This window comes from Chlorocebus sabaeus, chromosome 19 (assembly GCF_047675955.1).
Source record: "Chlorocebus sabaeus isolate Y175 chromosome 19, mChlSab1.0.hap1, whole genome shotgun sequence".
Classification (NCBI taxonomy): domain Eukaryota; kingdom Metazoa; phylum Chordata; class Mammalia; order Primates; family Cercopithecidae; genus Chlorocebus; species Chlorocebus sabaeus.
In genome coordinates, this window is record NC_132922.1 from 15,541,320 (window position 1) to 15,613,408 (window position 72,089).

General features: G+C 42.1%; 1 protein-coding gene and 1 non-coding gene across 5 annotated transcripts; both read right to left on the minus strand.

The window, feature by feature from the left end:
• Window positions 1–607: 607 nt before the first annotated feature.
• On the minus strand, window positions 608–40,234 carry HMGXB4 (HMG-box containing 4). Of its 4 annotated transcripts, XM_007975591.3 has the most exons (12): window positions 40,119–40,183; window positions 35,239–35,337; window positions 34,427–34,575; window positions 33,780–33,858; window positions 33,558–33,672; window positions 32,006–32,961; window positions 12,696–12,777; window positions 10,730–10,794; window positions 9,021–9,126; window positions 8,056–8,225; window positions 3,622–3,744; window positions 608–3,132 (listed from the first exon to the last, which is right to left on the minus strand). In XM_007975591.3, the coding sequence occupies exons 6-12, from the start codon at window positions 32,891–32,893 to the stop codon at window positions 3,088–3,090; spliced, it is 1,479 nt and encodes a 492-aa protein (XP_007973782.1). In that variant the 5' UTR covers window positions 32,894–32,961; window positions 33,558–33,672; window positions 33,780–33,858; window positions 34,427–34,575; window positions 35,239–35,337; window positions 40,119–40,183; the 3' UTR covers window positions 608–3,087. The 4 variants fall into 4 exon arrangements, with proteins under 4 accessions (XP_007973782.1, XP_007973780.1, XP_007973781.1 ...); XM_007975589.3 differs by lacking the exon at window positions 33,558–33,672 and having other exon boundaries at window positions 40,119–40,184; XM_007975590.3 differs by lacking the exons at window positions 33,558–33,672; window positions 40,119–40,183 and adding an exon at window positions 39,627–39,694.
• A 7,619-nt stretch (window positions 40,235–47,853) lies between these two features.
• Window positions 47,854–47,915, minus strand: LOC119627412 (U7 small nuclear RNA). The gene has a single exon (XR_005243606.1). It is a non-coding gene; the product is annotated as a U7 small nuclear RNA (small nuclear RNA).
• Window positions 47,916–72,089: the final 24,174 nt, after the last annotated feature.

Consider the following 72,089-nt stretch of genomic DNA (forward strand, 5'->3'; position numbering starts at 1 on the left):
TTAATCATATTATTTCACTATTTATGACTTTTAACACCTTGTGTTTGCACTGAAATTTTTACCTTGAAAGGTCTTATCTCCATATATCCAATGTTCATATTATTAAAACATTCATGTCAGGCTGGCTGGCTGCAGGTCTAGAGACAGGGAAGTGACTTTAACACTGTTCTATAGATGGGACTTTGAAAGCCTATCAAGATTAAGTAACTCATCAACAGCATTACTGACTAAGCCAGGACAGTACTGAAACATATCATTTAGCACATGATTCAGATGCAACCCTTATATAAGATGAACGAAGATTTTCTTGATTTAGGCCAATACCATAATGCACATAGTTTTGTTTGCCAATAAATGGAGGTGCCGTTATCAGATTCACTACATTTGCAGTTTGCAAAAGAGAAAATGAGAGCCTCTACAATGTTAAAATTAATAGAAACAGAGTAAGGAGTATATTAGGAAAATGGCTAAGATTAGAAATTTAATCTCCATTGTGGGTTGATATTTTTCTTAAGAAAATAATGGTAGAATAGAGTGAAAAACAGGTTTCATAATTTCATAGCAACTATGATTATCATGATTAGGGAAAAGACAGCTGAGACTGGACTACAAATATTAAAAATGTGATTTTTAATAATATAAGTACAAAATTTTATTTCTTTATACAACTGTAATGGGATTTGGATCAAACCACTAGAATTTATTTAAAAAACAAAATAAAACAATGATATAAAAGCTGCAAGAAGGTCTGAATCCAAAGTTTTTCCTCTAATAGTACCAAATACCACAAGGTACAGATTATTATACAAATGTGTACAAATTTTAAATACAAATACAATAGGGCTGGGTTTCAAAGGAAAACAAACAAAAAGCAGGTCCTCATCAGGATTTCATTAATGTATATAAATGACAATGCTAGGATTAATGTCTTCCTGTACTATCCATGTCTTCTCCGCCCCTCCTAGATACCCTGTGTCAAACAGGAAACTTCCAGATGGAGAAGAGGCATGGTACAATGTTTTTTTTTTTTTTTTTGAGACGGAGTCTCGCTGTGTCGTCCAGGCTGGAGTGCAGTGGCTGGATCTCAGCTCACTGCAAGCTCCGCCTCCCGGGTTCACGCCATTCTCCTGCCTCAGCCTCCTGAGTAGCTGGGACTACAGGCGCCCACCACCTCGCCCGGCTAGTTTTTTTTTTTTTTTTTATTTTTTTAGTAGAGACGAGGTTTCACCGTGTTAGCCAGGATGGTCTCGATCTCCTGACCTCGTGATCCACCCGTCTCGGCCTCCCAAAGTGCTGGGATTACAGGCTTGAGCCACCGCGCCCGGCCCAATGTTCTAATACATGAAATCAAGTTAAGATTTCTGTTCCTCTTGATTTTGGTTCCCAAACAATCCTGTTTCTTTCTCTGTATTCCCAATTAAATCTCAAAACTGCTCTGAGCTGAGAAAGGGATTCAGCAGCCAGAATACCTTTAAGCAACATAGCCCTGTGACAACACTGGTGGGGAGAAGGGAAGAAATTAAATAGGATGCAGACGGGCTACACTGTCCCCGAAGATCTACTTTGATGCTGCAGTGCTGTCTAGGCCAGGAGAAGAAAGCACAGTTAGCTCAGAGCTTGGTGTTGGCAGAGAATCTCACACCAGATTTAAAAACCATCCTGAGGTGCTCAACTGTCTTCTTTCCAACTGGGAAGCAAAAGTCTGGTTCTCTGGAAATAAGGGCAGCTGGGGATGGTAACATTCCTCTTTATTTTACTTTCTAGACATTATTGAAGCCCATGAAGTTCTTTGTAAAGAATTAGAATCCTAACACAATGATTCATTTTTGAGGTAAAATACCTTAAAATGTAGATGATTCAGAGTTTTTGGAACAGATTAGGAGGAAGGAAGGAAAGAGGGAAGGAAGGAAGGAAAGAAAGAATGAAAGAAGGAAGGAAGGGAGGGAAGGAAGGAGAAATGACAAATCTGCATCTTCCACATGCTGTTGCTGGTGGAGGCTTTTGTTATTAAATTATATATACAGAAATTTACAGGATAAATTAAAATCTAAGAGATTTTAAAGAGTTAAATACACATAATTAAAATACACATTCACACACACATAAATAAACCTACAAGAGAGTGAGTTTTGTTCTGTTTTTGCAATTCACTTACATGTGGAATGCAGAACACTGTGTATCTGCCCGCCAGGGGAACCGATAAGATGAATCCAAAAATCATGCTGGGCAAAGTTTATCCATAACCACCAAGTAACTAAGCAGCACGGCTTGTGAGGACTTGGTGGTTAACTTCATGCCGCCAGTGAAAGACACTAGCTCTTAGTTCTGCATACTAAATATTCTGGGTTAGCTCAGAATGTATGGAGGTCAACTGATGGCACTGACAGCTTCACCCTCCAAGGTGTTTTTTGCTGCCAGGGCTCACAGAACTCCTTGGCCTCTGTTGAGGCCGCCAATGGTACCAATGATTACAATAAATTTTGAGACATGGACACCTATACAGTAGGAATTGGAATGAACCCCCTACTCAATTCACCTAAGCCACCTTCATAACTATAATGGGAACAAATTTTATCACCTCCCACCTAGGTCACTTCAAATTGAAAGGCTTTGAATTTTCAGTCAACTGGCATTTTCCCGTTATCTTTCCTATTACATATTTCAGACTAAGACAGGTAAGGCAAATGGTCAGTGATGGGTCTGGAGGTCCAACTGAGTTTGGAAAATAATCACATTTTAGCTGTCCATAAAGAGATGCGCTTGGCACCCAGAACAAGCCCCCAACCCCCAAGTTACATTAATTTTTAAGGCAGATTTATCCACCACAGGAGAAAAAAGAATCCCAAGCCTGTATTCATGCCAAACTTTCCTCTTGGCTAAACCTTTGCCATTTCATAAAATTATTAAAAGCAAAGTAGTTACAGTCCTATGTATATATTGTACATTATATATATATGTATATATGTATGTATAGATATAAAAATTTAAAACCTACACCCAGAGGCCAGTGAAGGAATCTGGAACAGTCATATATACACAAACCAGCAATGGTGTAGGATAAGGTTTCTGTCCCAGGATTCTTTGCTGTCACAGTCCAGGCATGATGTAAGCAATGTTGTCTAGTGTGTTTGACTGCAAAACAAAGAAAAATGTTCAACTGAAGAGTACTTTACCTTGGTTTCCTGACATGTTTCTTTGTTCAAGGAGAGAGATAAAAAAAATCAAATGGAGTTAGAAAAACAGGTGAGAATGAAGACGGCATCCTGTTGTTTGTTATGCTAGGAACTTTTCTGCTAACTTCTCCCATTAATCCTAGTAAAAAAGAGGGAGACAATTCCTGTACCGTCTTTGGGTGTAGAATAGCAAACAGGAAACACAGGAATTGCAGTACCTCAAGGGCTAGAATGCTTCTTTCTTCTATTTTGGTAAATGGCTTGTTTTCTAGTTTCAGTGAAAGCACAGCATGCATTTGATAATATAGCATCATGTTCCATGAGCTAACAGATAAAGGAAGCACTATGTGTCACAAAGCCTTATGAGCCTGTGTCTGACAGTGTTCATTAAGGCAGGGCATCTCTGATGCCCAATGGGTCTGACCCTAAAAATCCAGGGAAAACTCACCAAGACCTGTTTGGGACAGCCATTCAATTCAGGTAGTTGTGTGGTGAGACATGCCAAGGGGCCAAGGGCACAGATAATGGAATCCAGAAGCACTGACAAACTGCCAGACACAGCCACCATACCCTGAAAAGGAGAGGAGGTTGTTGCTTGAGTCACACTCCTGATGCTCTCTCTGTGTTCGGGCTGACTTCCTCACACAGTACTTTAAATCCTAGGCAGTTCTAATCTTACAATTCGAAACTTTATAGCAGAAATGGAAAGTTTACTCTGATAACTCTGTAAGTTGTTTAGAAAGAAAACTTTTACAACACATTCCCAGGTTTCCTTTCTATAATCCTAGCCCATCTTACCTTCTATGTGACCTTGGGGAGGTCAAATACTTAACTTCTGTCTCTTTAACAGGAATAGTAAAAAATGCTTTACTTACTCTGGAGAGCTGTTGGTAAGATTTGTGATTATGTATGCAAAGTGTATCTGTTATAAACTCCACAAATATAGCTCAGATGTGATTACTATGAGAATCCTACAACCCTTTGCAAAGTGTATCTGTTATAAACTCCACAAATATAGCTCAGATGTGATTACTATGAGAATCCTACAACCCTACATGTATGTAGCTTTTGATAGCTGATGATATAATTTTTCTAGGTTGAGTTGTTCACTCTCAAAGAGAGGTGAATTTGGTTCAAATTTTAACATTTTATGTAATTCATATTGTCTATATATTTGTGATTCAAAGAGATAAGAAAGACTGTTGCTACTGCCCAGTTCTTGTATAATCTGCTTTAACTAGAAGCACTGTGAGGATACGTCATGTTGGGAAGCAGCACAGCAGAGTGCTTAAGAAAATGAGCTCTGGATTCAAGACTGCCCGGGTCCAGATCCTGGCTCCACTACTCACTGTTTTGTACCTGGGCAAGTTGCTTACTATGCTGCGCCTGTAAAATACTAACAGCATCTGCAGCAGATGGGATTGAGATAATAGATATAATATACTTGGGATGGTGCTTAATACATGGTTAAGTACTCAAAAAATATCAGTAATTATGACTATTATTAACATCTTGATCTTCAAAATTGCATTTCTGGCTGTCTTTTGGGTCTCTCCTTTTGGATATTTCTCCATCTCAACATGCTGTAAAGAAGAATAACCTTCCCATCCAAATCTAGCCCTCCTTTTAGCAACCATTTCTCTGCCAGAGTCACCACCATTCACATAACTGCCCAGTTTCAAGGCCTAGCCATCAATGACTCTTCCTTTCCCTCATCCTCCTTGTCAACATCTCCCCTCTACACGTTCTGAGGGCAGCAGTACACTAAGAGGTTAAGAATCTGGACCTTGAGGTCACATTCCAAATTCAAGTCTCTGCTTTACCACTTAGGGGCTGAACTCTAGAGAAAGTGACTTCACCTCTTCAAGTCTTTTTATTCTTCTGTAAAATAGGGGGAACAAAAATTCTGTCTTACAAAGCTGCAGTGTGAATTAAATGATGTAATTCATATTAAGCACTCTGAACCAAAGTTGGGTAAGCATTCAATAAAATGTTAATATATAGGGAAGATAATATCTAAAACCCCAAAAATGTAAGTAATTAGCAATATTATTCCATTACCTTTGCCCTATAGTTATTTATAGCTAATTTATCTTTGTCACATCTAGACTTGGATTATTGTTATAACTTCTCCCCAATTCTGGTCTCTTTTCACTTCCAATCTAAAATAAAAGATATTCTCAGAGAAAAGTAAATGAGAGCCCTGATCTCATCCCTTTCCACTCTAAAAACCCCTGTAGTTCCCCAACAGTAAAGTATACACACTTCAGAATGTCTATGAAGTCCCTCTGCAATTTGGGTTCTAGCCTTAACTTTCTTACGAGATATATACATGTGTATTTTTTAATTTTAATTTTTTTTGAGACAGGGTCTCACTCTGTTGCCCAGGCTGGATGGTGGATGGAGTGCAGCGGTGTGATCTCGGCTCACTGCAACCTCCACCTCCCGGCTGAAGCAATTCTCCTGCCTCAGCCTCACAAGTAGCTAGGATTACAGGTGTGCACCATCACGACTGGCGAATTTTTGTATTTTTAGTAGAGACAGGGTTCTGCCATGTTGGCCAGGCGGGTCTCAAAACTGTTGGCCTCAAGTGATCCTCTCATTTTGGCTCCTAAAGTGCTGGGATTACAGGCATGAGCCAGAGTGCTCAGCCTCTAGCCTTAATTATCTAACTTATGCATTGTATGTTCTAGTTTTACTGCTAAAATGATGAACATTAATTTACTGTTGAACATATTATTTTGATAATTATATGTCCATTATGATGTACATTAAAAAAATAGAATATAACCCTTGAGATGTCATGAATGTCATATAAAAGCATAGATAAGTTTATTTAAATAAAACTGTAAAGTAAATAATAGTGTAAGTGGTATGTGGAAATTGTAAAATTACAGGGATCTATGCAAATGATTAAATTCAGGCCAAAAGTGGATTAGAGGGAGAATGGGGAAAAATTGCTAATGGGTACAGGGTTTCTTTTAGGGGTAGTAATATGTTTTGGAATGAAATAGTAGTGATTCACAATTCTGTGAATATACTAAAAATCACTAAATTCTGCACTTTAAAGGGGTGACCTTTGTGCTTACTAAACTAAATGGAAATATCTGGGAAAATTCAGAATATGCTTAAAACAAACCGTTTTTACTTCTTATGAAATTAAGAATGATTAAATATGAAAAATAAGTAAGGTCACAGAATATTTCTTCTGGAAATACCTATATCCATTCAGATATCGAGACTATATGAAAGTGCTGAAGTTCTTTTGACTCCTGCTAAATTTTTTAGAAACTAGCCAAAGAATTTAGATACAGCTTCAGCTCTTGTGGCCTTTGGCATTTTATTTGTTGAATAATTCAGTTTCCACACTGAAGCAAGTGATTAGTTTTACATTCCTACACTAATTTCTTAGCTTAAAAATGGCTTTAGTAGCTTAGACTGGCTTCTTTGCTGAAATGTCTTACTATAACTTGGTAGAAAGCGGAACTACTATACTATTGAGTTAGCTAAGGGGACAGTATAGTTAGAAATTGAATATGATGATAGAAACAAAACACAACAGCTGTGCAGGTTAAGTGATTTTGAAATCGAAGCTTAAAAGGACAAAAATCTCCCTAGGGCACATAGCACTGTATAATTTAAGCGCAGAGTACTGGAGAGCTGGGTACTTAACTTCTCCATTTGCTACCTATTTTCAAAATAGAAGAACTCTTAATCTCCTATACAATTGAATCTATTCAAGACTTTGCTGGAAATGCACAGAAAAATGCAAAGTCTCTTAGAAGTAGATAGAAGTAATCAAAACTGCTATGGAATTTGTACTTATCGTTTTTCTTGCCTTTTTGTTTTTGTTTTTTTAAAAGAGATAGGGTCTTGCTCTGTCACTCAAGCTGGAATGCAGTGCAGCAATAATAGCTTACAGCCTTTGAGCTCCTGGGCTGAAGCAATCCATCTGCCTTAGCCTTCCGAGTAGCTGGGTCTACAGGTGTGCACCACTATACCTGGCTAATTTTTAAATTTTTTGTAGAAATGGGGTCTCGCTATGTTGCCCAGGCTGCTCTCCAACTCCTGGCCTCAAGCAATCCTCCTGCCTCAGTCTCCCAAATTGCTAGGATTACATACATGGTCCACCGTGCCCAGCCGCCACTGCATTTCTTCTTTTTTTTTCTTTGTGATGGAGTCTCACTCTGTCACCCAGGCTGGAATACAGTAGTGCGATCTCGACTCACTGCAACCTCCACCTCCCAGGTTCAAGCGATTCTCCTGCCTCAGCCTCCTGAGTAGCTGGGACCACAGGTGCACATCACCACGCCTGGCTAATTTTTGTATTTTTAGTAGAGACAGGGTTTCACTATATTGGCCAGGCTGGTCTCGAACTCCTGACCTTGTGATCCGCCAGCCTCGGCCTCCCAAAGTGCTGGGATTACAGGCATGAGCCACCATGCCCAGCCCCATTTTTATTTCTTTTAAATTTTTTGAATGTATGTATTTTTTGAGATGGAGTCTCACTATGCTTGCCAGGCTGGTCTTGAACTCCTGGCCTTAAGCGATTCTCCCAGCTAGGCCTCCCAAATTAGGATTACAGGTGTGAGCCACTGCGCCCAGTCTCCACTGCATTTTAAAAAAATAAAAGTAAGTTACAGGGTATTCCAATTTCTTTTTGTGCCATTGTTTCAATAGGATATCATTAGTGAAACTTTGAGAGCTAATAGGTAGACTGAATATCTCTATAGATATTTCTGTTATCATTATATCTTCTGATATACCTGAGTACCTGGCATAATTTAGCATAAAGTAGATGCTCAATATACGTATGTAAAATGAGTGAATGAATCCAAATTATATGGGAAACTGTAGTCACGCTGCTGATAGTTGTATTCACCTCAGTTTCCTGCAGACGGTGTCCAATGAGGCTTAGGGACTCTCCCAACAGCTGAAGATGAGCAGCAACATCAATGGGCTCTGTCTCAGGGGCTTTGGCTGGTGAGGCTGGTAAGAGCATGGTGGTGGGTGGGGATTTCTTCTGGGGTGACAGTACTCCTACAGAAGAGGCTGAGAACAGAGCAATGAGGCAGACAGGTAAAACTTGCCTACAGCCTTGAACAACACAAAATTGTTCTTCCTGATTTTCCCTTTTTATGAACTATACCAGGCATTAGCAAAATTGCGGCCTGTGGGCTAAATTCAGTCCATGGTCTCCTTTTTTTTTTTTTACGGCCTGTGAGCTAAGAATAGTTTTACATTCTTAAAGGGTTATAGAAAAACAAAGAATATGTGACAGAGAATGTGAGAATGCATACAGCACACAAGGCCTATAATATTTACTCTCTGGACCTATTTTTTTTTTTTTTTTTGAGATGAAGTTTTGCTCTTGTTGCCCAGGCTGGAGTGCAATGGCACGATCTCAGCTCACCACAACCTCCACCTCCCGGGTTCAAGCAATTCTCCTGCTTTGGCCTCCCTGGTAGCTGGGATTACAGGTATGCGCCACCATGCCTGGCTAATTTTGTATTTTCAGTAGAAATAGGGTTTCTCCATGTTGGTTAGGCTGGTCTCGAACTCCCAACCTCAGGTGATCCACCCACCTTGGCCTCCCAAAGTGCTGGGATTACAGGCAGGAGCCACTGCGCCTGGTCTACTCTCTGGACCTTTAAAGCAAAAGTTTGCTGACTTCTGATTTACATTTTCTAAATTTGAACATCTCTTTTTGGTAGCCTGTAACATTCAGTAATAATACCTGGGAATCAAGGTCCACTTCTAATATTGCAAGCTTTTTTCCCAGTTTCTTAGCAAGGAAGCAAAATTCACATGCTTTAGAGAAAAGCAGGATGGGGATGTGGTCACTACCTTTGACTTTCATGGAACCTTCTGAGCTGGATGCTTTCCTTTTCACAGTTGTGGCTTCTGCTTTGTTCTGTTTGTGCTGCAGATACTGAGCTTTTTGCTTCCAAATCTGCAATCACATCAGTGAACATTAAATTAAAATAAATTTAAAAGGACAAAAAAGTAAAAGGAAAAGCAGTTATGAAAGAACAAAATGGAGAAAAGAAAGGCAATAGTAGGAGGCAGGCAAACAGAGGGTTAATGCTAACTTTTAAGCTGGGGGTCACTGAACTGACTTCAGACAGCTGACTACATTAATATCTTTTTTTTTTTTTTTTGAGACGGAGTCTCGCTCTGTCGCCCAGGCTGGAGTGCAGTGGCCGATCTCAGCTCACTGCAAGCTCCGCCTCCCGGGTTTACGCCATTCTTCTGCCTCAGCCTCCCGAGTAGCTGGGACTACAGGCGCCCGCCACCTCGCCCGGCTAGTTTTTTTTTTTGTATTTTTTAGTAGAGACGGGGTTTCACCATGTTAGCCAGGATGGTCTTGATCTCCTGACCTCGTGATCCACCCGTCTCGGCCTCCCAAAGTGCTGGGATTACAGGCTTGAGCCACCGTGCCCGGCCTACATTAATATCTTAGTAGAGGACTATAAACATTCCTCAATGCTAATGGTCAAATCTTGGCACTGATTTTTAGATCACTGTAAGTTGAAATGTAAAATCACAGATTAAACATCTGGTTCAATATAATGTCTCTGTGGTTCTTCTAATCTGCTGGTTGGCAATACCAACACAACAGCAGGATGACAATAACATGGAAAACAAAAACTAAGGATAATCTATCTGGGTGAAAAATAGTTGTTCATCTAGATGACATATTGCTCCTATATGACCTTCATATCATAAGTCTCAATGATTCAGATATGACTGTTTTTTTGTTTTTTTTTGAGATGGAGTTTTGCTCTTGTTGCCCAAGCTGGAGTACAATGGCGAGATCTTGGCTCACTGCAACCTCTGCCTCCGTGGTTCAAGCGATTCTCCTGCCTCAGCCTCGCGAGTAGCTGGGATTACAGGCATGCACCACCAAGCCGGGCTAATTTTTTGTATTTTTAGTAGAAACAGGGTTTCGCCATGTTGGCCAGGCTAGTCTCAAACTCCTGACCTCAGGTGATCCACCTGCCTCAGGCTCCCAAAGTGCTGGAATTACAGGTGTGAGCCACCATGCCCAGTCCAGATATGACTGTTTATCAGTGTCTTACTAGCTTCTTGACAGTAGGGTACATTATTTGGTAATGGTTGATGAGGATAATGACCTTGAACCTGGTTACCTAGTAAGCACATTCTCATGTTTTTATTGTCTGCAGTGACTGCTAAGTGGATAACTTTCCTCAGTTCTCAGACCATGACTGATTACTAGGTGTTTTCAGTAAAGGGCTCTGATTTTATAATTTAACACTTTAGTTATGCCTCAACTTAGATCATCTTTTGGCTCAAATGTAACACTGTTGGAAAAAACTAGACTAGGTTAGAAAAGACAGCCTTGCTATAGCTAAATCCCCATGTACAGTGAACTGGCACTAACAGTGTTAATCTCCTCTGCTAAACCATTTTCTATTGATTTGTAATTTTCTTCACTATTTTCAGTGCTGTCTGGCTGGCTGGTCTATGGAAGAATTAGGTATTTTGGAAGGCAAGAAGCACTGAAAAATACGTTTGTAAGAAAGTGTACTTACCAGTTTGTCTTTTTCCGGCAATTGCTTCCACACCTCAGCCAGTTTTTTACTAAGTTCCCCAAAATCTGGCATAAAAAAGTAAAACACTCAATACAGTAAAGGGTTAGCTATTAACAAAACAGAAGATTGGTGAGAGCAAAAACTGTGAAAAGGGTTTTGAAGGTCAGATTTAAATATTCCAAGATTCTTTGAGAAAACCAACCCCAATCCCATTGCTTTTAATTTTTTTCTATAGGGAAGGGGATGTTTTGATGGTCACAAGACAGTCTCAACTCCTAACCCATCTACTCCCTAGGGATTTATTCCTTAAGCATCTTTCTAGTGTCTTTTTTTGAGACTGAGTCTGGCTCTGTTGCTCAGGTTGGAGTGCAGTGGTGTGATAATAGCTCACAGCAGCCTTAACCACCTGGGCTCAAACCACCCTCTCACCTCTACCCCCCAAGTAGCTGGGACCACAGGCACGGGCTACTACACCTAGCTAATTTTTAAAATTTATTTATTTATTTATTTTTTGAGATGGAGTCTCGCTCTGTCGCCCAGGCTGGAGTGAAGTGGAGTGATCTTGACTCACTGCAACTTCCGCCTCCTGGGTTCAAGTGATTCTTCTGCCTCAGCCTCCGGAGTAGCTGGGATTACAGGTGTGCACCAAAATGCTCGGCTAATTTTTGTATTTTTAGTAGAGACAGGGTTTCACCATGTTGGCCAGGCTGGTCTTGAACTCCTGACCTCATGTAATCCACCCACCTCGGCCTCCCAAAGTGTTGGGATTACAGGCATGAGCCACTGTGACCGGCTATTTTTTAAAATTATTATTTGTAGAGATGAGGTCTCATTATGTTGCCCAAGTTGGTCTCAAACTCCTGGGCTCCAGCAATTCTCCGACTTCAGCCTCCCGAAGTGCTGAGATTATAGGCATGAGCCACTGCATCCTCCCTCTGGTGTCTTTAATTTGATCCCACAATACAAGGCCTATCAACTTAGGTTAAAAAATATGTGTAGAATTTGAAAAAAGATGTTAGGTTTTTACCAAATTTCTGAACAATTAGAACCAAAGAAGGATTTCCCTAGAGCAGCTCAGAAGCAATCCTCTAGATGTGTAATCTTACCCTTCCACTGTATAACAGTTTTATGCTTTATAAAGCATATTCATGTGTGCCTCACTGCGGTCTTTTGGAGTTGGTAGGGCAGCGATTTTACACATTAGCCAAATGAAATCTGAAGCGGTTAAGTGACATGTGTCTCACCTCATTAACTTCTAATACAGAGACAAATACAGATGGTCCCTGACTTATGATGGTTTGACTTTTGATTTTTCCATATGTACTCAGTAAAAACTGTACTTCTAGTACCCACACAACCATTCTGTTTTTCACTTTCAGTACAGTATTCAATACATTACACAAGATACTCAACACTTTATTATAAAACAGGCTTTGTGTTAAATGACTTTGCTCAAGTGTAGGCAAATGTTAAGTGTCCTGAGCACATTTAAGGCCCACCTTAAATGTGTTCTGTAGGCTAGGTGTATTAAATGCATTTTTGACTTACAGTATTTTCAACTTTCAATGGGTTTATCGGGATGTAACACTATTGTAACTTGAAGAGCATCTTTACAACAATATAATACAAGACATCTCATTATAACTTTATATCCGAGGGCAGTTTAAGGAAAAGGCCAATTGTAGAATCTTGGAAATAAACAATTGTATATTTTTGTGCATTTATGTATGTGCTTTATAACATTTATTTTTATGTAGTTTCCCACCTTATCAGTTTAAGAGATATGTATAGAAAGTTCATCTCTTTTACAGATGAGGTAAACTAAGGCAAAATCTAAAGTGATTTGCAGAGCTGAGGAAAGAAACAAGATTATCTATGCTCTAATGCTACAGGAAGAAGAAATTAACTGCACTGCTTCAAGATATAAATGGAAAGCAAAAGCGCTACAGATCAGCAAAGTTCTTACCTATACCTGGATGGTCAGCCACAATGGTCACGCGATACTCTTTACAGAACACCTGGTAGGCCGACATGTTCTTCTTTTTTGGCTAGTGCCACATAGAAGATACAACAGGGTAGGACTTGATTAGAACCCAAGTTTAGTAACCCTGAATCCACAGTAACAAAATAGAAGGCTACCTAAACTTTTTCATCAAGGGAAGAGTTCCAAACTACTAACCAGCTTTCCTAAAGAGGATAGTAATTTTTTTTTTTTTTTTTTTTTTGAGATGGAGTCTTGCTCTGTTGCCCAGGCTGGAGTGCAGTGGCGCAATCTTGGCTCACTGTAACCTCCCCTCCTGGGTTTAAGTGATTCTTCTGCCTCAGCCTTCCAAGTAGCTGAGATTACAGGTGCCCACCACCACGCCCGGCTGATTTTTATATTTTTACTAGAGATGGGGTTTTACCATGTTGGCCAGGCTGTTCTCAAACTCCTGACCTCAGGTGATGCGCCCACCTCGGCCTCCCAAAGTGCTGGGATTACAGGCGTGAGCCACCGTGCCTGGCCAGGAAAATACATTTTTAATCCATGTTACTTACCACTCAGAGATGAACATCAGTTTTAATTTTAGTAGGTAAAAACCACATGCTAAATTATTTGTAAAGACCTTCCTTCTCCCTATATACAATCCCATGTTACATATTTCTTTCAGAATTCAGTGTTAAGAAAATCTTTATCACTCCTGGGGTATCTATTTTTCTCATCTTTGAAAATCTGAACCATGTAATTTCCTTTTAAACTCTGGAGCCAGAAACGCAAGAGCCAAATCTATGTTCTTCTTGCTTCTCTGGTTTTGATTTCTAATCTTGTAATTTCCATCATCCTGCTTTTATTGTCATTTGTAGCTTCTCATTATTGGACTATTCACATTCTTTGGGTTCAAAGTAAGAAGCGAATAAATAACTGAAGACAATTCTTTGGTAGTCACTGTCAGATGAAATGTCTTCACTTCAACAAACTGCTCTGTACTACCTGAGGCATGTTTGTTCTTCACTATATTCTGACCCAATGCCAAAAGGAATATATGATTTTTGAGAAACAAAATCAAATTATTTTTAAAGTCAGTTCAATAAGAGACATATAAAACAGACGATATTTTTATGCATTCCATTTTACAATTACACATGGTCTAAGGGGAAAAAGTTAAGTTTTTTCTATCTAGAAAGAGACATGCAATTAGATTCATCTATCCAAATTTCTCATTGTAAGGATGGGAAAAAATAAAGTCAGAGAAATTGTAACTTGCTGAGGATACCATCACTAAGCTAGTAGTAACACTAGACCCTGGCAGTTATAACCACAACCCAGGTAGCCCTGACTTTCAGGGTTATGGGCCCAAGAAAGAATATATGTTGCTCCCTTACAGAAAAAGTTAGCTATTTAAAGTAAAGAAAGGGTTATCACTTAATAATCTTAATCTAACAAACAAATATTTTCAGTATGGCTTTCCGCAAAAACTTATCTGGAAGCATCAAAATGTGATTCTCAGTCTTTCATCTATTCCTAGTCCTTTCTGGCCCTACAGTTATTAAAATGACATGAATGTGGCCAGGCGCGGTGGTTCATGCCTGTAATCCCAATATTTTGGGAGGCCGAGGCAGGCGGATCACGAGGTCAGGAGATCAAGACCATCCTGGCTAACATGGTGAAACCTCGTCTCTACTAAAAATACAAAAAATTAGCCGGCCTGGTAGTGGGCGCCTGTAGTCCCAGCTACTCGGGGGGCTGAGGCAGGAGAATGGTGTGAACCCAGCAGGTGGAGCTTGCAGTGAGCCAAGATTGCGCCGCTGCACACCAGCCTGGGCAACAGAGTGAGACTCCGCTTGAAAAAAAAAAAAAAAAAAAAATGGGCCGGGCGCGGTGGCTCAAGCCTGTAATCCCAGCACTTTGGGAGGCCGAGACGGGCGGATCACGAGGTCAGGAGATCGAGACCATCCTGGCTAACCTGGTGAAACCTCGTCTCTACTAAAAAATACAAAAAACTAGCCGGGCGAGGTGGCGGGCGCCTGTAGTCCCAGCTACTCAGGAGGCTGAGGCAGGAGAATGGCGGGAACCCGGGAGGCGGAGGTTGCAGTGAGCTGAGATCCAGCCACTGTACTCCAGTCTGGGCGACAGAGCGAGACTCCGTCTCAAAAAAAAAAAAAAAAAAAAAAAAAAAAAAAAAATGACATGAGTGTTTGGTGCTTTCAACGCCCTTGGGAGCTTTTGTTAGCCTTAACAGTGAGATTTTGGGACGAAAACTAAACTAGTCACACAGTCCTGTCTCATAACTTCAGAGTTGTATCTTGCTTTAAACAAAGCTCAGTCGTGCAGTCTGCCTAGCTGCCTTAGTTCTTCATGTTGTTCCCACAAAATAACGACCCTCAAAGGACAAAGACTGACTGAGGCTGATGGCAGTAAAAAGCTCATGTGATGACGCTGACTTTAATTCCAAAAGCTATTCTGAAATCATTTGATGAATGGAAATATTCCTAGAACACTTTCCAAGGTAACTGCTTTGAATGAGATTGCACTTATTTGAGATAAAATTTGTGGTCTGTTTGTTAAATTTCATACTAATCTTTTAATCATGGCTTATCTATATGCCTGACATTTACTAGAATACATGATGGAAGAATAATTTGTGGAAGTCTATACGCTGCCAAATCTTTCCCAACTGTACAATCAATCTCACTACTAAATACTGAGAACATTAGAAAATATACATGCTTGATTTCATAGATTTCATAGCTTGTTTGGCCATATTATAAAACTTACAAGGAAGGCATTTAACAACGTTTTCTCAAACACAATATAATACTGTAAAAGGTTAATATTCCTATTCTATAAGGCTATCCGTGGCTGACACACTAATCACAATTCTTGGCTAATATACCATAGATTCAAATTCACATACTGAAGAAAAAGGTTTCCTTCATAACTCTTACAAAGGATTTTATTCAATTATGTAGAAAACAGATTAGCGTTTATTGAGTACCTGTGCTGGGTGGTGGTATAGCAAGTAGTTAGGAGGATAAGCTTTTGAAGACTAGATCTAATTATAAGGAAGTTAAGCTGCATAAAATAGTGGAAAACACATGAAATTTACAGTTTGAAGACCCACAATCTTGTCTCAGCTTCCCCATATACTAATTATTTGATCCTGAATAAAACACATGGGAAGTGGACAGCTTTTCTAATAAGTGATATTAAAAGTATTTCAATGGCAATTAAGGAAAAGCAGAGACTAAGATTTCAAAGGTAGTAGAAAAAAAGTAACCCATTAAAGTATTCTACTATTCATGTATTAATATTTACTGAGTAGCCATATGTGCCAGACACTGGGAATACAGATAAGGATCAGATGCAGAATCTAACAAATGAGGCAGTTAAATATGTCATTGTAATAAAACACAGTGCTATTATAGGGAAAGCATTTGGTACTATGGGAACATGTAGTAGGAGTGCATTCCCAAGTTAGGGAGTCAAAGAAAGCCTTCTGGAGGAAGTGACATTTAATCTAAACCAGAAAGATGGGTAGAAGTAGGCAGATGAAGGGTGGTTAAGAGTGTTCTAGGCAGAGGAAACAACATGGGGGCACATTTATCAAAGAAGAGAGAGGTAAGAGACGATGTTAGAGAAGCAGGCAGAGCCCATCAACTGAGGCCATGTAACCCATATTAAAATGTATGGATTCTGTCTGGAAGAAGCCATTCAAGTATTTTAAGCAGGAAGTTACATAGTCAGGGTTACACTTAACGACTATGGAGAACAAACTGGAGAAGAACAAGAGCAAAGGCAGGAAGACCAATCAGGAGGCTGCTGCAGGAGTGCGGGGAAGGGATGAATGATGATGACCCACAATCAAGACAGTGGGTTGGGAGAAAAGCAAATAAACTGGGAAGGAGGAAGATGTGACAGGATTTATTAGAGATAGTGTGGCAAAAATGGCTTTGAAGACCAGCAAATCTGCGTTAGAATCCTGACCATGCTATTTACTAGTTACGTGAATTGCTTCATTTTCCTGACATTTCGTTTCCCTACAAGTAAAACTTGGATAACACCATTTAACTCAAAGGTGGGAATTACTCCATTGGTGTGTGGCACTTCAGTAGGTACTCAATGTTATTTCTGTGGCAAGCAGAAGTATAAGATGGCCCCCAAGACCCCTTCTCCTGGGTTTGCATTCCCGTAAGGGTGGGCAAGACATGGTCATGTCATGTTATATGGCTAGGGGATTGTGCAGATGCACTTAAGGTCTCTAGTGAGTTGACTCTGAGTTAGTCAAAAGGGAGATTATCCTGACTGGGCCTGACCGTAGCAGGTGAGCACATAAAAGAGACAAGAAGCCCAGCGAGCTGTTTCGAAGACATCAACTGATACTAAAGTTTATATGAAGAGGCCACAGACCTAGAATGGACAACACAGTATTGAAGAAGAACAAAGTCGGAGGACTGACACTACCCTACTTCAATATTACTACGAAGCTACAATAACCAAGACAGTGTGGCACTGGCGAAAGAATACACAAATACATCAATGGAACAGAATAGAGGGCCTAGAAAAAAGCTACCTAAATAAAGTCAACGAATCTTTGACAAAGGAGCAAGGACAATACAATGAAGAAAAGACAGTATTTCAACAAAAGATGCTGGGACAATTGGATATCCACATGCCAAAAAAAAAAAAAAAAAAAAAAGGAATCTAGACACAGACCTTATCCCCTTCACAAATTAACTCAAAATAAGTCTCAGACCTAAATGTAAAGTACAAAACTATAAAACTCCCAGATGGTAACACAGGAGATGATCTTGAGCTTGGCAATTACCTTCCAGAAATAGAAACCAAAGACATAATCCATGAAAGAAGGTACTGATAAACTGGGGTTCATTAAAATTAAAAACTTCTGCCAGGCGCAGTCGCTCACACCTGTAATCCCAGCACTTTGGGAGGCCAAGGCGGGCGGATCATGAGGTCAGGAAATCGAGACCATCCTGGCGAACACAGTGAAACCCCGTCTCTACTAAAAATACAAAAAATTAGCTGGGCGAGGTGGCGGCGCCTGTAGTCCCAGCAACTCAGGAGGCTGAGGCAGGAGAATGGCAGGAACCCGGGAGGCGGAGCTTGCAGTGAGCGGAGATCATACCACTGCACTCCAGCCTGGGTGACAGATCCGTCTCAAAAAAAAAAAAAAAAAAATCAAAAACTTCTGCTCTGCAAAAGACACTTAAGAAAATGAAAAGACAATCCACAGACTGAGAGAAAATATTTACAAGGGGCATAGCTGATAAAGAACTATTATCCAAAAATCTCTTTTTTTTAAGACAAGATCTCACTCTGTCATGCAGGCTGGAGTGCAGTGGTGTGATCATAGTCCCCGGCTTCAGCCTCTTGAGTAGTTAAGACTACGAGTATGTGCCACCATGCCTGACTTTTTTTTTGTTTTTTTGTAGAGATGCAGTCTTGCTGTGTTGCCACAGTGAGACTCCAACTCTACAAAAAATTAAAAAATTAGCTGGTGTGGTGGTGTGTGCTTGTAGCCCCAGCCACTCAGGAGGCCGAGGTGGGATAATCGAATGAGCTCAGGAGTTCAAGGCTGTAGTGAGCTAGGATTGTACCTCTGCACTCCAGCCTGGGTGACAGAGTAAGACCCCATCTTAAAAAAAATAATAACATTAAAAAAATACAGAAAATGTAAAAGCCCCAGACCCCAGGTGGTGGTTTGGAAGGGGCTTAATGACATTTCTTGGGTAGACTTTTCAGTCACTCATTCTTTGAGGCAAGAAATATTGAAGGTATTGGGAACTCAATGGCAAATGAGACAGACCAAGATCCTTGTCCGAATGGGGCTGAGATCCCATGGTACAGCCACTCTGGAAAACAGTTTGGTGGTTCTCAGAAAACTAAATGTTCTTAACATATAATCCATCAGCTGTGCTCCTTGGTATTCACCCAAAGGAGGTGAAAACTGATGTCCACACAAAAACCTGCACTTGGAAGTTTATAGCAGCTTCATTCATAATTGCCAAAACTTGACAGCAACCAAGACGTCCTACAATCAGTGAATGAATAAACTGTAGTACTATATCTAGACAATGGAATATTATTCAGTGCTAAAAGGAAAAAAAGAAAGGTGTTGAGCCATGGAAAGACATGGAGGGAATTTAAGTACATATTAGTAAGTGCAAGAAGCCAATCTGAAAAGGCCAGATACTGTATGATTCCAACTATGTGGCATTCTGGAAAAGGCAAAACTATGGAGACAGGACAAAGTTCAGTGGCTGCCAGGGAGGTAATGAATAGGTGACCACAGGATTTTTAGAGCAGTGAAAATACTCTGCCTGACACTGTAATGGCAGATACATGTCATGATACATTTGTCCAAACCCATAGAATGGACAACACCAGGAGGGAGCCCCAGTGTAAACTATGGACTCTGGGTGATAATAATGTGTCAGTGTAGGTTCATCAGTTGTAACAAATGTACTAGTCTGGTGGGGGACGCTGATAGTGTGGAAGGCCGTGCACGTGTGGGATGGGGGATATATGGGTTATCTCTGTACTTTCCTCTCAATTTTGTTGTTAACCTAAAGCTGCTGCTGCTGCAAAAAAATAAAATCTTAAAAGAGTTTCCTGAAAAAATTTCACATGAATAGAAAAAACACTGGCTGGGCGCGGTGGCTCACACCTGTAATCCCAGCACTTTGGGAGGCCAAGGCGGGTGGATCACCTGAGGTCAGCAGTTCAAGACCAGCCTGGCCAACATGGTGAAACCCCATCTCTTCTAAAAACAGAAAACTTAGCCAGGCATGGTGGCATGTGCCTGTAGTCCCAGCTACTCGGGAGGCTGAGGCACGAGAATCACTTGAACCTGGGAGGCGGAGGTTGCAGTGAGCTGAGATGGTGCCCTTGCACTCCAGTCTGGGCAACATGAGTAAAAGTGTCTCAAAACAAAAACAAAAACAAAACAAGAAAAAACCCCACATCAAACCAACATTAAGAAACACAGAAACAAAGTGAGAGAAGAAGGCACGACAGTCTCTAACTGGTCTCGAATTTTTAGAAAACAAATTGCCATGAGTTCTACAACTATAAGGGACTGAAAGTGGCCAACAACTTGAATGAACTTGAGCCTTGGATGAGAACCCAGCTCTAGTGGACACCTTGACTTCAGTCTTGTGAGACCCTGAGCAGAGAACCCAGTTGAGTCCTCCAGGAGGACTTTGATCTACACAACTGTGAGATAGCAAATGGATATTGTTTTAAACTGCTAAGCTTGTGATAATTTGTTATGCCACAAGAGAAAACTAGTATGAATTCTTTCCTATTCCCTATGCATTTTCCAAAATAGCACTTGTGGCACCCAAAAAGCCAACACAAGCTTTTTAAAAATTAAAAATTGTGGTGAAGGAGGATAGGGTGAAATCATTTGACCTTGATCAGACAAATAGCATCAAGCCCTTTAATTTTTCACTGAAATAGCAAACCAAACTAAAAATACTAAATTTTAGTATTCTTCTGGTGAAGCCAGTTCTGTTTAGAGATGATAAAGCAGTATATTGTGGGTGCTGGATCTCATTTATTAATTTAGTACCAGCTTTTTATTTCCTAATGTCTTAAGTGTTTTAAAGATCCTCTCTTTCAAATCCTCCTTTATTGGGCCTAAGATACAATGGAGAGGCACCACATGCACACCCAAACACATACACACGCTAGCACATGAGTTCATGTAAGGGGTACTCATGGCCATTTGGCGGGGTGTGGGTTAATTAGTCTGGGTGTTCCACCTGCCACTCATTCCACTCTAAGAACCTATACCTGGAGTGAGTGGGACAGGAGATATAAATCTATTCTCCCCAGATAGTTTCTGTGTCTCTCTCAGTGTGGGCAACTCACTACACAAGTGTGATTCTGATGTTTGTAGCTAAGGTAATTTAAAAAATGAAATAAAATCGTGGTTCCTGAACAAGGCCAATGACTTCATCTGGTGGTGGAGAGAAAAATCTAGCTGCACTAGAATGACATTCTGTTGAACTGAGACTCTGTCAGCCTTCAATGTGGAGCCTTCCTAAAGGATTTTCAAGGGAAACTCTGACTACTTACACTGTTCGCTTTACAAGCTGACTTAAAACCTAACCGCTACGTAAGATGCAACTCTACTTTGTGGACCTAAAGTTCAGATTTCAAACTTAAGGGTTAAAAATTTTCCATGGCACATTTTTATGAATTAAAAATATATAAATAAAGGATGATCTCTATAAATGCAAAACATTTCCATGAGATTCCAAATGCAAGGTCAGTAATTTCACTCTAAATTTTCTCATGAAAGAAAACATACAGGATGGCAAGTAGATTACAGCTGGGATACACAGAAGCTTCTTTAATGAATAAATTGTTAGTATTTTAAAACCTTGGATACTTTATTATTAGTAGCAAATTACTTCCAACAAGTCCACTTAACTACATGTGACTCATGAGGTTACCGTTTTTACTGCCAGGATCTCCTTTTAAATATTTGATGAGCACTTTGGGAGGCCGAGACGGGCGGATCACGAGGTCAGGAGATCAAGACCATCCTGGCTAATACGGTGAAACCCCGTCTCTACTAAAAATACAAAAAACTAGCCGGGCGAGGTGGCGGGCACCTGTAGTCCCAGCTACTCCGGAGGCTGAGGCAGGAGAATGGCGTAAACCCGGGAGGCGGAGCTTGCAGTGAGCTGAGATCCGGCCACTGCAGTCCAGCCCGGGCTACAGAGCAAGACTCCGTCTCAAAAAAAAAAAAAAAAAAAAAAAAAAAAAATATTTGATGAGGTATGTCACAGTATCAAGAATATTCAAAAAGCAACTTCTTTTTAAGCAACAGGGTCTCCTATGTCACCCAGGATGGAGTGCGGTGGCTCATTATGGCTCACTGCAGCCCTGAATGGGTTTAAGCGATCTTCCTGCCTTGGCCTCCCAAAACTCTGCGATTACAGGTGTGTGCCACTGCTCCTGGCCCAAAATGCAACTTCTTAATGCTCTTTATAAAGTGTCCTGCTTAACTCTTTTGGGTCATAGAACTCCAAGAACCTGATGAAAAATCTCTCCTCATAACTCTAGTTTAAGATCCTGTTTTAAAGAATACAATATTTCGGAGTTAAAGCACAATACTGCTTATGATTCTTAAAGGTGAAATTTGGTGGCTGGGTGCGGTAGCTCATGCCTGTAATCCCGGCACTTTGGGAGGCCGAGGAGGGCAGATCACCTGAGGTTAGGAGTTCAAGACCAGCCTGGCCAAGGTGTTGAAACCATTTCCACTAAAAAGACAAAAATTAGCTGGGTGTGGTGGCCAGCACCTGTAATTCCAGCTACCTGGGAGGGTGAGGCAGGAGAATCACTTAAACCCGGGAGGCGGAGGTTGTAGTGAGCTGAGATCGCACCACTGCACTACAGCCTGGGCGACAAGAACAAAACTCCATCTCAAAAAACAAAAAACAAAGAAAGAAAAGAAAGAAAAGAAAAGGAAGAAAGAAAGGAAGAAAGAAAGAAAAAAATTTGGTGATGTTAATACTACGTAGGAGCCACTGTTATAAGACATTTACCCATAGAAATTCCCTTAAACATCATAACAACCCTATGAAGTAAGTTCCATCATTCCTGCCAGTGTAAAAATGAAGAAACTGAGATCCAGCCTCACAACTCCATGGAGCGGCAGGGCAACTAAACACAGACAGCCTGACTTCGGAGCCTGGACTTCTAACCATTTTACCACCTGATGCTCTTCTGAACTAACTCGACTGACACAGCCAAATCTGATCTGGCTAAAAGGAAAACTAGCAGATAAGTAAGGTTTCCATGCCAAAGTTTTAATTTAACTACATTGAATGAAAATCTTTCCACATGTACTCTATACTTCCGCTATCTCTCATACCACATCAATGAATATAATTTAACCACTTTCTGTATATTGAAATGAGCATGGCTCTTGTAGTCAGAAAAACCTGGGTTCTAATTCCTGTTCTGCCACTAACAGGTATGTCCTGGGGCATGCTATTTCATTTATTTAAGCTTATTTCTGTGAAACTGAGATGACAATACCTACACCTCATTGGGTTCTTGTGAAAATTCAGTGAATTACAGTAGATAAAAAAACTAGTGCAGTGCCTAGAACATACGAGGAACTCTACATTTACAGCTGTTAGGATTGTGCTTTGCCAATTCCTACTCAGTTCTCCTGCCCCTTCCTAGAAGGCCAGTCTGGCAACAATTCTTCCTGCCTTCTACATACCTTTTGCTGGCTTTGCTTCAGTCATATCAACTTCCTGGGTTTCTCTGAACATCCTGTGCCCTCTGGTGTCTCAGGGCCTTCGCAAATATTTTCCATTCCGTAACTGAGGTGCCTACTCCTATTTTCCACCTGATAATTCCTACTTGGCCTTAAGATTTGGTTCCTATGACAGCTCTCCCAGGAAACCAGCCATTCCGGGCTTTCCTTGCACTCTCTCAGTACTCCGCCCATGCCTCTGTTGAGGTTTAACACACCAAGTCCTTTCCAACCTCTTTTACTAGACTGAAAGCTCTTTGAGGGCAGACACTGTATCTTCATCTTTGTGTCCTTACCACCTGGCAGGATGTAAGAGCAGAGTAAATATGTACTATTGAATAGCAAAGTCTCAGAACTGTGTGTGAAGAGGCCAAGTGTGTATTCATGTGTAGCACCTCATCTGATTTCCACAACATCCTTGTAAGTGAAGTAGGCTGGGTGCTAGCTCCCCATTTTAAGCATAAAGGAACAGAGGCACAGAGGTCACATGACTCACCTCACTGGTCCTTCTCCAGTGACGATGAAGCTCTCCAATGAGCTGTAGGTTTTATAACATCTGCTTTTGCCCCTTAGAGGCCCTCTTTTCTTTCTGGTTCTTAACTATTTTCCAAATATGTGACATAACCACAGAGTTTGGTTCCTAAAGGTGGGAGGTTATATTAAGGTAGGGTATTATATGCATAAAACATAGTCTCCTTGCTTAGTCTAATATGTGAAATGAGTGGCTGAAATGTTTTCAAATATATTTTGTGCTTTTGAAGAACTTAAGATGTATGCGAAAGTAACTGTAACAGCCGACATTTACTAAGCCATGCCCTGTGCTAAGCATGTTACATGTACCACCTAATTTAATCTAACCCCAATTTACAAATGAGCAGAAGTGAGAAAGCAATCTCAGGAGAACAGACTTAGTAAGTAGTAGACCAGAGTAAGAATCCAAGTCTGCTGAATTTGAGTCAAAGATGTATCATGGCACCAAGTAACCATGTCTTAAAGTTGTGGAAAGGCACGTGGCATAGTGGAGAGATTACAGCTTCTTCCTCTGTCAGTGGGGCAAATGATACTACTTATTAATCAAGAGTGGTAACATTCAGAAAATGCCTAGGAGAGCCTGGCACCTAGTGGCCACTCAGTAAATGGTAGTGACTACTTTCTACCATTTATTGTTGCTGTTACTTAGCCTTAGGTTTGCCAGAGAGAGAACTAATGTAATAGCATCACAAGTCTAGTTATGTTTCAAACTTTTGTTTATTAGTAGATCAACAATGTCTGGGTGTGTCAGACATTAGGCTACCTGGCCCAGCCTTAGGTTTAGAGAAAATGTGCATATTTTGGAAACATAGATAACTAAAGGCATGTCTCTGAAATGGCAACATTACGGGATTTTAATTAATTAATTAATTAATTTATTTTGAGACAGAGTCTCGCTCGCTCTGTCGCCCAGGCTGGAGTGCAGTGGCATGATCTCAGCTCACTGCAACCTCCACCTCCTGGGTTCAAGCGATTCTCCTGCCTCAGCCTCCTGAGTAGCTGGGATTACAGGCGCGTGCCACCACGCTTGGCTAATTTTTGTATTTTTGGTAGAGACGGGGTTTCACCATGTTGGTCAGGCTAGTCTTAAACTCCTGACGTCATGATCCACCCACCTTGGCCTCCCAAAGTGCTGGAGTATAGGTGTCAGCCACGGCACCTGGCTATGAAGTGGCAAAAAAATGGGCTTTTATTTGGGGTAAAACCAAAAGGTATATTTAAAATGTAACTGTATCCTGCTATTTTTTTTTTTTTTGAGACAAGAGTCTCACTCTGTCGCCCAGGCTGGAGTGCAGTGGCCGGATCCTGGCTCACTGCAAGCTCCGCCTCCCGGGTTCATGCCATTCTCCTGCCTCAGCCTCCCGAGCAGCTGGGACTATAGGCGCCCGCCACCTCGCCCGGCTAATTTTTTTGTTTTTTAGTAGAGACGGGGTTTCACTGTGTTAGCCAGGATGGTCTCGATCTCCTGACCTCGTGATCTGCCCGTCTCAGTCTCCCAAAGTGCTGGGATTACAGGCTTGCTGTTCCAACAAAAAGCTTCCAATCCAATGGGATGATTTTTAGTGGGAAATCATCAAGATATTACCACATGATTTCTCTACTCTTCCTTAGAAAGCAGGACTCAAAACCAATAAAACCAACCAACCAACCAACCAACCAACCAACCAACCAAAACCACCTCCGAAACAACTGAAAGGCTACTTTTCACCCAGGAAATAGTGCAATTTCCCTTCTCTGTGTCGGTCAAAATTCTCGAGTAAGAGCCCACCGCTGCTACGTTCACTTCCACATTGCTCACTCTTTCCTCAACCCCTGATCCAGTTCCATTCCTACCTACCGCACTTGAACTCCTTGGCCTCTCTAGCATGAGACCAGTCTACTCTTGAAACTGTCTTTCTCCTCCCTTCTGTGTTTCTCCTCCAACATAGCTGTTCTATAAAATTCTGCTCTGAGCTCAATTTCCTCTTATCCATTTACCTATTTCATTTATCACACATGAACACCCAATTTCTCACCCAAGTTCCAGCCAAATTCTAGGTCCTGAACTTTCATTGCCACTGAGATGATTATAGTATTTACTGAATGCTCACTAATGTGCTGAGCATTGTGCAAAGACAAAGTTCTCCAGTGTTCTTGGTTCACAGTGCTTATGTGGGTTTTCAATGTGGTAGTTGCTTTTTACCTCTAGAGCACACACATTTGGCTTTGAAAAGATACGGCACTACTGAAAAGAATGTAACATACCTCGTTGAAACTGGGAATTACTTTGAACTAGTAGTTCATAAGGTATCTGAGAGATGTCAAGTATTGCTGTTTGTCTCAAAATGTATTTAAAATATCAAGCGTTATCCTGGTGAGTTTGATGTGGCATCCCAGAGCACCTTGGCACACTCAGGTCCTAAACATTTTTGCATGTATTGCCTCATTTAATCCTCACAACCCTAGGAAGTAAGTCTGTTATTATCCTCAACTTAGAGTTATTCTGTAACTTATCCAACATCACATTGTTTCTAAGTGGTCAAATGGAGCCAGGAATTGGACTCAGGTGGGCTCCACGCGTATGCTCTCAACCACTTAGCTATGCTGAATCTCCTGATCTAAATATAACTTATCTTCTCCCAAAACCAGCTATTCTTCTCACCTTCTCTATTTTTATTAGAGTCCTGGTCCTAGAATCGAAGGTAAAAGGGGCCCGCAGAGGCCTGTGGCATTTCTACCAGTTGTTTCTCCAGTCTCTGCTCACTGTAGGCTGAAGAAACACTGCTCCTAAATCATTCTTTTCTATCTCTGGGTGAACTTCGTCCCTGACTTTTTATTTATTTTTTTGAGACAGAGTCTTGTCATATTGCCCAGCTAGCTGTGAACTCCTGGGTTTAAGTAATCCTCCTGCCTCCCCCTCCTAAGTAGCAGAAACTCAGGTGTTTGCCACCGTGCCTGGTTAATTAAAAAAAAAAAAAAAAATTAAGAGCTAGAGTCTTGCTGTATCACCTAGGTTGGTCTCAAACGCTTCGGCTCAGGTGATCCTCCCACCTCAGCCTCCCAAGTAGCTGGGATTACAGGTGCAAGCCATTGCGCCTGCCTGTCCCTGACTTTTATATAGTTCTTTTCTACACTGAAACACAACCCAGGAAAATATATTTTTAAAAAGCTTTACAGGAATTTTTATGCATAAATCAGGTTTAAAAACTGCAGTGTATACACTATAAATATTTGTTGGACAAATAAATGATTAAATTCAGATTATGACTACTTCAGATTTTTTGGACAGCCACAATCAAATATTAACTCTTAATAAGGTTTTTGCTATAAACTAAAATTCATTTTTCACTAGCAACTGTTAGCCACACGGGCAAATTATAGATAAGTCCTTAACTTTGAAGAGCTTATTATTTTTCCAACGTTATCTAGGTTCAAAGCTGAAGAGATATTTCTTAGACTCATTTATATTTCTGGCTTCCCAGATACAAGCCCACTAGGTCAGCAGTCTCCAGTCTTTTTGGCACCAGGGCCCAGTTTCATGGAAAACAATTTTTCCACGGACCTGAGGCAGGGGCAGGGGCAGGGGCAGGGGTGGAGTTTAGGATGATTCAAGTGCATTACATTATGCACTTTATTTCTATTATTATTACATTGTAACATGCAATGAAATAATTATACAACTTACCATCACGTAGAATCAGTGGGAGCCCTGAGCTTGTTTTCCTCCAAATAGATGGTCCCATCTGGGGGTGATGGGAGACAGTGACAGATCATCAGGCATTAGATTCTCATAAGGAGCCTTTTGGGGTTTGCGACAGGGTAGAGCATGACAGGGTTTGTGCTCCTATGAGAATCGAATGCTCCTGCTGATCTGACAGGAGGTGGAGTTCAGGCAGTAATGTGAGCGACGGGAGTGGCTGTAAATACAGATGAAGCTTCTATGGCTTGTCCACCGCTCACCTCCTGCTACGTGGCCTGGTTCCCAACAGGCTATGTACGGCTACTGGTCTGTGGTCTGGGGATTGGGGACCCCTGCTCTAGGTAGATCTTGTCAATTTTTCCTTCAGAGCCTCTCCCGAATCGATCTCTTCAATTTTATTTCTCTCGCTTTTTTTAAAAAATTCTTTTTTAAAGAGACAGGGTCTTGCTCTGTCAACCAGGTTAGAGTGCAGTGGCACAATCAAAACTCACAGAAGCTTGGAACTTCTGGGTTCAAGTGATCCTCCCACTTCCACCTCAGGAGTAGCTGGGACTCCAGTCACACGTCACCACACCTGGATCTTGCTAGATTGCCCAGGCCAGTCTTGAACTCTTGGACTCAAGCGATCCTCCTGACTCTTAGGTTTTTATTACTAACCTTCTAGACTATAATAACTCTCTTGGTTATTAGTCTCTCCCTAGTCTAATCCACCTTGTACAATTCTATCATTTTATTCTTATCATTTAGATCATAACTAAACCTTGCTTATAAACCCTACACTGCCCGCTGCCAAGTCCTTTATTTTGGCATTTAAGATTCTCTACAATTTGCTCCTGACCTACCTTTTCAGTACTATGTTTTCATCCACATATTCACTCATTTGACATATACTTACAAAGTGCTTACTAAGGACATTGAGGAGTTGAAGATACTATAAGGTGGTAAAGGAGCTTATGTTCTGCCCCAAGCAGACAGCACTGAGAAGTTAAAGAAATTGGGTGTAGCCCCTTCTATGAATTCTATTTTGTTTGAGATGGAGTCTCACTCCGTCGCCCAGGCTGGAGTACAGTGGCACAATCTTGGCTCACTGCAGCCTCCGCCTCCCAAGTTCAAGCAATTATCCTGCCTCTGCCTCCAGAGCAGCTGAAATTACAGGCACATGCCACCACACCCAGCTAATTTTTGTATTTTTAGTAGAAATGGGGTTTCACCATGTTGGCCAGGCTGGTCTCGAACTCCTGACCTCAAGTGATCTACCTGCCTCCGCTTCCCAAACTGCTGGGATTACAGGTGTGAGCCACTGCACCAGCTCCTTCTATGAATTCTAAGAACCAGTCTTCCCTTATAGTCTTTAGTAAGGGAAAGAGAATATGTACAAAGATAATGCCAATCAATACAAGAAAATAAGTGCAATAAGACAGCAAGGTAATATGGGAGTTTAGATGTTAACTCTAATGGGGGGTGTTCAGGATGTCTTAGAAGAGGTGGCATTTGATTAGGTCTTGCAAAGAGGGCAGAGCTTCAATATGTAAGAAGAAGAAGGTCACTGTAAAAAATGAGCAAAGGAATAGAGATAAGAATGTATGGGAAACAAGTCTGATTTCCACACAGTGTATGTACAATAGACTAATAAGAGGTAAAGCTGAAAAGGGAGGATTAGGCTAAATCCAGACACTTAATGAATGCTTGGCCAAGGTTTGAACTTACCTGATATTTACTCCTTTGACAAGTATTTACCAACTGTCTACAATAAGCCAGATGGCAGGTTAAACACTAGGGATAGCAAGACAGACGTGGTCCTGGTCCTCTTGGAGATTAGAGTCTACCATAAAAGCAGTAAGAATTCACTGAAGATGCAGAACACAGGACTGCCATCATCAACGTGCTACTTAAGATTAAGATTACTCTGGCATCAATGTGTGAGATTAACTGCACGGCAGAAGAATAAAAAAACAAAACAAGGCCACTTATTACAGTAAGTTTAGAAAGGAATGAGGCCTAAGACAGTGGCAGTGGTAATGGAGGAGCTAAAGGCTTGAAAGATATTAAGAAGGAAGACCATCAAGCTTAATATTTGTGCAGAAATAGTTGGAAGGGAGCAGGGAAGGGGGAAATGTAAAAGTGAACCATGAGACTGGAAAAAATTCAAACAGTTGTCAGCTCTGGGATTGGGGATGGATTGGAGAGGGGTATTAGAGAGTTCTCTGGGATGATGGTTATGTCTGTATCTTGATAGAGGCTTTACCACACAGGTGAGTGCATCTATCAAAACTCATTATATACTCAATATCTATGCATTTCACCATATGTAAATTTTATCTTTATGTTTTTGAGACCGAGTCTCGCGCTGTCGCCCAGGCTGGAGTGCAGTGGCGTGATCTTGGCTCACTGCAGCACCTGCCTCCCGGGTTCAAGCTATTCTCCTGCCTCAGCCTCCCTATATGTAAATTTCATATTTTCAAATTCCTGAAAACAAATATTAAACTCAGGTTAATGATATGCAAGCTGAAGTGTTTAGGGGTGAAGTGTATGTTACCTGCAATTTACTTTGAAATACACTAAGAAAGATAACATGGACTGGTGGATGAAAAGGTGGGCAGATATATGATAAAGCAAAAAGAAAATATTAACTGTAAACTCCTGGTGGAGAATATGCAGTTTTCATTATATAATTCTTTCAATCCTTTTTGTTTGAAAAATTTCATAATAAAATGTTGAGAAAAGTGATAAGCATTCAGTTTTGAGTTTGGGTTGACTGGCGGGATACTGGCAATACAGAAGATGTAGGTAGGTTATGTCCATTAGTGACATAAGGGTTTGAGGTACCCAAGGCATTCGAGTAGAAATATTTACCAGGCAGCTGAAATTGCACAGGTGGAGTTATTTTACTCTGCTGCTTCCTGAACATCTCTCTGCCTCCATGTGTCCACTTCCACTGAAACCTTTTCCTTCTTCACGCTTTCCCTGACTACCCTGTGCTCCGACATTCAGCATTGGATGATTAGTTCATGGCATTATCACGTCACTAGACTGGAAATTCTTAGGATAAACAGAATCTTATAAAGAACACATAGTGTTTATTTCATAAAGCAATTTTCAAATAAACAACTGAATAACACCTGACTTAGTATTGGAATATCCAGGTCTTTATGTTCACACTGATTCCTGGCTCAGAGGTAGAGTCCTGTTTTTTTTGAGACAGATATAAACAGATACGTGTGTGTGTGTATATATATATATGTATAGATATACTAATAGATATAAACAGATATAGATCTGTAGAGAGACATAAACAGATAGATATAAACAGACTTTCTTAAAAGGCAACCTTTACAGCAGAGAATTCCCATTCCCAGATTCTTTTTTTTTGAGACAGGGAGTCTCACTCTGTTGTCTAGGCTGGAGTTGCAGTGGCAAGATTATAGCTCACTGTAGCCTCCACCTCTCGGGCTTAAACAATCCTCTCACCTCAATCTCCTGAGTAGCTGGGACTATACATGTGCACCCCCACACCAGGCTAATTTTTGTATTTTTTTTGTAGAGACTGGGTTTCGTTATGTTGCCCAGGCTGGTCCCGAACTCTTGGGCTCAAGTGATCCACCTGCCCAGCCTCCCAAAGTGCTGGGATTACAGGCGTGAGCCACCACACCCAGCCCCATATTCTTAATACATTTGATTTTCTCGTTCTTAGTAGCTTTTCTTCCAGATTTTATTTCACATTGCATTTTGCAGAACTATAAATAAAAAAAGAAACCTTTAATGACATAGTTATAAGACCCTAAAGTTCACTGCTAGAAATTGTTGAATTGTGAGGAAAGAAATCAAACCAAGGTGACTGATTTATCATTCCTATCTCTCTAATCAGCAGTGAGCTCCCTAAAGTCAACAACTATGTCCTGCTTGTTTTTTTACTTCCTGGTACTATCTACAGCATTGAGCTTGGCATACAGTAACCACTTAGACAGTAAAAGAACATATATTCGACGCTGAAAAGAATACCAGAAAGTAGCCAACCCGGCTGGTGGGAAGTCATTAGCTATTCTGTTAACTTGATTGCTCAGTGTTCTACCAATTTTGATAGTCTATTTTTCAAAATGAACTCAAAGGACACCTTTTGACATCTCCCAACTGCCCTAAGCAGACAGTGATGCTAAGTGAAAGAAACTGGGTTTAGCTCCTTCTATGAATTCTAACAACTAGTTGGAATAAGCCACAGTGTAACTAAACCTATTCCTGGCACAATGGGAGAATAACTCTATTAAGAAACCCTAGGCCGGGCATGGTAGCTCATGCCTGTAATGCTAGCACTTTGGGAGGCAGAGGTGGGTGGATCACTTGAGGTCAGGAGTTTGAAACCAGCCTGGCCAACGTGGTGAAACCTCGTCTCTACTAAAAATACGAAGAAAAAAAAGAAAAAAAAAAAATTAGTCGGGTGTGGTGGTGGGTGCCTGTAATTTCAGCTCCTTGGGAGGGTGAGGCGTGAACCTGGGAGGAGGAGGTTGCAGTGAGCCCATACTGCACCACTGCACTCCAGCCTGGGCAACAGAGAGAGATTCCATCTCAAAAAAAATAAAACAAATAAAAGAAAAAAAAGATTGCTCCTATTTTTGTATCAGACAGACTGGGCCACTGGTAATATTTTATACTTTATATCATTCCAACATATCCCCCAAATATGCTTAATTCTCAGTGGTTTACCTCAACTGCTTAACTTAAAAGTCCATTGACTATCCAGGAAGAACCTGCTTCATCTCTTATCCCCACCACACTTAAAAGATGCTTTACCTTTTCTCCTCTCTCTCTCTCTCTGTCCTTCTCTTCTTTTTTCTTTTTTTTCTCACTATGCCCATCTGTGTGGAGGCCAGGAAGTGGCGGGGGAGGTGCTGCTGCTCCAGCGTATGGGATGCTGGGAGGAGGGCCAGATGTCACTGTGACCTCTCCCACTGGCAGAGCAGAAAGTCCTGAACTTCTCTTGGATTTGGAGTGTCGCTTCTCTTTATGCTTCTCCTTGTCTTTCTTCTTTTTGCTCTTCTTTGACTTCTTTTTCTTCTTGATTTCCCGGTAAGAATCATCTATCACTAACTCCCCAGCCTCTAGTTCCCCACCAGAGGATGAGTCTGATTCTACCAGAATAGGTTCAAGCCCTGAAAGATCAAGGTTACCACTGTGGGACTCTGGGAACTGGGAGGCATCAGACCCACAGCCTTCAGGGCCAGGAGATGAATGTGGGTCTGAGGATGACTTGTGCTTTTTCCGGGCTGTTTTCAGAAAGCTCTGTAACTCATGTCCTAGGAGTAAAGCACCCTGCTCATCCCGAGCTGATTTCTTTGAGGATTTTTTCACAGTTGCTTGCTGAGAGGGATACTGAAAAGATTCCTCATCAACAGAGCTGCTTCCCTTCTCCTTTGGTGAAAGAATAAGTTTCATTTTCAAACCATCAGGCTCCCGAAGGGTCAGTGTCTCTGTGTTCACATACAGAGGTTTCATTTTTTTGGATTTGTGGGAGGCACCATCCTCCAGGGGTAGTTCCCCGCTGCTTCCACTGACTTTCTTCCTGTGGTGCTCCTTTTTACTCTCCGAATGGCTTGAAGAGCCAGAGGATTTCTCCCCAGTCTTTTTGGAGGGCTTGGAGCCTGCTGCCAGTGGGGAAGTGATAGCTTTCAACAGGTCCATAGCTGTATCGGTAGACTGTGGGCTGGACTTTTTCTTTTTCTTCTGTGACGATTCCAAAGACGAAATGTCTAGAAATAATCAGGAGAAGTACTGTCAATATGATGGGAAGCAACTTCTAACAAGCTTCCTCTCTCATCAAAAGCACCTAGCTAACATGAGAAAGAGGCTAACAGGAATGATCTGAAGGGAGACCCTTTAACTGATTCCTAACATTAAGAAATGATGCCCTTGTGCTTCTTGGCTTGGTGGATTCTGCCTCTGACCCTGGACACAGTTCTTGCCACTAAAGTTGTTTCTCTTCATTGAGTCTTCAGAAGCAACCAAAGAGCACATACCCAGAAGAATTGACTATAGCTGTGGGATTATGGGAAGTTAACAATTCAGAAGAACTGACTATAGCTGTGGGATTATGGGAAGTTAACAATTCAGAGTGCAGACAGAGTACCATTTGTTTCTGTGTTCAGGACAAACCCATTCTGGGAAAAGTTGAGTCTCGTCAGCTATGTGCACAACACAGCTAAGAAAACTGGTTCTGTGAGTGGATATACACTGGTTGAGAAGTGACCCACAGGTGCAGGCCAGAGGACTACATATGGCAAAAGGGATACTAGATAACAATGGGCACAAGATAAGTGGATGATTGGGGGGAGAAGGAACCTGGTACCTGGTGTATCACAAATGCAGACTGTTCTTCTATGCTGAATCCTCCAAAATACCAGCCCTCCACCTCTCTCCTCCTTCACACTGGTTTATCGGCACTCAGAACAAGAACCACTGTCCTGTTAAATAGGCCACTGAGTCAGCAACATCTGGATCCCTTTCCCCTACCCCGACTCCAAGAACCAGCGATGTGTTTATCCCACCTGTTGCCCATTCCCATCCTCACCTCCATAGTAGTAATCATCAGAGGAGTGCTTCCTCTTCTTCTTGTGTGTGTCCGTCCCCAAGAAGTAAAGTTCGCTATCCTATAATTAAAGAAGAAGAATTGACCAATAATAAGATGATGAGGCAAATGCAGTTTGGAACCACTCTTGTCTTTGATGATTTCTGACTTTGGGAAACAAAGCAAAGAAATAATAAAAACAGATGCGCACAACATTTTATTTTTCTTTTCTAAAGTTATTAAAAAACACTTCCTTCTTCAAATATTAGGAAATATGGTAAGAAGTAGTTTAACACTTTCCTGGTGCAGTGGCTCAGGGCTGTAATCCTAGCACTTTGGGAGGCTGAGGCAGGTGGATCATTTGAGGTCAGGAGTTTGAGACCTGCCTGGCCAACATGGTGAAACCCTATCCCAAATACAAAAATTGGTCGGGCTTGGTGGCAGGAACCTGTTAATCCCAGCGACTCGGGAGGCTGAGGCAAGAGAATCGCTTGAACCCGGAAGGTGGAGGTTGCAGTGAGCAGAGATCACGCCACTGCACTCCAGCCTGGGCCACAAGAGCAAAAAAAACCTCTGCATCAGAAAAAAAAAAAAAAAAAAAAAAAAAAGAGTAGTTTAAGACTTTCCTAATTTAAATTTTTAGGACTTACCTTCAACTTCTTCTTGGAAGAATTCCTGACCTGAGCAGCAATTTCTTCCTCTTCCCTTAAAAAATCTTTGTAAGAACGTTTTTTCTCTCGTTGGCTTCGGCCAGCTGCAAGTCCTATGTCCTCAAAGGTATGATCACCATCAAAACAATCTGAGAAGCACAGGTTTATTTGGGAAAGGAAATGAGAAAGTCAAGTAAGTAACGACCAAATCACCATGGAGGTAATGCAACAGTTCCTCTATTTCCAAATTAAAACAATGTTTCAATCAAGTCCACTGAAATACAGGGCTAGACCCAGGGGAACAGAATATTTCTTGATGACCTGGCTGCAAATACAAGAATCAAACCTGAAGAAACAATGTTTCCATGCTATGCAAAGGCCCCATGTGCAACCTCAGATATGATTTCTTAGTTGTGATTTGGTAGGTGGACACAGACTTGCAGACGAAAGGCTGAAAAGAATAAGGATTCATGATTCATGTGCTGTGCTGCTCTCTGTGGGAGTCCAGGATGTGATTCCTATCCCCAGACTCCTGCACACTGGAGCTGGCAAGGACCAAGAGTGCTGCAGGGGATCACCCCAATAAACTAAGAGACTCATATTTCAGACTCTCGTGTTGGAACCCCTGTCCTGGTTTTCGTTTCCATGGGCCCAGTCTGGGGATGGCGTGGAGGCTGAGTGTCATAACAGTGCTCTAGACCATCACTTGGGAGTCCAGGCTGTGGTGCCCAGTCCTGGTCTCTATATCCATGGGCTGCAAGGATTGAAGAGGATACCCCCTTTGGAATGCTTCTCAGATTATGGGGTCATACCTTCTTTCTTCACGGAGTCATCATAAGCCATGGTGGTCCTGCAGGGCCTTTGAGAATGTGTCACTGTGTCCAGGCTCCTTCCCGTCTACAGGACCAGGTCTGAGAAACAAAGAAGGAAAACCCTCCTGTAATGCGAAATCAGAGGAGAAGCAACCTTCCAGATGGAAATGTGTAGTGATCCAAGGGCCGACTGGAAGGGCAGCAAGAAATAAAGGAGTGTCTTGTCACCTCCTCATTCTCTTTGTAAATATAGTGGGGTTGATACTGCAGGAAGTACACTAGGCTTAATTAGATTTCAGTCATGAATTAAAGTTGTCATTTGGGGAAGTATATAAAATACCTCCAATACAAAAAATATTTTCAAAATTAATGAGAATTTCTGAAATGCCAACAGGACTGACAACACTGAGACAGGGTAGAAACCAACATTAAGTTAGAGGGATAGGTTCAATCATGGTTATAAAATACACAGGTAAAGCAAGATGCAGAGAAGACAGATCACACCAAACATCTGAAGACCATAAAATCCTACCAACTGGATTGGTGAACTGGTAACATCTACTGCATTGTAATTTAAACAGAAATGATTAACTGTATAGGAATATTAAATATCTTTAGAGCATAATTTCTTTTGCGTTTTGGGGGGGGGTTACATGAATTTGTTCAAATTTATGTAATTGTAAAAGCAGGTACACTCTTTACATCAGTTGACCATGTGACAGCTGTCACCACCACCAAGGCTTTCTTAAAGGCTAGGTGAAAATAGGGAGATATTTATCATTTGTCCACTGGTCATAAAACTTTTATGATTAATAAGATCTTCACTAATAAGAATTGCTATAATTTAAATGTTCTAGATATTGTATTGAGTTTTATTGAATTTTTACAATCTTTTTTTGGCATTTGAGTTTATATGTCCATTTTGACTTTGAAGATAACAATGCTATAAAATGCACTGTAAGTTTTTTTGTTTTTCTTTTTTTTTTTTTTGAGACAGTCTTGCTCTGTTGCCCAGGCTGGAGTGCAGTGGCAGTTTTGGCACACTGCAACTTCTGCCTCCCAGGTTCAAGTGATTCTCCTGCCTCAGCCTCCCCAGTAGCTGGGATTACAAGCACCTGCCACCACGCCCGGCTAATTTATGTATTTTTAGTAGAGATAGGGTTTCACCATCTTGGCCAGGCTGGTCTTGAACTCTTGACCTCATGATCCACCCGCCTCAGCCTCCCAAAGTGCTGGGATTACAGGTGTGAGTCATCGCGCCCAGCCAAGGTAAAGTTCTTTAAAAGTTTTAAGAACAAGTAATGTCACAAGTCCTTCAGGAAATTTAAAATTACATATTAAATATTTTGGCAATGTTCTCATCCAATTAAGTCAGATGCTTACAAAGTTAATCTAATTGATAATTTATTTAAATTTAATTTGACCTTCATTATTATAAGGGGATTTAGAAATACTGAAGGACACTTAAATGACATATTACTAATTCCTTCAGGCAGCTGTGGACAATACTGAAGCATGGAACTTTTGTGAAAGATGAATTTGATTAACAAGGGAAGCTTTCATAAGTTACATTAAAAAGACTTATTTGCACAAATCAGATAAAATACAATGTACACGTAGGCCTGAATAGGAAAATGAAGCATTATGAAGAATTATTTATAAGAAAAGAAACATAAAAAAGCATTTCTTCACTTCTCTGAGAAGTGAAATAAAGAATGGATTTGGTCAAAGTAACAGAAGCTAGAGTAATGAAACTATATTAACTGGATTGTTTTAAAGATAAACTGGAGAACTGCCTGTTCGAAGGGCCTTTTCACAGGAAACGAAGGGGACATAAGGTCAGGCCTCAGATAAAAATGTGAGGAGGCAAGATACATAATGTAGCCAGTTTTTCATGTTCCAGCATTTAAGGATGAAAGTTTCTCAGTGGAAACTACTGTCCTCCCCTTTCCACCCAAGTGGTGTTGACTCCAAAACGGGTGCAGGTAGGAGAAGGGAAATATAGGAAATTATATTCATTTATTTGAAAACAGCATATCCTCTCAAAGGCACTAAAATACTGAGTGTATAAGAAAAATATACAGATTATATTGGTTTTCATAGGCTGATAACACCAAGAACTACTGGAGACCTCAAATTAAACACTTTCTGTGCATGAATTTTCATGCATGAATTTTGGCAAAGAATATTTAAGAAATAATGGCAAAAAACTTAAATATTCCATGTCATAAATACAGTCATCAATGTTTTGTCAACAACAAAATGCACTTGTAAATGTAAGCAGAGGCTGGTCCTGAGACTTACAAATAGGCCTTCCCTTTGGTAACATCAAAATCAACATAAAACATAGTTGGGCAACTTAACAGAACAGAAATAAGTACCTCTGAAAACAGAAAGAAAGAAGATGACTGTATCGTGGTCTTGTTACTGGCTGCTTTAAAAAACTTGTGGATTAAAAAGTTGTGTGAAAGGGAGTAGAAAATTAGGAACTGCTTCTCAGAGGCACAGGCCAACACAGAAAATGTGTTAGCATTACATATTAGATTAGGTCTGCCACTGTTTACATTTTCTTTAAAACACTGAAGAGCACTTTATAATTTACTGGATTAAATAACCTGAAGAAAAAAAAAGGAATGAGGCCTGAAGACAAGTCCAATTCACTAAAGAACTGGGGCAGCCAAGAGGTTGGAAAACTAAAATTAAACACAACGGACTGTTATCACTCACAGCTTGGGCAGATCATGGGCCTTGAATTTCTACATTCTTTAAAATCAGGATATTATTGCAGCTTAGGGTTTAGTTTTGGTTGCTGACTCATAGAAGAAAGATACCAGATAAATCTCAAGCAACAGTGTGAAAGAAAGGCAGAGTTCAGGCAACATTTATATAAGATCAGACGAACCCCTGGTATTCCTTCCAGGTCTTGAATACGATCTGTGAAAATTCAGAGTCCAGGGGTAGAGAGTAGATTGTGAGGATTAAAGAAAACGAAAAATACTAGGTTTGATTTTCACATTAGAAAAGGGAGGTCATAATTACATTAAATGTTGGCAAATGTGAAACAGGTGTTAACCCATTCTCAAGTCAATTTGGGAGTTTATAAAATTCAATGTTGTCAACTGCCAAGAGGCAGGAATAATTTTGTTTGTCTCAGTGTGCCAAGATATGACAACGTAAGTTCATTATTTCATACTGTTGATACAAGTAAAAAACTGGTACCATAAAAATGTATACTTATGAAATGCACAAATTGTTAAATAGCTCTTCGGGGACTTTTCTTTAGGATATGAAAAGGAGGCGGCAGAGGTGCTCTTTCTCTTGTAGACAAGTATACAGGTTATGTTCAGGCATAGGCCTTTGGGATGACCAAAGTATTTAGGAGGGAAAAAATCCTCACATATAGTACTTTGTTATTTCGCAACTTCAAATTATACTAAAAAAAAGGTTTCAGATGTTTGTTTTTTTGAGGTAACTTGAACTCCCGCAATCAACAAGCTTCTTCACCCCATAATGTAAATGAGCATTGAAAAAAAGGAAACAAAGTGAGTCCCGCAAACGGGCAGTAAGAGAAATTCTGAAATCCAGGTCTGTTCCAGGATGAGAGCCAGGTCCAAGATTCTTCGTTCTCTTCTTCCAACACTCCTTTCAATAACTCAAAATGCCAGTCAGTGCAGGTAAAGGAAGAGGCACATCCGCCGGTTGCCAATTTCTGACATTTTCTTGTTACTTCTAGGATACAGGCAAGTGATGCCTTCTCATCTTCGTCCAGGTTTCCTCCAATCTCCGAACACAGTGACTCCGAATCCTCTCGCCACTCCCTTCTCCAGGGACCTACCTAGGCAGCACTCCCAGCCCCTGCCAGCTCTGGAAGCTGCAGAGATCCCGACAGTCTGGGATGGGGATGGAATCCTCTCATTGCAGTGCAATTAAGCGGAACCACGACCACCGCACAGATTGGCTGACAACACACATTCCCTAAGACCAGCAATAGAAATTTTGACAAGCCTTGTCCAATCAACAGGCTTTATTTGGGATTCAGTTTTTTAATTTGTTCTATTAGGAGGAAATAAAATCAGCCACCAGCTCAGCCCTCAGCAAGAGGGGACGGAGATGTTTCTCCGCGTTTGCACGCTATAAAGTGAATCTACAAGTAGTAGTTGGTGGAGGGAAAATGGGCCTGCACGGAGAAGGCTCCCACCACGAAGGCATGGCCAAGCCGGGTTGCACGCAAAGAATACACACAATACCCGGTGATTTACACAAACAGCCCCCAGGACCACCATTTTTGTGGTCCCCACGGCAAACGAGTGGGATTCTCCCGGCAGTTCTGCGGCAACAGCTAGTTCAACAAAGCTCTATGAAAAGGAAAAGAAGAAAACTCCTCGTACCTTCTCCTGCCAGCCGCGGCCCCAGCCCTCCCGTGGCCACGGCCACGAGCGCTTTCCCCCTGACAGCCCGAGGGACCCCCGCATCGCGGGTTCCGAGCCGCACAGCTCGACCTGGACCCGGGTTCCCGCGTCCCCGGCGGCCTTACGGCGCCCCCGAGGGCGGAGACGGCCCGGGCAGGGGGAGGGGCGGCCCGGGTCCGCAGGCCCCCGGGGCGGCCGCACGCCCCCTCCCGGCCCCGCAGCTTTCCCGCCTTCCCCGTTTGAACAGCTCCCGTCCGCCCTCCTCCTTCTGCCCGCTCCAGCCCCTTCCTGGGGGCGGCTGCGGCCGCTACTCCAGTCCCCGGCTCGGCCCCTGGGGTAGGCCGCGACGGGCCTGGGGCGCCCCAGAGGTGGTGTCGCGGGCCCAGGGCGGCAGGTGGCGGCGGGGCGGGGCTGCTGCCGCCTCAGGGTGGGGGCCCAGCCCGGTCTCCTGGGGTCTCCGCTCGCCGCTACCTTCACTCGGCTCGCCCGGATCCCGCCTCAGCGCCGCCGATCGCCGCCATCTTGGAGAAGGAGAGAAAAGCGCGAGCGGCCAGGGAGCCTCAGTCGAGCCCAGAGCGCAGACTCGGGCTCCGGAGGGGGAATCCCGCTCGACCAAGAGCGCCGAGCGCATCGAATAAAACTCGGAGTTTGCTGAGCGCGGGAGCTGGCATTTATTTATTGAGAATTTGCTACGTTCCCAGCCTTGCGCTAGTAGCTTACAAACATTATTTCACTTGATCCTCACTGCATTCCTGTCGCATTTTGCAGAAGAGAACCAGGCTGAGAGAAGTGACGTGCCCAAGGATACACAGGTAGTTGGAATATGAGACCCAGTATTACTCCAAGTCTTCTGATTCTGAATGCAGTGCTTTCCCCAAAACACTATGCTGTTTCTTTCAAGATATTTTTATACAGCAATTCTCCTCTTTGCAAAACCTAGATCTATACAGATTAATAGCAGCGTGCTTATTTAGACTTCAGCATCCACATTTGAACATTTGGCACATTAGGGGTGAGGTGGAAGAACATATCTTTGTAACAATGTACAGTAAAATAATTTTCATGGCGAATCATCTACATTTTTTAGTTAGAAACAGTCTTCAGAGAGAGAGGAAGAGATGTCATTTACAGGCAAGAAACAAGTTTTCTGATTTGCCGTGGAGAACTTGGACCAATGAGTAGAAATTACAGTGTATAGAACTTGGTTTAATATGAAGAAGAACGCCAGGCATGGTGACTCACGCCTGTAATCCCAGCACTTTGGGAGGCTGAGGTGGGTGGATCACCTGAGGTCAGGAGTTCAAGACCAGCCTGGCCAATATGGCGAAACCCTGTCTGTACTAAAAATACAAAAAATTAGCCAGGCGTGGTGGTGCGCGCCTGTAATCCCAGCTACTCGGGAGGCTGAGGCAGGAGAATTGCGTGAACCCGGCAGGCGGAGGTTGCAGTGAGCCGAGATCGCACCACTGCACTCCAGCCTGGAGGACACAGTGAGACTCCATCTCAAAAAATATATATATATATATATATGAAGAAGAACTTATTTTTCTTGTACAGTTCAATAGTACAATGGACTTCTTTGTGAGTAGTGAGCTCCCTCTCACTGGAGAAGCGTGCAAGCAGAAGCTGGTGTTACTGTAAAGCAGAGAGGTTAGAGATGTAGACTGGCTTCTAGAGTTGTCAACCCCATGCAACGTAAAATCATGTGCGCAATGTGTGTTTTCCTGGGGCTCAGGCCCCATCAAAAATTAAGAACCCCTGTCCTAGCAAATTTTCCATTGCAGAGTTGGGTGAGTGCTTGAAGACAAGGTAGTCATGAGACCAACAGAAGCAAGGTGATTTGTCTAAGACCACACTGCTAATCAGTGATCAGATAAAGACGAAAAGCCAGATTGTTGGACTCTTGGTTCAGTGATCTTTTTGCTCTATCATGCTCTCTCCCCCTGTGCACTGAGTACAAGATTGATTCTGTTCCTTACAACTGTGAGGTGCTGCGATGTTAAAACACCTGAGATAAAGTTGCTGAAATCATTTGCAAAATGTAACCGCAGATACTTAATAAAAGTAGAATGGCCTTTTTCTCCGCAGCTCCTATCCTACTCACCAAAAAGACAGGCAATGAGTTTCACCAAAAGGTGTTAGATTGCATTTGTGGGACACCTTGCCTGATGTTAGGCTTTCCTCTGAGGCATTTAAGAGCCCTAATGATGTATTTCCTTTTTGTTCTTCAGAGCCCTAAATCCATTGGTCAGGATGATTTCAGTTGTAACAGAAACCCATTTCCATGTGGTTCCCCAGAAGATAATGTATTGGCTCACATGATTGAAATTTCCAGTACCTGCAGACATGGTCACATCCAGGGAGATAACTCAAGCTGGTCCCTTGACATCTCTGTGGTGCTCTCCTCTGAGTTAGCTTTATTCTCGGATTCAGGTGATGACTCCAGCAGCTCCAAGCTTCATCATCTGTCCTGCTAGCAGTGTCCCTGTGGAGGGAGGTTTTGTTTGTTTGTTTTGAGACAAGGTCTTGCTCTGTCACCCAGGCTGGAGTGCAGTGGCACGATCACAGCTCACTGCAGCCTCGACCTCCTGGGTTCAAGCAATCCTCCCACCTCAGCCCCCGCAAGTAGCTGGGACCACAGGTGCATGCCACCATGTCCAGGTAATTTTTGTATTTTTTGTAGAGATTTTTTTTTTTTTTTAACCATGTTGCCCAGGCTGGTCTCAAGCTCCTGGACTCAAGCGATCCACCTGCCTTGGCCTCCCAGAGTGCTGGGATTACAGGTGTGAGCCACCATGCCTGGCCCTGGAAGGAGTTTCATTTTCCCTTTTGCTTTGGCAAAAGTCATGGGATTGATTCTTCTTGCCTGAATTGGATCATGTGTCCAGACAAAAAGCAATCACTGTGAGCAAAGGTATGGGGTCTGCTGATGGGCCAAATGAGGTCACCTGCTTACCTCCAAAAGTAGGTTGGGGTAGACACCAGGAAAATCAGGGGTTGCTGTCAGAAGAGTAAGTGCATGTTAAGTAGGCAAATACAGTAGCTGTCCAAGCAATGTACCACTAGCTTGGACCTAAAAGTGTGATGAGTCCTATTGGTCCCATTTCTTCTTTTAGTCCACCTGAAGATGGAGCATATCAAGTTCTTGCTCATTTTAAGCTCCTGGAGACCTGAAGTCAGATCTCTCCTCAACCTACTCTCTCAATCACAAAATGCTATTAACTTGTTCCCAGTCTTGGATCACTGCACGTCCATTTATTAAACAGATATTTGTCGAAAACACAGCATGTGGTGGGCACTGTCCTAGGTGTTGGGAATAGAACAGTGAAGAGAATTGAGAGCCCCTGGTCCCCGGGAGCTTACATTCCGGTTGGGTTGGGGCACACAAAATTAAGGTATGAATACTACATTCAGTGATAATCAGAGGTGGAGAAAATAATGCCAGGTTGGCTAAGAGAGTACCAGCAGGGGATGAGGGTAGGAACAGCTTGTTCTTTAAAATAGTAATCAGGGAGGCTTCTCTGTTAAGGTGCACACCGGAGCTAGCTCAGCTAGAAGTGGGTTGGTGGTGGGAGCCAGGAGGTCGTAGTTCCTTGAATGGATTCAAGTGCTTCCTCTGTACCTTGATGGAAAAGTATTCCTTGTTGACTATCTTTTCACAGTTCTCTTGCATTTTTGAAACTTGGAAAGAGAGAAAGGAGGACCCCCTGGGCAGGCCTAGTCACGGTGGGGTTTGTGAATAAGAATGCCTTTTCCCATGGCAAGTGAGGATGGCATCTAGGATATGTGAAGAGGGGGCACTCCCTAAGTGTGGGGCTGTTCTCTGGTCCACCTGGCCTAAGGAAAACTGCCCGGTGCATGGCAGCAACAGGTGGGGCCTATCAAATTGTGCTTTGTTTGGGCATCTCCTTCAGACTATTTTTCTGTGCTCTTCTCTTTCCAGATGTATTCTGAGCAGCTTCTTTGTATTAGGTCTGATGGGAGGATGCCATCCTGGGTACATACATTAGGCCAGGATCTTTTGCCAGAAGTGACAGGACCTAATTAAAACTACCTTAAGAGACAGGCAGAGGGACATACCACAGATACTCAGTCTGTGTGTGTGCCCTAAATTGCAAAATAAAAAAATAAAGAGACCAGTAGAAAATATGTAACTCATGTAAAAAACAAAACAAAGCAAAACAAAACAAAAACCCACTCAGAGCCAGAGAGAAGCAGGCCCTCTGGACAGCTGGGTCTGGAGATTCAAATCCTTCCCTCTTAACTCTGTTCTCTCAGGCTGGCAGTTCTTAGGGGTCTGGAATCATGGCCACAGGTAGCTCAGGTTTACATCTTTATAGTCTCCTGACCAGAGAGGAAAGAGCATGATCCCACATCAGTAACACACACACACACACACACACACACACACGTGCACGCACTAAATCCAAGAGAAGAACTCCAGTTGGCTGGGATGGGGTCATGTGATCATTCAGTATTGTGATAGACAGTTCCTGGCACACCGCAAAGTTGCAATAGGGCATTAGTCCTTCCACAAAGGAAAGGGGATCTATTCTGGGAAGACAAATAATAAATGTCCCCTATGGTGAAGCAATGATACTTGTTTTCCTGCTTTTGAACAACAACTTCTTATCTTCTGTGTATGTGTTTTGCGGGCAATGTAAAACAAGTCCAAGTCCATAATTACCATGGTACAAATGTAAAAGCAGGATGTGCCCCAGTAGATGGACCATCTCTCATTGGGCTATTACAATAGCTTCCTAACTGATTTTTGTCTTCAGGGCCCCCTCCCCACTTCCAAGTCCATCTACCATTGCCATCAGGATAAAGCACTGCTAACATGAGCTTATACTCCAGTTAATGACCTTTTTCTTTCTCTTTTTTTTTTTTTTTTTGAGACGGAGTTTTGCTCTTGTCACCCAGGCAGGAGTGCAGTGGCGTGATCTCGGCTCACTGCAACCTCCGCCTCCTGGGTTCAAGCGATTCTCCTGCCTCAGCCTCCCGAGTAGCTGGGATCACAGGTATGTGCCACCACACCCAACTAATTTTTGTGTTTTTAGTAGAGACGGGGTTTCACCATGTTGGCCAGCTGGTCTCAAACTCCTGACCTCAGGTGATCTGCCTGCTTCAGCCTCCCAAGCTGGGATTACAGGCAAGTGCCACCATGCCAGCTAATTTTTGTATTTTTAGTAGAGATGGGGTTTCTTCATGTTGGTCAGGCTGGTCTCGAACTTTTGACCTCATGATCCACCTGCCTCGGCCTCCCAAAGTGCTGGGATTACAGGCGTGAGCCACCATGCCCGGCCACATTTTCTTGTCTCTAATGGTTCCCCTACACTCCACCACTTTTGCCAGCTCATGCATCTAGCTAGCACCATGACCTAGAAAGCGCCTATTTATTCTTCAAGATCTAACTTGATACTGACAGATAAATAGACAAATGTGCCATATACATACAGTGGGATATTACTCAGTCTTAAAAAGAGGGAAATCCTGCCATCTGCGACAACATAGAAGGACATTATTCGAAGTCAAACAAGCCCATCACAGAAGGACAATACTGCATGATCCTACTTCTATGAGGTCTCTGTAATAGTAAAGCTCATAGAAACAGAGAATTCAATAGTTGCCAGGAGCTGGAGCATGGGGGAAATGGAAAGTTGTTGTCCCGTGGGTATAAGGTTTCGGTTATGCAAGATGCCTACGTTCTAGAGACCAGCTATACAACATAATACGCACAGTTAGCAACATAACTTGTGAACTTCAAAATATAAGACAGTAGGTCTCATGTTAAGTGTTTTTTGTTTGTTTGTTTGTTTTTGAGGCAGAATCTCTCTCGGCTGCCTAGGTTGGAGTGCAGTGACACGATCTTGGCTTACTGCAGCCTCCATCTCCTGGGCTCAAGTGATTGTCCTGCCTTAGCCTCCCAAGTAGCTGGGATTACAGGCATGCACCACCATGCCCGGCTATTTTTTTGTATTTTTAATAGAGTCGGGGTTTCACCATGTCGGCCAGGCTGGTCTCTAACTCCTGACCTCAGGTGATCCACCCTCCTTGGCTTACCGAAGTGCTGGGATTACAGGAATGAGCCACCGCACCTGGCCCAAACTACCATGTTAAGTGTTTTTTTCACCACCAAAACCAAGCCAAACCAAAACCCCAAAAACAAAAACAAAGGGACCCGGGGAAACTTTGGGAGATGGTGGACATGTCTATTACCTTGATTCTGATGATGGTATCATGGGTGTCTGCATATGTCCCAGTCATCAAATTTTACACATTAAATATGTGCACTTCTTTGCATGTCAATTATACCTCAATAAAACTGTTTAAAAAAGATTAGATAAAGCCATAAAAATAATCTAATTTGAATGCCCCCTCTCCAAGTCATCTTATTTTCCCACACACCTAGTAACATGCATCTATTACTGCACTTCCCATATTGCATTGCAACAATCCTTTTATACACCTTGTTCCCCTGTTTCTCAAGGACATGGCCTGTTTCTAAGTCATCTTTGTCCCTCTGGGCACATGGTAAGCACAGTATTCAATGAATCATTTTGATTAGACGTCACTGAATGAAGAGTGGGACAAAAACTTTTCTTGGGACTCAGAAGAGAGAGAAGAGAATTGTTTTGGGAAGTTACAGGAGTTGTAGGCCGGGCGTGGTGGCTCATGCCTTTAATCCCAGCACTTTGGGAGGCTGAGGCAGGCGGATCACGAGGTCAGGAGATCGAGACCATCCTGGCTAACACGGTGACACCCTCTCTCTACTAAAAATACAAAAATTTAGCTGGATGTGGTGGCAGGTGCCTGTAGTCCCAGCTACCCGGGAGGCTGAGGCAGGAGAACGGCATGAACCCAGGAGGCGGAGCTTGCAGTGAGCCAAGATTGCGCCACTGCACTCTAACCTCAGTGACAGAGCGAGACTCTGTCTCAAGGAAAAAAAAAAAAAAAAGAAAGTGATAGGAGTTGTATTGGCAATTGGTTTGGTTTGCCCAGTCCATCCCCCACTGTCTGTAGCAGAAAAGGCCACTGCCCAGGCTACAGGAGTGAGCAGATAACTCCAGCCAAGGTAATCACAATACGTCCACTTGAGCTTTCCTGCAGGTGTTTGAAAACTTCGGAAGGAGGCAAAAGGCCCTTTGTAGCTCTCATCAAGTGGTGAGGATTATAAGGAAATTGAGGCTGCCCCAAGCCATGTGGGGAGAGACTGTGAAAATGAGAAAGACACAGAGGGAGGCTCAGAGATGCTCGGTGCCTGTCTCAAGTCATCCCTGAGGTCCCGCCCCTGCCCCTTCCGTGTTATGTCACGTGAGCCAAGCATCTCCCCACTCTCCCCTTTGTGTAAGCTGGCTGGTTTGCTCCTCTGTCATTTGGAACCAAGAGGACCTCCCAGTTGATAAGGTGATATGGTTTGGATGTCTTGTTCCCTCCAAATCTCATGTTGAAATGTGACCTTCAAGGTTGGAGGTGGGCCTAATGGGAGGTGTTTGGGTCATGGGGGCAGATCCCTCATGAATGGCTTGGTGCTGTGCTCGTGTAATGAGTGAGTTCTCACTCTAAATATGCATAATGAATGAGTTCTTGTTCTATGAGTTCATGTAAGATCTGCTTGTTTAAAAGAGCCCGGAACTCCCTCCTCTCTCTCTTGCTCCTGCTGTCTCCATGTGACACGCTGACTCCCCTTTTGCCATGATTGTAAGTTTCCTAGGCCATCACCAGAAGCAGATGCCGACACTATGCTTCGTGTACAGCCTGCAGCACTGTGAGCCAAATAAACCCCTCTTAATTGTAAATTACCCAGTCTCAAGTATTCCTTTATAGCAATGCAAATGAACTAGGACATGCAGCTTCAGGGAAGAGGGGGCCTTTGAGCTGGTCCTTGTCTGTGGGTTGGAGTGTGGTGGGGTAGGATGGGAGGACACTCCTGATGGGAGAAACTGGGTGGAAGGAGGGAAGGAGGGTCAGTACTGCCTTGTGTCTTTGGAATGACAAGCCGTGGCATTTTCTGGTCTGTGGTGTCAGTTCCTGAGAGTTCTCAGGGAAGGTTGGGACAATGCTGAGGGTTTATACTTAACCTAGAAGGACCTGGACCAGCCCCTACCTTCTCCTCCAGAACTGCTGCCTCTCCCTCCCATGGGTATATTTGTATCTCATGGTGACTCTCTCCATTAAAATAATTTTTTCTTTTCTTTTTCTTTTTAGGGGTTTTCTGGTGAAGACCAGAAAACCTGCTAGACAAATTATAAAATAGCAGTAACATTCTCCATTTTTTCTTTCCCTTCTTTTCACAGAATAATATTTAAAAATTCTAAGGTATTTCAAAGTACAAACATCCACATACCCACCTCCCAGACTGAATAAATATTAACATTGTTCTACTATAATGGCTTCAGATTCTTTTTTTTTTTTTTTTTAAAGGTTTTAGTTAAGAAAACACATGAACACAGTTTAGGCCCCAGCCCTATCCCGAGCACCCTTCTCAGAGGAATAGAAATTGGTGTGTCCTTCCTGTCTATGTTCTGATCACCTATTTGCAGGAGAAGCAGTGTAGCCTATATTTAATTACATGCAGTACAAAATATTGGTAAGAGTCAAGAAGTTAAAAAAAATTAAAAAGTTTATAAAGTAAAAAATTTACAGTAGTAAGGTTAATTTATTATTGAAGAAAGAAAATTAAAGGCCGGGTGCAGTGGCTCACGCTTGTAATCCCAGTATTTGGGGGAGGCTGAGGTGGGTGGATTACCTGAGGTCAGGAGTTTGAGACCAGCCTGGCCAACATGGTGAAATCCCATTTCTATTAAAAATACAAAAATTAGCCCAGGTGTGGTGGTGCATGCCTATAATCCCAGCTACTCGGGAGGCCGACGCAGGAGATTTCTTTGAACCTGGGAGGTGGAGGTTGCAGCGAGCCTAGATCATGCCACTGCACTCCAGTCTGGGCGACAGAACAAGACTCTGCCTCAAAAAAAAAAATAAATAAATAAATAAATAAAATAAAATTAAAATTAAAAAAATAAATGTAGCATAGCCTTAGTGTATAGTGTTTATAAAGTCTACATTAGTGTATGGTAATGTCCTAGGCCTTCACATTCATTTACCACTCATTCGCTCACTCACCCAGAGCGACTTCCAGTCTTGCAGGCTCCATTCATGGAAAGTGCCTGATATGGTTTGGACGTTTGTCACCTCCAAATCTCATGTTGCGGTGTAATCCCCAGTGTTGGATGGGGCCCGGGGGGAAGTGATTGGATCATGGGGGGATCCTTCATGAGTGGTTTAGCACCATCCCCTTGATGATAAGTGAGTTCTCGTTCAGTTGGTTCACTAGAGATCTGGTTGTTTAAAAGTCTGGGACCAGCCAGGCACAGTGGCTCATGCCTGTAATCCTAGCACTTCGGTAGGCCAAGGAGGGTGGATTGCCTGAGCTCAGGAGTTTGAGACCAGCCTGGGCAACATGGTGAAACCCTGTCTCTACTAAAATATGAAAAATTAGCCAGGCATGGTGGCGGGCACCTCTAGTCCCAGCTACTCGGGAAGCTGGCAGGAGAATCACTTGAACCCAGGAGGTGTAGACTGCAGTGAGCCTTGATTGCGCCACTGCACTCCAGCCCGGGTGACAGAGTGAGACTCCATCTCCAAAAAAAAAAAAGTCTGGGACCTCCCCTGCCCATTGCTCCTGCTCTCGCCATGTGACAGGTTGGCTCCCCATTGCCTTCTGCCATGATTGGTTGTTCACTTCCTGAGGCCTCACCAGAAGCAGATGCCAGCACCGTGCTTCCTGTAAAGCCTGCAGAACCATGAGCCAATTAAACCTCCTTTCTTTACACATTACCCAACCTCAGGTATTTCTTTGTAGCAATGAAAGAACTGGCTAACACAGTGCCCTATACAGGCGTACCATTTTGCAACCTTTTCTACTGTATTTTTATTGTACCTTTTCTATGTCTAGATACTTTTAGATACAATGATATTTGTTACAAATACCATTGTGTTACAATTGCCTACAGTATTCAGGGCAGTCACATGCTATAGACATTTGTAGCTTAGGAGCAATAGGCCATACCTTGTAGCCTGGTGTGTGCTAGGCTATCCCATCTAGGTTTGTGTAAGTGCACTCTCTGGTGATTGCACAACAATAAAATCACCTAAGGATGCATTTCTCAGACTGTGTCCCTGTTGTTAAGTGACACGTGATTTTGTTAACAACTTGTTTTTCTCACTTAAAATGATGTCTTTGGGAGACTTTGCTTCTAGCTAAGTTGGAGTAACAGGGACCAGATTTCCCCTGCTGCCTGAGATAATAATAACAATAAAAAAAAGCCAGCCAAAAAAAGTCTAAAAGTGGTTTTCAGACATTATGCATCGAGCAGCACAAGGGAGTGACCTCCGAGACAGGGAGACAAACAAGGTGAGCCCTACAGCTGCCTTGGCTTACTGCCTGGAGAGTTTCCAGAACAGTTTATTGAGGAGTGACCTCTTTGGAGCCCCATGGTGTCTCTGAGTTGAGGAGATGGAGTGGGGAGTTTGGAGAGGCCACAGTGGCTGGCATTCACACGCAGAACATGGAAGAGGAGAGCGCTAACTGGAGAGAGTTCCAGCTCTTGTGAGAGTCCCTCTTGCATCTTCAGCAAATACGGATCAGCGAATGCATGCAAAGATAGCACTCAAGGCTGGAGAAGGCCACCTGCAGGACTGGAGGGAACGATCTCCATAGCTTGTGGTGTACTGGAATCATCTGGGTTCCCATCAGCCAGGACGGACATCTGGTGGTGCACTCGGGAGTAGGGGAAACTAGCCCTAGAGTAAAGGCCTCTCTGATCCGTCCAACAAGGCTTAAAAACAAACCTTGAAGGATCAAACTGTTTTTAAGTATCTTCACTGCGTCACAGAACAAAGCTCAAGATAGTCTACAGGAATACAAATATCCAGTGCCCAAACAAGGTAAAATTCACAATACCTGGCATTCAATAAGAAAATCTCCAGGCAATGAAAAAAAGCAGGAAAATGTGACCCACAATGGGGAGGAAAATCAATCCACATAGACAGACCCCGAAAAGACACAGATGACAGAATTAGAAGACAAAGATAATAAACGCAGTCATTTTAACTATATTCCATATGTTCAAGAAGGGGGAGGGAAGATTAAGTGTGCCGAGCAGGGACACAAAAGATGTAAATGGGACTCAAGAAGTCATCTAGTTCCAGGAAGATGACATGGGTGTGCTTCTTCCTATCCTTGCTAAGTATAACTAAACACCTTGAACCTTACATACAAAACAAATGCAAGACGATACTTCAAGGTGGGGAGAAGGCAGAACAACTGGGGCCCTCAGGACCTGAATAAGTTCCTTGGGGTTTCTTTTTGCCTGATGTATACCAGATGGGGTGCTGGAGGAGTGGGCAACGTATAAGAGCCAACAGGGGCACACAAGGCCCAACAGAAGCACGCTCTTTCTAGCCAGCCATGAGAAAAGTGGCAGCCTAGCAAGACAGAGAACTCTGAGAAAATAATTGCTCCACTCCAGTCAAACACCACAGAATAGGTGGTGGACCCACACCACCTGTGCCAGCAAAGGCTGAGTGGGGAGCCCAGACTTCCACCCTCTTGGAGCACCTCAACCCTGCCCTCCTGCACCCCCTTCCCATCCCAGGTGGTGTCAGGGAAGGTTAGGAGGAAGCTGGCTGGGGTAGTGTCAGAGGCAGCCAAGGAGAGAGTCAGGACTGCCACCACTGCCTGGCAGTAATGAGGTCACCCTGGACCTGGTGTCAGTGGGACCCTGTGGGGATCAATAACGAGGTGCTCCTGCCCCTCCCACCCAGGAGAGAGCAGCAGAAGCCTAGCAGAGGGCCGAAGCTCCTACTCTTGGGCAGCAGTAATGAGGAACCCCCCTCTGGTGTCAATGGTGGCAACCTGGACTTCTACCCCCAGCTAGCAGTAATGAGGCAGCAGCCCTCTCGTCCCCCTGCTGGAGTGGTATCAGGAAAAGCCAACTAAACTGAAGGGTTAAGTAAGATCCAGAGTCTCCTAACATAATATCCCAAATATGCAGATTTCAATCAAAAAGCACTCATCCTAACAAGAACCAGGAAGATCTCCAGCAGAATGAAAGAAGACAATTGATACACCAACAGCAAGATGACAGAGACGTTACATTTAACTGTTAAAGATGTTAAAGCAGCCATCATAAAGATACTTCAGTGAGCAATTATGAACATGATTTAAAAAAAGAAAATTCTTAAGAGGGCTGTAGGCAGTAAAACAAAAAACTAGAATATAAATACAAAATATTATAAAGAGAGAAAAAAGATAGTCTCAGCAATAAAAAAAAAAAAGAAAGTTTCATAAAATAAAAGATGAAAAGAAATAAAGACTATATAGAAGAGCTAACAAAAAACCTAATAGATGAGCTCAACAGCAGAATGGAGGCTGAGCAGAGGAAGTAGAGGGACAAGTGAACTCAAAGACAGAATATTATAAAATAACCAATATGGGCCGGGCGGGGTGGCTCACACCTGTAGTCTCAGCACTTTGGAGGCCAAGGTGGGTGGATCATGAGGTCAGAAGTTTGAGACCAACCTGGCCCACATGGTGAAACCCCGTCTCTACTAAACATAGAAAAAGTTAGCTGGGCGTGGTGGCAGGTGCCTGTAATCCCAGCTACTCAGGAGGCTGAGGCAGGAGAATCGCTTTGTTTGAAATGTTTCTTCCCCGGTGCTGTAAAGAAATAGTACTTGAACATAAATTTAATGTTCTCAGTAAGGTCATTTTTATACTTTTTGTAGAAAGGGTACAGTTGCCACCGGTTTTGTTACGAGGATATACTGAACAAAGGAGACAGGGTCATTTATAACCTGATGCCTGACGTGTTTACCCTACTGCTGTATCCAGTTTCCATTGGCTGGAACGGTACCTCGTATTTTGTATTTGTCCTGATTGGCTAGCAACTTAGAACTTTTTAAAAGAGGCAAAGGCAGGGGAGAACAAAGGAAGGAGGAAGTAACTTGTGGAATGCTGAGAAAGGTATAAACACCTTTAAGTAAGGAAGAGGAACAGGCTATGACCTAATGCTTGCTTGGACCAGGTATAACTATGCCAGGGCAAATATTTAGGCTAAATTGTGGGAGTTAAGAACATAAAGTACATTGATTTCTTTATTACGGCTAGTAGATATTTAAGAATGTTAGCACAGGTCTTTGAATACATTTTGTTTTTAAGAGAAGTTACTATTTATTCTTAATTAGATGGGGAGGACAGTTTTTGAAGAGGAACCTCTATGTTACTTCTTACAGCTTGAACCCAGGAGGCAGAGGTTGCAGTGAGCCAAGATCGCACCATTGTACTTCCAGCCTGGGTGACAGAGCAAGACGTTGTCAAAAAAAAAAAAAAAAAAAAAAATTAACCAATATGAACAATAGAAAAAAATTAGACTGAAAATAAAATGAGCAGGGTCTCAGGAATTCACGAGACTACAACAAAAGATCCAACATTCCTATCATGGGTCTTAGAGAGAAGAAATAAAAGGGCAGGACTGGAAAAGTATATGAAGAAATAATGGCTGAAAATTTCCAAATTTGGCAAAAGACATAAGCCTAAATATTCAAGAAGGTGAACACATCCCAAAATAGATAAACCCAAAGAAATTCATTCCAAGACACATCATAACTAAACTTTTGAAAACTAAATACAAAAAAAAACCCTTGAAAGCAGCCAGGGAAAAATGTTTTTCTTATACAAGAGAAACAACCTGAATGAGAAAAAAGTTTCTCATCAGAAATCATGGAGGCCAGAAGGAAGTGGAGCAATATTTTTCAGGTGCATTAAGGAAAGAACTGTTGGCCAGGCACGGTGGCTCACACCTGTAATCCCAGCACTTTGGGAGGCCAAGCTGGGTGGTTCACTTGAGGCCAGGACTTTGAGACCAGCCTGCACAATATGGTGAAACCCTGTCTCTACTAAAAATACAAAAATTAGCCAGGCATGGTGGCAGATGCCTGGAATCCCAGCAACTTGGGAGACTGAGCCAAAAGAATTGCTTGAACCCTGGAGATGGAGGTTGCAGTGAGCTGAGATCACACTACTGCACTCCAGCCTGGGTGGAGTGAGACAGAGTGAGACCCTGTGGTAACAACAACAACAAGAAGAACTGTTAAATATCTGTGACAGTTTATTTACTTATCGACTTGACTGAGTTAAGGGATGCCCAGATAGCTGGTAAAGTGTTATTTCTGGGTGTGTCTGTCAATGTGTTTCTGGAAAAGATCAGCGTTTCTTCTTTATTTTCTTTTAGATGGAGTTTCGCTCTTGTCACACAGGCTAGAGTGCAATGGCGTGATCTCGGCTCACTGCAACCTCCACCCCTTAAGTTCAAGCAATTCTCCTACCTCAGCCTCCCAAGTAGTTGGGATTACTGGCATGAGTCAACACACCTGGCTAATTTTGTATTTTTAGTAAAGATGGGGTTTCACCATGTTGGCCATGCTGGTCTCAAACTTCTGACCTCAGGTGATCCACCCGCCTTGGCCTCCTAAAGTGCTGGAATTACAGGAGTGAGCCACCATGCCCGGCCCTATACATTCTTTTTAAGTGCCAACAGAGTATATGCCAAGATGGACTACATTCTGGGCCATAAAACAAATCTCAACAAATTTAAAAGAAATCATACAGAGACAGTTTTGTTCACAGACAAAAATGGAATCAAACTAGAAATTAATAATAGAAAGATAATAGTAAAATCTCCATACACTTGAAAACTAAGCAACACACTTCTATAGAGTCCTTGAGTAAAAGAAGAAGTCTGAAAAGGATGAACAAGTACCTTAAACTGAATGAAAATGAAAACACAACATATCAAAATTTATGGGACACAACTAAAAGTGGGCTGAGAGGGACATAGATAGCACTAAATGAATGCATTAGAAAAGAGGTCTAAATCAATAATTGAAGCTCCCATCTCAAGAACCTGGATAAAGAAGAGAAAACTAAATCCAAGGCAGAAGAAGAAAAAGTATACAAATAAGAGGCAAAATCAGTGAAATTGGAAACAGGAAAACAATGGAGAAAATCAGTGAAGCAAAGGGCTAGTTCCTTGATAAGACGAGAGAGAGAGAGAGAGAGAGTGAGAGAGAGAGAGAGAACGCATGAGAGAGATTACTATTATCAGTAATGAAACAGGAGATACCACTACAGAACCTGCAGACACCAAAAGAATAATAAGGGAGTATTTTGAACAACTCTACACACAGAAATTTGACAACCTAGATGAAATAAATCAATTCTTCAAAAAAACACGAACATTTAATACCACAAATAGATCTTTTTACTAGCCCTATAACTATTAAGGAAATCAAAATTATGAATTTAACAACCTAGATGAAATGGATCAATTCTTCAAAAAACACACACTATCACAAATAGATATTTTTACTAGCCCTACAAACTATTAAGGAAACCAAAAATTTTAATTTGAAATTTCTCAAAAATTAAATCTCCATGCCCAGATGATTTTGCTAGAGAATTCTCCTAAATGTTTAAAGAAGAATTTTTAAAAATCTATAAAATATATTCCAGAAAACAGAAGAGAACACTTTCAAGTCTATTTTATGAAGCTAGTATTACCCTGAGAACAAAATCAGAGGAGACAGTATAAAAAAGGAATCTACAGATTAATATCCCTTGTGAATATAGGCACAAACATCCTTAGTAAAATATTAGCAAGACAAGGGATCATGGTGGACGGGAGGCAGGACTAGATTGCAGCTCTGGATAGAGCAACATGCGGAGGCTCACATTGTGAATTTTAGCCCCAGATCGACTGCAAGAACAAACCAGCAATCCTGAGAGGACCCACAGACCCTCTGAAGGAAGTGGACTGCTCCTGCAGGACCTGGGAGACACCCCAAATACTGTGAGTGCCCCAGTTGCAAAAGTGGGAAAGGGAGACCCCCCTCTCGTGAACACACACCTCCAAGGGAGAAACTGAAGGTCTGTTTGAGGAAGTTCTTGACTTTACCTGGAGCTGAGTCAAGTTAGAGAGCTGTACCGAGCGAAATACAGGGGTAGAGGAAGCAGCAGGGAGGCCCTGGGAGCTCAATGGATCCCCAAGCAGCCCATTCCTGCCTGGCACCACCGGGATCCATCAGGAGGGTGGCTAGAAGAGTAGGGAGTGAAACTCCACAGGGGCAAGGACTTTTCTAGCTGAACTTTGTAACAATTTGAAGGGGGCAAGAAGCCTCTCGGCCAGAACTCGGGGGAGGGCACAAGTCTGGCTTGCAGACTTCGCAGGCAGGGGAAGAACTAAAGCCCTTTTCTTTCCCCATTGGGAGGCAGAAAGCCTTGGGCAAGTTTCCAAGCTCAACTTACCCTCTGCCTGGAAACAGATTTGGGGCTGTTGCAGGTGGCACGGTGGGAGTGAGACTGGCCCTTGGGTTTGCATGGGAGTTGGATAAGCCCTGTGACTGGCTTTTCCCCTCTTCCCTGACAACCTGCATGACTCAGCAGAGGCAGCCATAATCCTCCCAGGTACACGACTCCAGTGACCTGGGAATCTCACCCCCATCCCCCATAGCAGCCAGAGCAAGACCTGCCCAAGGGGAGTCTGAGCTCATACATGCCTAGCCTTGCCCCCACCTGATGGTCCTTCCCTACCCAACCTGGTAGCTGTAGACAAAGTGTGTCCAGAATTCATTTCTTCCAGTGGGTTCTTGGTCTCGCTGACTTCAAGATTGAAGCCGCGCACCCTCGTGGTGAGTGTTACAGTTCTTAAAGATGGTGTGTCTGGAGTTTGTTCCTTCAGATATTCAGATGTGTCCGGAGTTTCTTCCTTTGGGTGGGTTTGGTGGTCTTGCTGACTTCAGGAGTGAAGCCACAGACCTTCGCAGTGAGTGTTACAGCTCATAAAGGTAGTGCAGACCCAAACAGTGGGCAGCAGCAAGATTTATTTTGAAGAGTGAAAGAACAAAGCTTCCACAGTATGGAAGGGCACCCGACTGGGTTGCCTCTGCTGGCTGGGGTGGCCAGCTTTTAATCCCTTATTTGGCACCGCCCATGTCCTGCTGATTGGTCCATTTTACAGAGTGGTGATTGGTCCATTTTACAGAGTGCTGATTGGTCCGTTTTTACAGAGTGCTGATTGGTGCGTTTACAAACCTTTAGCTAGACACAGAGCGCTGATTGGTGCATTTACAATTCTTTAGCTAGAGAGAAAAGTTCTCCAAGTCCCCACCCAATCCAGAAGCCCAGTTGGCTTCACCTCTCAATCCCCCCTCTAAACAGGACACCCCAACTGCTGTTGGGAATTGGGTGATGACTGCTCTAGCTACTTCCTGCTCAATGGGGGCAAAGAAGAGGCCCTACAGTTGTAGTGTCCTCCAGAGGGGAACTCTTTAGGCCAGTGAAAGGGCCAGTGGGTCAGTTCAGGGGTCCTTGGTAGAAGTTGTTAGTTGAGCTAACTAACATTTGGGGTTCCATTTGTAAGGCCATCTGTAGCTTGATGGCCCCGATTCTAGAGGAAACAAATTTGACAAGGAGGTTAAAAATACAGGGACTGAAGGCAAGTAATAGCAAGATGGCTGCCATGGGACCCAGAAAGAAGAGAAGCCATGTTGCCCAACTCCAGAGGTTGGTATAAGAGTTTGAAAGGCATTGTCTGATTTCAGAAGCCTTTTCCTATAAAGGCCAGGTGGCATCTTGTACTATCCCTGACTGGTTAGTGTAAAAACCACACTCTTCTCCTAAGGTGCAGAGTCCTCCTTTCTCAGCAGTGAGGAGGTCTAGGCCTCGGTGGTTTTGGAGAGTCACTGCTGCCAAAGAGTCTATTTGGGATTGTAGAGTAAGGATATATTTCGTTATTTCTTGCATACCGTCTGAGAAATCCTTTGAGAGTGTGTGGTACTAGGATAATGAAATAGATAAACTGGCTATTCTGGTTCCTGTAGCAGTAGCCATTCCTAACCCTATTATGTAGGAGTATTAGCTGTATGGCTCTGTGCTGACAGACTTGAGCTTTGAGGGGTACTGATAGGGTCTGATTTCCTGGGGCAATGTTAATGTTGGGACTTAGAAAGACTAAGGTGCAGGTGCCTGTCCAGTTAGTGGAGAGGCAAATATAAGTTGACATTCCACGTAAGAAGAATATACCTTGGCTGGGTAGATAGAACTGGTTGTGTATGTTAAAAAGGTGTGTGAGTTTGTTGTTTTCATTTTCCCATACTCCTGGAGTACTTGCCAAGGTAGCTTTGGTGAGTGACTGGAAAGGGGTGTTGGGAGCAAACTGAATGGCTCCCTGTGTTCTATTTTCCCATTGGAGAAAAAACCATTTTGTATCTACTAGGAACCATTCGAGAGAGTTGGAAGAGTGATGCCTTTTGTCCTCACTTGTATGAATAGGAAGGATACAATTTCTGAGGCTCCCCATATCCTAGCTTTAGGAATAGCTTTTGTTAGGCCTGCTTGCCTGAGGAGGGATCCTAAACTTCCAGATAGTCCCCTCTATGATGGGGCTTTGGGCAAAAATTATGTCTTTCTGATTGGTGAGCCTGGGTGCCTAAAGAAGGTAACAGAGTCCTGAAGTTTATACTAGAAATCATTCTTATAGGAGAAACTAGAAAAGCACCAGAGACAGGGAGTGGGTTTTAGAAGTGGGGTTAGAATAGGAGAAGAGAGGTGAGAGGAAGTTTGTCTGGTAGGCATTAGGATCCAGGAGGCAAGGGTCAGGATAGATAGGACAGATGGGCAAGTCTCTCTTGGACGACATGACTTTGAGAGTTCTGCTCATGGCTGCAGGGTCAACCAACTTGTTGTGAGGACCCCAGAGCTGAATGGCTTTCCTTTCCGTCGACCCTCAGCTCAGCCCAGAATACAGGAAAAGTGGAAGCTGGTTCCAGGAAAACCAACACTCCCAACTCTGGAGAGTCGGGGATTGTTAGAGAGCCCTTTCCCAGAAAGCCTGACACCCATGTCTTTAGTCCGGTGGCTGCGCTATTCACTTTTAACTGGCCGACAAATGCCCAGTATTTAGCCCCTGAATTCTAAGGAAAAATAGGACAGAATAGCAAGCAAAAGGGGTCTGGTGGTACTCACTGCTTGGTGATAGCCCCACATTGGGCGCCAAAATGTGTCCAGAATTGGTTCCTTCTGGTGGGTTCTTGGTCTAGCTGACTTCAAGAATGAAGCCGCGGACCCTCGTGGTGAATGTTACAGTTCTTGAAGATGGTGTGTCTGGAGTTTCTTTCTTCTGGTGGGTTCGTGGTCTCACTGACTTCAGGAGTGAAGCCGCAGTGAGTGTTACAACTCTTAAAGGTGGCACATCTGGAGTTGTTTGTTCCTCCTGGTGGGTTCATGGTCTCGCTGACTTCAGGAGTGAAGTTGCAGACCTTTGCAGTGAGTGTTACAGCTCATAAAGCTAGTGTGGACCCAAAGAGTGAGTAGCAGCAAGATTTATTGTGAAGAGCAGAAGAACAAAGCTTCCACAGCCTGGAAGGGCACCCAAGTGGGTTGCTGCTGCTGGCTTGGGTGGCCAGCTTTTATTTCTCTTATTTGGCCCTGCCCACATCCTGCTGATTGGTCCATTTTACAGAGCTCTGATTGGTCCATTTTACAGAGTGCTGATTGGTCCGTTTTTACAGAGTGGTGATTGGTGTGTTTACAAACCTTTAGCTAGACACAGAACACTGATTGGTGCATTTTTACAGAGCGCTGATTGGTGCATTTACAATCCTTTAGCTAGACAGAAAAGTTCTCCAAGTCCCCACCTGACCCAGAAGCCCAGCCAGCTTCACCTCTCAAAAGGACATATAATCTCGGGAGTTCTAGGGCCCTGCTCACTGCCGGTTCCTCTCCACACTACTTTAGCTGATGCTTTCTGGAAAGTACCACCTCCTGGCAGGAGGCCAACCAGCACAAAAATAGAGCATTAAACCACCAAAGCTAAGGACCCCCACAGAGTCCACTGCACCTTCCGCCAACTCCACTGGAACAGGCGCTGGTATCCATGGCTGAGAGACCCATAGAAGGTTCACATCACAGGACTCTGTGCAGACAGCCCCCAGTACCAGCCCAGAGCTGGGTAGACTCACTAGGTGGCTAGACCCAGAAGAGAGACAACAGTCATTGCAGTTGGCTCACAGGAAGACACATCCACAGGAAAAGTGGGAGAGTACTACTTTAAGGGAACACCCCATGGGACAAAAAAATCTGAACGACAGCTTTCAGTCCTAGACCTTCCCTCTGACAGAGCCTACCCAAATGAGAAGGAACCAGAAAACCAAGCCCTGGTAAGATGACAAAACAAGGCTCATCAATACCCCCTACTAAAATCACACTAGTTCACCAGCAATGGATCCAAACCAAGAAGAAATCCCTGATTTATCTGAAAAAGAATTCAGGAAGTTAGCTATTAAGTTAAACAGGGAGGGACCAGAGAAAGGCAAAGCCCAATGCAAGGAAATCCAAAAAATGATACAAGAAGTGAAGGGAGAAATATTAAAGGAAATAGATAGCCTAAAGAAAAAACAGTAAAAAAATTAGGAAATTTTGGACACACTTTTAGAAATGTGAAACGCTCTAGAAAGTCTCAGCAATAGAATTGAACAAGAAGAAGAAAGAAATTCGGAGCTTGAAGACAAAGTCTTCAAATTAACCCAATCCAACAAAGACAAAGAAAAAAGAATAAGAAAATATGAACAAAGCCTCCAAGAAATCTGGGATTGTATTAAATGACCAAACCTAAGAATAATCAGTGTTCCTGAGGAAGAAGACAATTCTAAAGGCTTGGAAAACATATTTGGGGGAATAATCAAGGAAAACTTCCCTGGCCTTGCTAGAGACCTAGACATGCAAATACAAGAAGCACAAAGAACACCTGGGAAATTCATCACAAAAAGATCTTTGCCTAGGCACATTGTCATCAGGTTATCCCAAGTTAAGATGAAGGAAAAAATCTTAAGAGCTGTGAGACAGAAGCACCAGGTAACCTATAAAGGAAAACCTATCAGATAAACAGCAGCTTTCTCAGCAGAAACCCTACAAGGTAGAAGGGACTGGGGTCCTATCTTCAGCTTTCTCAAACAAAACAGTTATCAGCCAAGAATTTTGTATCCAGTGAAACATCCATCATATATGAAGGAAAGATACAGTCATTTTCAGACAAACAAATGCTGAAAGAATTCACCATAACCAAACCACCACTACAAGAACTGCTAAAAGGAGCTCTAAATCTTGAAACAAATCCTGAAAACACATCAAAACAGAACCTCTTTAAAGCATAAATCGCACAGGACCTATAAAACAAAAATACAAGTTTAAAAAGCAAAACCAAAAAACAAACCCAAAGTATGCAGGCAACAAAGAGCATGATGAATGCAATGGTCTCACATTTCAATGCTAACATTGAATGTAAATGGCCTAAATACTCCACTTAAAAGATACAGAACCACAGAATGGATAAGAGCTCACCAACTAATTATCTCCTGCCTTCAGGAGACTCACCTAACACAAAAGGACTCACATAAACTTAAAGTAAAGGGGTGGAAAAAGATTTCATGCAAATGGACACCAAAAGCAAGCCAGGGTAGCTATTCTTGTATTAGACAAAACAAACTTTAAAGCAACAGTGGTTAAAAGAGACACAGAGGACATTATATAATGGTAAAAGGCCTTGTCCAACAGGAAAATATCACAATCCTATACATATATGCAACTAACACCAGAGCTCCCAAATTTATAAAACAATTACTAATAGACCTAAGAAATGAGATAGACAACACCACAATAAAAGTGGGGAACTTCAGTACTCCATGACAGCACTAGATAGGTCATCAAGATAGAAAGTCAACAAAGAAACAATGGATTTAAACTATACGTTGGAACAAATGGATGTAACAGATATATACAGAACATTTCATCCAACAACTGCAGAATACACATTCTATTCAACAGCGCATGGAACTTTCTTTAAGATAGGCCATATGATAGGTCATAAAATAAGCCTCAATACATTTAAGAAAATTGAAATTATATCAAGCACTCTCTCAGACCACAGTGGAATAAAACTGTAAATCAACTCCAAAAGGAACCTTCAAAACCACATAAATACCTGGAAATTAAATAACCTGCTCCTGAATGAGCATTGGATCAAAAACAATATCAAGATGGAAATTAAAAACTTATTTGAACTGAATGACAATGATGACACAACCTATCAAAACCTCTGGGATACAGCTAAGGCAGTGCTAAGAGGAAAGTTCATAGCCCTAAACATCTATATCAGAAAGTCCAAAAGAGCACAAAGAGACAATCTAAGGTCACACCTCAAGGAACTAGAGAAACAAGAAAAAACCAAACCCAGACACAGCAGAAGAAAGGAAATAACCAAGATTAGAGCAGAATGAAATGAAATTGAAACAAAAAAATTATAAAAGATAAATGAATCAAAAAGCTGATTCTTTGAAAAGATAAATAAAATTGATAGACCATTAGCAAGATTACCTAAGAGAAGAAGAGAGAAAATCTAAATAACCTCACTGAGAAACGAAACAGGAGATATTACAACTGACAGCACAGAAATACAAAAGATCATTCAAGGCTACTAGGAACACCTTTACGTGCATAAACTAGAAAATCTAGAAGGGATGGATAAATTCCTGGAAAAATACAACCCTCTTAGCTTAAATCAGGAAGAATTAGATACCCTGAACAGACCAATAACAAGCAGCAAGATTGAAATGATAATTAAAAAATTACCAACAAAGAAAGTCCAGGACCAGGTGGATTCACAGCAGAATTCTACCAGACATTCAAAGAAGAATTGATGCCAGTCCTTTTGACACTATTTCACAAGACAGAGAAAGAAGGAACCCTCCCTAATTCATTCGATGAAGCCAGCATCACCCTAATACCAAAACCAAGAAAAGACACAACCAAAAAAGAAAACTACAGACCGACATCCTCGATTAACATAGATGCTAAAATCCTTAACAAAATACTAGCTAATTGAATCCAACAATGTATCAAAAAGATAATCCACTGTGATAAGTGGGTTTCACACCAGGGATGCAGGGATGGTTTAACATGTGCAAGTCAATAAATGTGATACACCACATAAATAGAATTAAAAACAAAAATCACATGATCATCTCAATAGATGCAGAAAAAGCATTCAACAAAATCCAGCATCCCTTTATGATTAAAACCCTCAGCAAAACCGGCATGCAAGGGCTTAATGTAATAAAAGCCATCTACGACAAACCCACAGCCAACATAATACTGAATAGGGAAAAGCTGAAAACGTTCCCTCTGAGAATGGGAACACGACAAGGATGCCCGCCTTCACCACTCCTCTTCAACATAGTACTGGAAATCCTGGCCAGAGCAATCAGACAAGAGAAAGAAATAAAGGGCATCCAAATCGGTAAAGAGGAAGTCAAACTGTCACTGTTTGCTAACAATATGATCATTTACCTTGAAATTCCTAAGGGCTCCTCCAGAAAGCTCCTAGAACCGATAAAAGAATTCAGCAAAGTTTCCAAAACAAGATTAACGTACGCAAATCAGTAGCTCTTCTATACACCAATAGTGACCAAGCAGAGAATCAAATCAAGAACTCAACCCCTTTTACAATAGCTGATAAAAAAGAATAAAATACTTAGGAATGAAAGACTTCTACAAGGAAAACTACAAAACACTACTGAAATAAATTATAGATGACACAAACAAATGGAAACAGATCCCATGCTCATGGATGGGTAGAATCAATATTGTGAAAATGATCATACTGCCAAAAGCAATCTAAAAATTCAACACAATCCCCATCAAAATACCACCATCATTCTTCACAGAATTAGAAAAAAAATTCTAAAATTCACAGGGAACCAAAAAGAGCCCAGATAGCCAAAGCAAGACTAAGCAAAAAGAACAATTCTGGAGGCATCACACTACCTGATTTCAAACTATACTGTAAGGCCATAGTCACCAAAACAGTGTGGTACTTGTGCAAAAATAGGCACATAGACCAATCGAACAGAACAGAGAACCCAGAAGTAGACCCAAATACTTACAGCCAACTGATCTTCCACAAAGCAAACAGAAATATAAAGTGGGAAAAGGACAGACTTTTCAACAAATAGTGCTGGGATCATTGGCAAGCCACATGTAAGAGAGTGAAACTGGATATTCATCTCTTACCTTATACAAAAATCAACTCAAGATGGAGTAAGGACTTAAGCCTAAGACCTGAAACTATAAAAATTCTGGATTAACATTGGAAAAACCCTTCTAGACATTGGCTTAGGCAAGGATTTCATGACAAAAAACCCAAAAGCAAATGCAATAAAAACAAAGATAAATAGCTGGGACCTAATTAAACTAAAGAGCTTTTGCACAGCAAAAGGAACAGTCAGCAGAGTAAACAGATAACGTATGGAGTGGGAGAAAATCTTCATAATCTATACATCTGACAAAGGACTAATATCCAGAATCTCCAACAAACTCCAACAAATCAGTAAGAAAAAAACAAACAATCCCATCGAAAAATGGGCTAAGGACATGAATAGACAATTCTCAAAAGAAGATATACAAATGGCCAGCAAACATGAAATAATGTTCAACATCACTAAGGATCAGGGAAATGCAAATCAAAACCACAATGCAATACCACCTTACTCCTGCAAGAATGGCCATAATAAAAAAACAGTAGATGTTGGTATGGATGCGGTGATCAGGGAACACTTCTACACTGCTGGTGGGAATGTAAACTAGTACAGCCACTATGGAAAACAGTATAGAGATTCCTTAAGGAACTAAAAGTAGACCTACCATTTGATCCAGCAATCCCACTACTGGGTCATTATTCAAAAAAGATACTTGCACATGCATGTTTATAGCGGCACAATTCACAATTGCAAAATCATGGAACCAACCCGAATGCTCATCAATCAACGAGTGGACAAAGAAACTATGGTGTGTGTATATATGTGAGCCGAGATGCTGCCACTGTGCTCCAGCCTACACAGTGGGAGAAAATATTAACAAAGCACATATCTGAAAAAGGACTAGAATAAAGAATATATAAAGAACTCTCAACACTATATGATTTGCAAATATTTTCTCCCATCTGTAGGCTACATTTTGATTTCGTTGATTGTCTCCTTTGCTGTGCAGAAGCATTTTAGTGCTGTAATTCCACTCAATTATTTTTGCTTTGGTTGCCTGAACTTTTGTTGTGATATTCAAAAAATCATTGCCACGGCCAGTATCTAGGAGCTCTCCCCCTGTTTTCTTCTGGGAGTTTCACAGTTTCAGGTCTTATGTTTAGGTCTTTAATATATTTTGAGTTAATTTTTGTATATGGTAAAAGATGAGTCCAGTGTTACTCTTTTGCATGTGGATCCTGTTTCCCCAGCATCATTTACTGAAGAGACTCTCCTTATATGTCTTCTTATTGTCAAAAATTAGTTGACTGTGCATGCTTGGGTTCATTTCTGGGCTTTCTATTCTTGTTCCATTGGTCTATGTGTTTGTTTATGCCAGTACCATATGTTTTGATTACTGTAGCTTAATATAATTTGAAATTAGAAAGTGTGAAGCCTCCAATTTTGTTTTTCTTTCTCAACATTGCATGAGGGGTTAATATCCAAAATATATAAGGAACTCACACAACTTAATAGCAAATAAACAACCCAAGTAACCTGATTAAAATATGGGCAAAGAACCTAAATAGATATTTTTCCAATATAAAAATGGTCAACAGATATAAAAAAAGGTGCACAGCATCACTACTCATTAAGATAAATGCAAATCCAAGCCACAAGTAGTTATCACCTCAAACTATTAGAATGGCCATTATCAAAAACAGAAGAGCTAACACATGTTGGTGAGGATGTGGAGAAAAGGGGACCCTCTTATACTGTTGGTGGGAATGTAAATTGGTATAACCATTATGGAAAACAGTGTGGAGGCTCCTCAAAAATTAAGAATAGAATAAAAGGTTAGAAGTTGTCAGGGATTAAAGAGGGAAGGGGGTCAGGAGGGAAGTCGGTATGGCTATAAAAGGACAATATGAAGGATCTTTGTGAAGATGGAAATATTCTGAATCCTGTCTGTATCAACGTCAATATTCTGATTATTATATTGTACTCTTATTTTTCAAGAGGAAACTGGGTAAAGAGTGCATGGAGCTCTCTATATTATGTCTTACAACCACACGTGAATCTACAATAATCTCAAGATAAAAAGTTTAATTAAAAAGTCTATCCATTGCTATAAGGGACACGATAGTAATAATTGGCAAAATCGGCACATGGTCTATAGATTTAGTAACAGTGTTGGTATTATTTTTCCTGAATTTGATAACTGCACTGTGATTATGTAAGAGAATGTCCTTGTTTCCAGAAAAGAAATACTGAACTATTTTGGGGTAAAGGGACATGATGTATATATTTTACTCTCAAATGGTTCAGAAAAATGATTATATATGGAGAAAGAAAGGGAGATAACAGCAAATATGGCAAAATGGTAAGGAAAGGAAAACTTTTTTGGTGTGATTAAATATGTCTATTATCTTGATTGTGATCATTGTTTTATTGATGTTTACAAATCCATCAAATATCACATTTTAAATATATGTCAAATATACTTCAATAAAGGTGTCAAAATGTCAAAAAAGGGACTCGAATTAAATTTCCAGAGATGAAAGCTACAATGCCTCACATGAAAAATGCACTAAATGGAATTAATAGCCATTTAGACGCTGAAGAAGAAAAGTATTTTTTTATCTTCTCTTTATTTATTTATTTTTTATTATTTTTTTAAAATTTATTTATTATTATTAAACTTTAAGTTGTAGGGTACATGTGCACAACGTGCAGGCTTGCTACATATGTATACTTGTGCCATGTTGGTGTGCTGCACCCATCAACTCGTCATTTACATCAGGTGTAACTCCCAATGCAATCCCTCCCCCCTCCCCCCTCCCCATGATAGGCCCCGGTGTGTGATGTTCCCCTTCCCGAGTCCAAGTGATCTCATTGTTCAGTTCCCATCTATGAGTGAGAACATGCGGTGTTTGGTTTTCTGTTCTTGTGATAGTTTGCTAAGAATGATGGTTTCCAGCTGCATCCATGTCCCTACAAAGGACACAAACTCACCCTTTTTTATGGCTGCATAGTATTCCATGGTGTATATGTGCCACATTTTCTTAATCCAGTCTGTCACTGATGGACATTTGGATTGATTCCAAGTCTTTGCTATTGTGAATAGTGCTGCAATAAATTGGTGGGATTGTAAACTAGTTCAACCATTATGGAAAACAGTATGGCGATTCCTCAAGGATCTAGAACTAGATGTACCATATGACCCAGCCATCCCATTACTGGGTATATACCCAAAGGATTATAAATTATGCTGCTATAAAGACACATGCACACGTATGTTTATTGCAGCACTATTCACAAGAAAAGTATTTTTTTAAGATACGGTAATAGAAACCATCCAAAATCAAACATAGAAGAAAGACCCCTAAATGAAGAATTTTAGTGAGCTGTGGGACAGTTTTAAGTTTAACGTAAGTGTTATTTGAGTACCTGAATGAGGAGAGACTTGAATGTATAGTTGCTTCATGGTGTCAATGGTGTACTTAAGTGTGCTTTTGTGAGGCCTGGTAATAGTTTTTCATTTCCGTATTTAGTACTTCCTAAGGATCTCTTGTAAGGCAGGTCTGATGGTAACCTAGGAAATACCATTCTAGACATAAGCCCTGGCAAAGATTCCATGACCAAGACACCTAAAGCAAGGGCAATAAAACCAAAAATGGACAAATGGAACCTAATTAAACTAAAGAGCTTCTGCATAACCTACAGAATGGGAGAAAATATTTCCAAACTATGCATCCAACGAAGGTCTAATAACCAGAATCTCTAAGGAACTTAAACAAATTAACAAGCAAAAAACAACTCCATTAGAAAATGGGCAAAGGACATGAACAGACACTTTTCAAAAGAAGACGTAGCACACAGACAACAAGCACATGAAAAAATGCTCAATATCACTAATCATTACAGAAATGCAAATCAAAACCACGGTGAGATACTATATCACACCAGTCAGAATGACTAATACTAAAAAGTCAAAAAATAACAGATGCTGGCGAGGTTGCAGAGAAAAGGGAATGCTTATACACTGCTGGTGGGAACATAAATTAGTTCAACCACTGTGGAAAGCAATTTGGAGATTTCTCAAAGAACTTAAAACAGAACTACCATTTGATGCAGCAATCTCATTAATGGGTATACACCCGTAGGAGTATAAATCATTCTACCATAAAGGTACATATATGTATATGTTCATTACAGCATTATTCACAATAGCAAAGACATGGAATCAACCTAGGTGCCCATCAATGGTAAATGGGATAAAGAAAATGTGGTACATTTACACCATGGAATACTACACAGCCACAAAAATAACAAAATCATCTTTTTTTTTTTTTTTTTTTTTTTTTTGCAGCATGTATGGAGCAAGAGGTCATTATCCTGAGAAAATCAACGCAGGAACAGAAAACCAAATGCCGCATGTGCTCGCTTACAAGTGGGAGCTAAACAATGAGTACACATGGACTCAAAGAAGGGAACAGTAGACACTGGGGCCTATTTGAAGGTGTAGGGTGGGAGGAGGGTGAGGATCAAATAACTACCTAGTGGGTACTATGCTTATTACCTGGGTGATGAAGTAATCTGTACACCAAACCCCTGTGATACACAATTTTCCCATGTAACAATCACGCACATGTACCCCAAACCTAAAATAAAAGTTGGTAGAAAAAATAGCGAGAGAATGAATACTAAAAAAAATTTGCAGAAATAATGGGTCAAAAATTTCCAAACCTACAAACGTAAAGAAAACTGCATTAAGGTATATCATAATCTAATTGCTTAAAACCAACGATGAAGAGAAAATCTCAAAAAACAGCCAGAGTAAAAAGATCTATGTGTAGAAAAAAGTGAAGACTGCTGTCCTTAGAAAAGGCTACTTGTAGGTTTGGTCCTCGGCTGGTGTCTGGGAACTCGGATTCCGAGACACAAATTTTGTTTCCCCCTTTCCTTCTGTCTGAAGGCTGATAACTCCATTGCAATGACCAGGAATTCAGGGAATGTACCTGAAGTTCTCCATTCCCTGGACCCAAGCAGAGTCTCCTACAGAAGCCTGTTCAAATGGCAATAGCTCTGAGCCCTCACTTAATTTACTCAGAAGGGGTCCAGCTTTCTCTAGTTCCCCAAATTTTTCCAGGTGCCCAGAGGTTCTTGTGCAGTCTCAGGATTTGGCTTTCAATCTGCCTCTGCCCGAAGCACCCTTCCCTGATGACCTTGTGATCTTCAGAACATCCGCACTGATATGGCTCCAACAGAGCTGCCCACCTCCTGTGAGCGCAGCTTCACCTTCCTCAGCTGTTTGCTTTTGCTTAGTTAGGGGAGTCACCTGGCAAGCACATGATCACACGACAAACATGGTCCCCAAGTGTCCCAGGAGCTCTTCAGTGATGAGCTCCTTGAGGAGGATGGACACCATATCTTCTTTCCAAGGCATGACCACAGTGCCAGGTGGCTGGACCATGAATAGGTTATGATGGATCAGAATTCTCTGAGGACAGAATTCTCAGGGCTGATTCCTGGTTACTTGTCCAGGCTCCTATCGTCATGCCCCTTAATTCCCAGCTATCCATCCCAGGGCAAACTTCCTCCCAGGGTCTGTCCTGTCCTTTCCAGCAATTGGGCTCCAGTTTAGGCTACCCCAGACCATAAGGTGTATTTTAATGGTTTTAAACTTCAGAGGGGAGAGATCAGAGTTCTCTTCCCTCTTCTCTTTGGAGGAACTTATCATATGTAAAACTATGGTTGCAAATAAATAAGTAAAAAGCAAATGGTGTGATGAGGGAGGGTTGATATCCCATTACTTTTCTGCTGGTCTCTCAATTCTAGCTGCTTGCTTACGGTCAGCTGTTTGTAAATGTTTGTTGAATGAATGAAATAAAGGAGGTTAAGATGATTAGGCTGTGTCCCCACCCAAATCTCATCTTCACTTGTACCCCCCAGGGGCTGAGGGAGGAATCTGGTCGGACTGAAAAGAGGTAATAGTGGAATGCAGTGCACGATCTTGGATTTTTCTTTTGGATAGATGACATTATTGGGATCAGTTGGTAAAATCTAAATAGGGTTTGTGGGGTAGATAATGGTATTGAATTTATGCCAAATTCCTGATTTTGATAATTGAATTGTGGTTATATAAGGGAATGTCCTTCTTTTTAGGAACGATGTACTGAAGATTTGGGGGCAAAAGAGGATCACATCTGCAACTAACTGGAGATGGTTCAGAAGATGATGCATACACACTCACGCATATCGAGAGAGAAAGGGGCAGAGGACACAGAAGGTTCTGAGTTTAATGTGTATGTTTTGGGGAATTTGGAGGAAGAGCCCCTGAGAATTCATAATTTATTATTCTTGCAACTTTTTTTCTAAATCTGAAATTATGTCAAAATATACAGTTAGAAGAAAACATAAAGAGTACTCACTTAGTATTCATTCATCTCACACCAACATTGTATCCTCTCCAGACATTCATCCATGAAGTGACTTTTCCTGTGATGGACCATGAGCCAGGGATGTGCTTGGGGGAATGGGGAGATGAATAAACTCCCACCTCACTCTTTGGGGGTCTGTGGGTGATGGATGAGACAGACACACACCTTGTCTCTACCCTGCACTGTGTAAACTGGGCCTTGTGTGGTCCTTTGTGAGTGTGTAGTAAGGGTAATTTGTAGAAGTGTAGAAGAGTTCATGCAGAAGCAGAAAAATATGGCCAGGTGAATACATTTTCCTTAAAAAATAACTTACATGGTGAAACCCCGTCTGTACTAAAAATACAAAAATTAGCCAGGCGTGGTGGTATGCACCTGTAGTCCAGCTACTCAGGAGGCGGAGGCAGGAGAATCGCTTGCACCTGGGAGACGGAGGTTGCAGTGAGCCCAGATCGCGCCACTGCACTCCACCCTGGGCAACAGAGCGAGGCTCCGTCTCAATAATAACAGTAATAATAAAAATAATTTAAAAAAACGACATATCAAAGTGCCCTTTGTATAAACCACTTAGAAGTGAGTCTTTTTAAAATTTATTTTAGAGACATCATGAAAGTGAGTCATCTAATTTAATTTTGACAACCATCCTCTGAAGTAGGGACTTATTTAATCTTATTAAGGTGCAACTTATTTGCAGGAGAGGAAACAAGCGTGGAAGGGTAAAGTTACTTGCCCCAAATCAAGGAACTACAAGGAACTGTCCATCTGGACGCTGAGCTCTGAGCTTCTAATAATAATTGCATACATCTAGGGTTAGGAAGGGCAGGTCTATGGGCTGATGAGAAAGTGTCTAGGAAGCCGATGGCCAAATTTACCTGCTTAGCTTTACGCTGCCTGTGTGGGTGTGTCCAAAGCTCGGAACGCCTTGAGGCCTTCCTCTGTGGATCCACTAGAGGGCGCTGTTTGCCCAGTTCAGAAGTACGTTTTTGTGATTGAATTCAGGTGTGGTCAGGGACGGACTTGCTGTAAAAGCTAAAGAAGCTTAAGCTTCAGGACTTCTCACCTGTACAGACCTCTTCTACTTTTGTACCCAACTTTGCATTTATAATTTTGTATAATTTCCCCATAAGAGAGCTTCCTGAATAAGTTGCAGGCTCCTCAAATCTGTAGTCCCCCCTGCTTATGTCAATACTTTGGTAACTCAGCCTAGAGGACTAGGACACTGACCGTCTTGAGCATCATGAAGTGTAGATTTCCAGGGCATCTGGCTGTCCCTCTTCCGGCTGTGGACTCCCGGAGAGCAGGGGCTCTGCCCTGTTTGACCTGGACTGTCTGCTATGTAGAACAAGCTGTTTGTAAATGTTTACAGAATGAATGAAACAAAGGAGGTTGAGATGGTTAGGCTCCGTGTCCCCACCCAAACCTCGTAGTGACCTGTACTCCCCAGGTGTTGAGGGAGGAACCAGGTGGCAGGTGATTGGATCATGAGGGCGATTTCCCCCATGCTGTTCTCTTGACAGTGAGTTCTCACGAGATCTGATGCTTTTATAAGAGGCTCCTCCCCCTTCACTTCCTTCACAAGCTTCCCCTCCTGCTGCCGTGTAAGACATGCATGCTTCCCGTTCCGCCATGATCGTAAGTTTAGTGAGGCCTCCCCAGCCACGTGGAACTGTGATTCAATTAAATCTCTTTTTATGAATTGCCCAGTCTCAGGCAGTTCTTTGTAGTCTGTGAAATGGACTAATACAGAGGTAAACAGCCGCTGCTTGAATCTTCTCTTTGGGTCTCAATTCCCCAACTTTAAAGGTGGGGGCGGGCATTGGATTAGAGTTCATCTCTAAGTCTCTTTCCAGTCAGATGTTTACTCTAGGATTTG

Bases quoted from the DNA above. Each gene is read 5' to 3' on its own strand.
- HMGXB4 (XM_007975589.3), bottom strand. From the start codon at position 35,269: ATGGCTTATGATGACTCCGTGAAGAAAGAAG. The intron at 32,962-33,779 runs GTGAGGATGGGA...GATTATTTCTAG, and splicing joins TGATGATTACTACTATGGAG to ACATTTCGTCTTTGGAATCG. The intron at 3,133-3,621 runs GTGAGTTTTCCC...TTTGTTTTGCAG, and splicing joins GCTGTCCCAAACAGGTCTTG to TCAAACACACTAGACAACAT.